Genomic DNA, 72,089 nt, shown 5'->3' with positions numbered 1-72,089 from the left:
GGGATATGATCAAAGAAAAATCTGAAGTCTTCAAGTTGTTGCTTAATATAAAGAGTTTGAGCACAACAATTTCCGGCTACAATATATTCGGATTCGGCCGTTGATAGAGCCACGAAATTTTGTTTCTTGCAAGACCAAGACACTAGGGATTGTCCAAGAAAGTGACATGTCCCACTAGTGCTTTTTCTATCAATTTTACATCTGCCAAAATCAGTATCCGAGTAACCAATAAGATCAAATGAGGTGTGTCGAGGATACCAAAGACCTAAATTTATGGTATTACTCAAGTAACGAAAAATTCGTTTAACAGCACTTAGGTGAGATTCTTTAGGACAAGATTGGAAGCGGGCACATAAGCAAACACTAAACATGATGTCCGGTCTACTTGCGGTTAAATACAAGAGACTACCAATCATGCCTCGATACTTTTTAATATCTACATTAACCCCTTTTTCATCTTTATCAAGTTTCAAGGATGAGCTCATGGGAGTGTGAGCATGTTTGACTTCCTCCAAGCCAAATTTCTTTAGCAAATCTTTAACATACTTTGATTGGCAAATAAAAATGCCATCAAGTGTTTGCTTAATTTGCAATCCTAGAAAGAAAGTTAGTTCACCCATCATGCTCATTTCAAACTCACTTTACATGCAAGAAGCATATTTTTCACATAATACATCAATTGATGATCCAAAGATAATATCATCGACATAAATTTGAACAATTAATAGGCTGCAGTCAATAGTTTTGGTGAAAAGGGTATTTTCAATTTTTCCCCTAGAAAAATCATTTTCAAGTAAGAAACCACTTAGTCTTTCATACCAAGCTCTTGGAGCCTGTTTCAAACTGTACAAGGCTTTTGATAATTTAAAAATGTGGTTTTGACAATCATGACTTTCAAAACCCGGTGGTTGTTCAATAAACACTTCTTTATCAATGAAGCCATTTAAGAAGGCACTTTTTACATCCATTTGATACAATTTAAAATTTTTATAGGATGCAAAAGCAAGGAGCATTCATATAGCTTCAAGTCGAATAACGGGAGCAAATGTTTCCTCATAATCAATTCCCTCTTCTTGATTATAACCATGAGCGACAAGTCTTGCCTTGTTTCTTATAATCGATCCCGACTCATCCCTTTTGTTTCTAAATACCCACTTTGTGCCAATGATGGTCTTGTTTCTAGGTCTTGGAACTAATTGCCAAACCTTATTTCTTTCAAATTGGATGAGTTCTTCTTGCATTGCCAATAACCAAGACTCATCATTTTCAGCTTCATGAATATTTTTAGGTTCAAGTTATGAGACAAAGGCAACAAAATTGCATATATTGCTCATTTGAGATCTAGTCCTTACTCCTTTGGATGGGTCGCTAATAATTTGATTAATCGGATGATGGGGCACATGCTTCCAAGTCTTAGGAAGAGTGTCCTCATGAGATTAACTTTCTTTTGGATCATCTTTGGTGAGATCTTTTAGAGATGAATCATTTAACTCAAGATTCTCAAGATCTTTTTCGATCTCAATTACATCCTCATTTTCATCCGAAGAACATCTAAGCAAGAGGTAGAGGAGCTTTATCAAAAACAACATGTATAGATTCAACAACAACGAGTGTTCTTTTGTTAAAAAATCTAAATGCTTTGCTACGAGATGAATAACTTAAAAATATCCCTTCATCCGATTTAGGTTTAAATTTTCCTAAGTTATCTTTATCGTTTAACACAAAGCATTTGCACCCAAACACCTTAAAATAACCAATGTTTGGCTTTCATTTGTTCTAAAGTTCATAAGGAGTTTTGTTGAGAAGTTTTATAATAATGACTCTATTTATGACATAACATGCGGTACTAACGGCTTCGGCCCATAGAGTTCTAGGAGATTTATATTCATTTAACATAGTCCTAGCCATTTCTTGGAGAGACCTATTTTTCCTTTCAACAACTCTGTTTTGTTGAGGAGATCTAGGAGCCGAAAGATTATGATAATACCCATTATTATCACAAAAAATTTCAACATCTTGGTTTTCAAACTCTCTTCCCCTATCACTCCTAATGGTCTTAATCTTACACACGTGTTCGTTCTCAACTCTTTTGCAAAATTTAGCAAAAATTGAATGAGTTTAATTTTTGTGTGTAAGGAAAAACACCCAAGTGAATCTAGAGAAATCATTGACAATGACAAATGCATAGAGTTTCCACCAAGACTTGCAATTCTTTCTCGACCAAATAGATCCATATGAATCAACTCAAGTGGTCTTAAAGTAGTTAAGTCCTTTTTCCTTTTAAATGATGATTTAATTTGATTCCCTATTTGGAATGCACTATAAATTTTATCCTTCAAAAAATTAGTCTTTGGGAGGCCTTTGACTAATTCATTTTTAGGTAATTTTGAGATCAAATCCATGCTAGCATGACCCAACCTTCTATGCCATAACCAACTATTTTCATTTGAAGAAACAAAGCACTTAACATATTGATCATGTAATTCACACAAAAGCAAAGTATATATATTACCATTTCTAAGAGCATGAAATACTTCATCATTATTCCTTTTAACAATGCATTTATCCGATTGAAACAACACATCATATCCTTTGTCACATAGTTGGCTAATACTAAACAAATTATGTTTTAAGCCTTTAACGAGTAAGACATCATCAATAGATAAGGAAGAGGATATACCAATAGATCCGATCCCGATAACCTTGCCTTTTGAATTATCTCCAAATGTAACGCTTCCTCCTTTGTCAGACTTGATAGAGAGAAATTTTGATCGATCTCCCGTCATGTGTCTTGAGCAACCATTATCAAGGAACCATTTGTCCTTGGATGAGTATGGAGACTTCAATCAAACCTACAAAAGGAATTTAAGTAATCTTCTTTTTGTACCCATAATTTTTTGGGTCTATGAAAGTTAGGAAGAAGCTTATATGTACATTTAATAACCCAAGTTTCTTTTGTCATACATGGCCTAATAGGACAATGGTTGATCTATATCATAACTTCTTACAATAGTTGCATTTTGGACTAAAAGAGGAATTTTTAAAAAATAATTGTTCAAAGGTTTTCTCTTTTTCAATAAACAAGAATCTTTGTTGTGAGGATCAAAGCCAAGCCCATCTTTAGCATAATCATTTCTTTGTTTTCCAAGTAAGAGGTTCAAATTTTCTCTACCTTTTGTGAATTTAGCTAAGGTTTCAACTTAATCCTCAATAATGACTTTCAATGATTCATTTTTAACAATTAACTCAATTGAGGCCTTTTCTTTAGCAAGTTCTTTTTCCTTTTTCAAAGTTTCATTTTCAAGTTGAGATTTTTCAAAGTTTTAAGAAATGATGAGTTTTTCTCTTCTAAGGTTAGCACATTTTTGAACCATTCTACCTAATTTATCATGTAATTCTTTGAAAGCATCTAGCAAATAGTTATGTGCATCACCCAATTCATCATAAGTAGTTTCTAAGTCAAATGAGTCATGATTAGAGTTTACCTCATCTTCATCGTCCATGAGACAAAGATTGACCAATTCATTGAATTCATCGTCACTTTCGGATCCATTTGAATCATCATCCTCCCATGTAGCTCTCATGGCTTTGCCTTTCTTTTTCCTTTCCTTCTCATTTTTGTAGGCATAGCAATTGGATTTGAAATGCCCTGGTTTTCTACAATGAAAGCATGTAGGTGCTTCTCTTTTTCCTTGTTCACTAGATGAGCCACTTCCTTTAAATTGTTGCTCTTTTAAAACTTCTTTATTTGAAGGAATCTTCTCACGGTTTTGGTAATGAAGGTAATTTCTTCTTCTTCATCATCATTGGGAGCCTTATCAATTGTGACTTCTTTGGTAGAAGCTTGAAGAGCAATGTCCTTCTTTTGAGTCTCCTTTTCTTCATCTCTATCATTCATTTCAAGTTCATATGCCATCAATGAACCAATGAGTTCGTCTATGGGAAGTGTGTTGAGATTCTTGGCTTCTTGGATGGTGGTCTTCTTTGCTTCCCAATTCTTAGGCAATGACCTAAGAATTTTTCTTACATTCTCGGATGATGTGTATGACTTTCCAAGAGCCTTCAAAGGATTCACAATGTTAGTAAAACAAGAGTACATTTCACTAATAGTCTCTTTGCCATTCATGGTAAAAAGTTCATATTTATGTACAAGCATATTCATTTTGGATTCCTTAACATGACTAGTACCTACATAGGTAACTTCAAGTTTATCCCAAATTTCTTTAGTCGTTTCGCAATCCGAAATTCTATTGAATTCGTCTTTGGTTAAGGACAATAAAGATTTGTAATGGCTTTGACATTGCATTGTACAAGTCTACGATCATTAAAGGTCCATTCAATATCGGGTTTTGGAACATTTTCACCATTTACTACTTTAGTTGGAACATGGTCTCCTTGTTCTATGGCTTTCTAAACATCTATGTCTATGCCTCTTAGGAATGCTCTCATTTTGATTTTCCAATAATTGTAGTCACTTCCGTCAAACCATGGAGGTCTATTGTTAGATTGACCTTCTTGGTGAAACATTGTATTTGCCATGATCTTTCTCTAAGATGGTTAAATATTTTCCTAGAGATTAGGCTCTGATACCAATTGTTAGTCACTAATTGACTCTAGAAGGGGAGGGGGGTGAATAGAGTCAATAGCCAATGTTTAAATAAATAAAAAAATTTATCTTCAGCAACTTAGAATGCAACACACAATAAAAATATTCAAACAAAATAGATGCAATTAAAGAGGATAGAGATAGAGAAATGCAAACAGTGACTCGGCGATTTAGCGAGGTTCGGAAGCTCCTACTCCTCAGCTCAAGGTCCTCCATTGAGACTTTCCAAAATCACTAAAGCTCCTCTTTCATGGTGGAGAGCAAGCCATCAATTGAAGCTCAACTATGCTTCACTTCCTTGCTTAGAGAACATCTTTCTCCTAAGCTTTGGTTTTGGGTCACACCAACCCTTACAAGATAGTAGAGATATGAAAATGAAGATTACAATAATGTTTTTTTCTCTCTCTCTCTCTCTTTCTGGAAGATATTACAAGGATAATTCTCACACTAAGGTAAATAGATGAAATAAATGAAGCTCTAGTCTCTGAACTGATATGAGAGAGAAAATGAGAAGAAATAGCTCAGATTTGAATTTCAAGCTCTTTGAATGCTCTTGAATGATCACCTTGAGTATTCTCACTTGTGTGTACTTTTTCTTTGAGCTCTAACCTTTTCTAATTATAGATATCTCAAATTCAATAGAGCTGTTGTAGGTAGATGAGAGCATTAAATGAAGATATAGCCGTTACAAATTTGAATCTGCAGACCTGAGACCAAGCCGGTCGACATGTAGAATAAACCGGTCGACATGTGCTGCAAACCGGTAGACATGTGCTGCAAACCAGTCGACGTGTTCTTCATGATTCGGTTGATGTGTATGTTGAACCGGTTGATATATACTGAGCTCAATTTGGACATTTGCTACTGCCTAGATACCAGTCGACATGTGTGTCAAACCGGTCGACATGAGTGAGCTTCAACTTGGAATTTTGTCACTGCCTAGATACCGGTCGACATGTGCTGCTTAACTTTTGAGTTTTAGGCTATTTTCTTTTGAAGATGATCAAGAGCAAATATTGACTCTTTGAATTTCATTTGACATACTTTGACTGTACATTTATAGTGAGATGATCATATAGAAGAGCATATGCAACCTCTTGATGCTTTGGGAGACCACATGATGACTTGAAGTCCCTTCCACTCTTTCTAAAATAGGATCTCCATTTCCTTGCATTAAAACTCATTTAAACCATTAGAAAAACACATTATTATTGATTTGTTATCATCAAAATCAAAGGATTCAGGATTTTGATCAACACTTATTAGAACCCGTTTTTGGCCAAATTTTGAGTTCGGGTTTGAAGTCAAGTTGTGATTTTGATGGGGCTTCTTGTGGGTTGATGTAGATCATGTTGTCCCCGACAAAACCCTTCGGTATCGTCGGATTCGGAGCACTTTTTTTTCGGTGGGCTTTTGAGATTTTCATCTCAAATTGAGGTAGGGGATGTTTTAGGGTTATATTAATGTTGTATTAATTGTTATATGAGCATATACAACTTATGAGCATCCCTTGTTCAAGTTATAGAATTTAATTTAATTATTTTCTTTGTTTAAGATTTAATTCTCATGATGATAGGCAACTTAGAATTAAATTGTGGCATGATAGAAATTTAGGCCTTGGTATGGTGGTTGATATATATTAAATTGGGGTTATTTGAATAAGAATTGCAAATTTTATTTAATATTTATCTTTTGTGAAAATTTAATTCACCTAGTTGTATCAAGCATGGAATCAACTTGTAATGTGATATTAAAGTAGGCCTTGGTGAGTTCTTTAACATACATTAAATTGAGGACATTTAGATATGTTTAAAAATCTAGAGAAAATTAATTAATTAGCTTAATTAATTTTATTTTTAAGTGTTGTATTCACTTAAATTGATTTTGGGTATAATATATGTGAAGACTATGCTATGTTCCTTAACATATATTAATTTGAGTTTATTTGGGATTAATATGAAATCTAGAGACTTTTCATGTTAGGTTGAAAATCCCTTTTAATGTAGTGAAATTAATTACCTTGTGAGCATATTACTAATTGGATGTAGAATTAGTACTTGGGGCCTCTTAAAATGGTAATTGGACTTAGCATGATATAGAATATCATTGACTTGTAAAGCTTGTTTAAATATATCTTGTATAGGTATATAGCTTGTTAGAATATTGCAATTGTTTACCTTGAAAGCTTGTTACTAAATTGAAGCTTATTTAGTACTTGTGGCTTAGGATAGTAATGTGACTCAATTGTTGTAAAATATTCTTGCTTTGTGTATAATTGCATATTGAAGACTTGACATGTCATATGCTATTTAGACCTGAATCATTAGACATGGTTTGTGTGGATTCAACCTTATTTATGCATGGAATATGGTTTTATACATTATTGATTTTGATATAAGTTTGGTCTAACTTATTGATTTTAGTATAAGTTTTGAACTTATTGATTTTGGGAAGCTTGTAAGGACATATTTCACGTAATGGCTAGGGTTTGGCTCTAGTACGGAGACAAGAGTCTTCTAAGTCATAAGTGCGCACTAGGTAGTACCTTGTGGGTCGTAATTGCCCGGAATAACTTATGCATGTGCGCACTAGGTAGTGCCTTGTGGGTCGTAATTGCCCGAAAACACTTACTTGGTGTAGCGACCGCATGCCCTAGTCTTTCCACTATTTGATTTCGCATTCAATTTCAAGTTGTTAATCATGGAATACTTGTAGCTTGAGAATTGATGCTTGCTTTGGATATTTGAATCTTATTTAGTATACTTGAACTTGTATACTTGTTCCGTGAGTTTAAATTTCATTTAGTATGCTTGTGCTGTGTATACATGTTTTAGAAATATCTCCTTTAGCTTAGTATACTTGTGTTCATATACTTGATTTACGAGATTTCCATATAAAATGTATACTTGTGTACATATGGTTAGACATTGCATTACTTGTCTTAATATGGTTTAGTATACTTGTAAATGTATGCTTGTATGTTGTGTAGCATGTTTTAACAATGCTTAGTATACTTGATCATGTATCCTTGTGTGCCATTGTTCACTTTAAATTGCATGAGTAGCTTAGGATGATCCCTGAGTCTCATTTTGAAATAGACGTTAGGTGGCATGAGCCCTTTGACATGTTTCACCTTAAGGTGATATAATTATAAAACGCTAGGTTGATGCATGCTCATCTCCTAGGAGTAGCTTTATGTTACTCACCCACGTAGTGTGGACATTTTTCAGGTACCAGGATCAAAATTCGGGATTCACATCATGCTTCGATGATTTGTAGACTTGAAGTTCTCATTTCTTGTAAATGTTGGCTTGAAATGACATTTATAGCTTTACTTGTCAAAATATGTAAATTTGATTCTATTTATGTAATGTGTACATAAATACACTCTTTACAATATATTTGACATGTATGAGATGAGATCATAAGCCAATGACACCTAATTTGTACCTTATGTAACTTTTAACGTCATGAAATATTATAAAAATATTGAAAATGCTAAGTCATTGGCTCACCATGTTTGCATCGGGTGTGGGAATTCCATTTTTATTCTTCTATAGGGTCTTATTAATCATGTTTGAAGTGTCGCCAAGGGCCAAATGGTAATTTGACTCCATTATATATTTTTGGATTTCAAATTTCCCATTTTAAGTCCATTTTTCTCATTTTTGGCCGTCGTGGGGTCAGATTTTGAGTCGGGGCTTCTCGGGAGCCGCGGATCATTCCCGCGCACTTAGAATCATTTATTACACGTGCGTGCACATTTGTTTCAACCTAGAAATGCATTTAGGGCCAAATGCATACTTGGTACAAAGTTGCATTTTATGAGTTTTTGACCCTTTACTGAACTAGGGGCATTTTGGGCATTCTATATTGAGTTTTTTTTTTTGAATTCTCCACGGGTCACATAGAAAATTTGATTTTGGGAGGGGATTCTTTTTTGTGTTTTTCTAGAAAATGTCATCTTCATGCCCGTTTCTGCTCTCAGTGCTGGACAGCAGAACTTTCTTTTAGCTTCAACAGCTCTTTGGACCCTCTTAACCTACGCTATTCAAGGGGCATTTAGGGACTTTACAACATTTTTTTTCGGTTTCCCTCCATATAGCTGGGTAGAAAACGTGATTTTAAGGGGGTTTCTTCTTCGTGTTTTTCCAAAAAAAACTCGTTTAAGGGTCCGTTTTTAGCCTCAGTTTCGAGAAAAAAATGAAATGTTGCTTGCTGTAAAAACACTATTCCTTCCCAGATTTCTTATCCTGAAAATAAATTGATTTTTTTGAAACTTTGAGGCTTCATATCTTTATCATCCGGACTCCAAATCAAGTAATTTTTGAGTCTAAGTTTATTAGTTTTTGCTGGTCTAGATAATGGTATACACAGTTGAATTAAATTATATATGAAAAGACCATTTTACCCTTTGTAAAATACCCTTGCCGCACTGATTTTAAACCCAAAAGTTGGTTTTTATGAAACTTTGACGTTTCATATCTTCTTCGTCTGGACTCCGAATCAAGTGATTCTTAAGTCTAAATTCATTAATTTTTCTTGTTCTATCTAATGGCATGGTCAGTTACATCCAGTTTTGTCTAAAAAGACCATTTTACCCCTTGCGAAGTACCCTTGCTGCATTGATTTCAAACCCAAAAATGTGATTTTTATGAAACTTTGGAGTTTCATATCTTCTTCATCCGGACTCCGAATCAAGTGATTCTTGGGTCTAATTTGATTAAATTTTTGCTATCTTTCTAATGGTGTGTTCGGTAGCACCCAATTTTATATTTTCAGAAATAACCATTTTGCCCTTGGGGGTCTGTTCGGTTTTTTTTTTTTTTTTATCATTCATTTCCGCATCAGTTCTCATTGAGTTCCACGACCTCATGGAAGGTCACTTTAACTTCTTAGAGTCTTATTTTCTGTTTTTGCTTCCGCATTCGGATCCATTATCGGGTTAATTTTCGATTCATCACAGGACGCACTGGCTTGAAAAACCAGGGCCGTCACAGTCTAGGTTACATTAACTCCCTAGACAAGGGATTTAGCCTCTCATAAATATAGCTACATCCACTAGGATTGAAGAAGAGAACAGAAGTCCCTCTCCCACTATCTTTGCAAGCCTCCTCCAAGAACCCTAAAAATCCTTCTCTCTCTCTGTATCTTTTCGAAAACCAAAAACGAGATGTCTTCCTTTTGCCTTTTCCCCCTTTTTATCCTCCCGTAAGTTCAAAATACAAAATCTCTCATTTAAAATTCAAAATTACATCTCAAGATAGGTAAAATCGGACTTAAAGAAAATGGGGGCCCGTGGTCTCGCGTCCGAATTCGAGGACTGACGTCCAAACGCAAGGCCCTGAAGGTTTTGGGGTCCGGACGCCAAAATGGGCGTCCGAACGCGAGCTTGGGAAATGGCTTCCGGATGCTAGTTCTTGCATTTGGACGCCAGGCATCCTACTCTGACACCAACTTCTCTCTTTAGCTCCAGTTACATCCACCGCATCTTCATGTCATTTCTCTTTGATGATTACTTGAAATGTATGCCTGATATGACTTGTACTTTGAAACCCTTTAAAACTTTATTCTTATTTCTTTGTGGCAATAAGACTTGTAAAAACACAAAAACATAAAAATGTAGTTAATCTATATAAACAGATCAAATAATGGGCTTAGCTAATGGAATTAAGGGCGCTTAAATATGAAATATTTGACGCATATCAAGTAGGGATCGTCCACAAGGATGAAACACGTAGTTGGAAATCTAACTTCGACTTTAGTGATCACAAGATTGCAAAAAAAAAAGGGGTTTGGTTGGTTCATTACACTAAAATTCAATTAAATGAAAATGAAATTAAAATTAAACTAAAGTGAGCTAAGGGTTTAAGAAATCGAAGAGAGTCTTAGGGTTTTAAGGAACCACCACTAAGCTCATACAATTAACCATTTGCTTTCAATTAATGGGAAATACATTGTTGCAATCTAAATGTAGCTACAATCATTAGCACAACTTGCAATTATAAGCATTAGACTATCCAACTGAAGTATGAATTGTCTACTTAACAACAACTAAACTAGGGTGTAGTACAACCCATCAAGATAGAGGTATAACCCATTAAACTAATTAACCAAGTGTATCTAATAAGAGCACACATTAATTAAGATGATAATGCAATTTGTGATAATAAGCCATGGACCATCAAATTCAAGCATGAATTGTCTACCTAACTACAAGCATGAATTAAGGTGTAGTGCAAATCATCAAGTTTAAGCATGATCCATCAAATTAATTAACAAAAGCATCTGATAAAACCATGCATTGCCATCAATAAATCCTCAAATAATCACACATGACATGCAACCAACATATAAAATTACTAGGAAGAATTAAATCAATAGAAATCAAAGGAGAACCCAAGATTCATTACACAAGGCTATAACACTAATTACAACATTTATTCCATAAATATAGAAAGACAAGGGTTTATATTACACAAACTTAGGGCTTATCCAAGCCCTAAGTGAAGAGCTAGCCAATCATGTAGGAGGTGGATGTGGTCATGGAACCCTCAATGGCAATCCCCAAGCATGGCTTCATCATCATCATCTTCTTCATATTCTAGAGAAAGAGAGTGTGTAGATCTAGAAGTGTTCTTCCTTGTGCTTCCACTCTTCTCTTTTTTTCTAACTTTAATCTCTATCTCTAACTTTCTAACTCTAAAAATAAAATTATCTATGTAAAATAATGCATAACATTTACAAATGGTTCAATACCCCTTTTATATAAGACCCTTAGAGCCCAAAATAGGTCACAAATATACCCAAAAATGATGCAATCCCGTAGTCCCCTTGGTAGGTAAAGATCTGGCAAACCGCGCACAAAATTAGCCTACCAACATAAGTTACGATCGATTGCAACTTGGCTGCAATCGATCGCAGCTAACTGGCAATATTCTATCTTATCCGAGCTTGGAGTTAACGTGGCTGCGATCGATAGCAGATTTCCTGCGATTGATCGCAGGCCTCTTTTTGGCAATTTTTTTTAACTTTTTCTAGATTTTCTCGATGTACTTGCTTGGTTCTCCACACATCAAGTAAGATAATCGCGCAAATCAAATCAACTTTAGTATCCTTTGAGTGAACAGGCATCAAATATGTTGCTATCTTAGCAAATTAATGAAATGGGCACAACCGGCCTCAAACTAGCTCACAAGTCAAGTACCAATCATTAAGACGAAGAATGAACCTTCTTATTCAATTTATTTCAACTTGGTGCTCTTTTTCTTTTCTTTTCTTTCTATTTTTTTTTAAACCCCTAGGTTACCCCTAGTGTACGAGCGAAGTCTCATAAGGGTTTCCAGAAATGGTACCCACAAACATCAAAAGCTCTTTCTTACTGGTGAAGCAACGACACATATTAAACAAGTGTTGAAAGTAGACTACCTCAAGTATGCAAATTCTGCCATTTCTAAGCTATTCTAAACATTTCAACATCATGTAAGCAAAATTGGTCCTCCACACATTAAGCAATTAATCATGCAAATTGAATCAATTCTATCATTCTTTTTGAGTGAACCAGCATCAAAATGTGTTACTATCCTAGCAAATCAAAGTAATGGCATAGCCTTACCCTCAAACTAGCATACAGATATAGTACCAATCCTCAAGACATTGAATGAACCTTGTTATTCAATCAAACAATCTTTTTTTTTATTGATTTCATTTATTTTATTTTATTTTTTTATGTATGACCATGTGCAATGTCCAAGTTCCTTAAGCTCTCTGATCACCCCATGTAACAAGCGTTGAGCCAACGACTCCCAAACCAGATGGTCTTAGGGCTTTAAGTGTAAAGACACTCCTAAGAGCGTAATGACTCGGAATGGTTAGGCTACGAACTCAAACTAATCATACATCTTACATTCTTCCCTTGTCTTCCTTTTTAATCAGTTGACATGTTGAAAGAATGCAGTTTTTATTTATTTATTTTTATTTTTTTATTTTTTTTATTCCTCACTTTTGGTGAGTGCTTTTATTTCTTTTCTTTGCAAAGTCATTTTATCAAGAATGAAAGCTTTTAAAACATACTAGCTCAATTAGGATAAACCAAGACAATAATCAACTAAGCATGTACCCCATAAATTGAATGCTAGTGTGCGCAAATGCAAGTATAAAATTCTAGAATCAACTCTTAAAGCATTTTCAACAAACAAGATGATGTGTACCACAAAGCAAACATGATATCAAAAAATAAAATTTACCCCTAAATGGCATCCTAGAGCATACAAGAAGTATTAGACTCTTAACAACTTGTTTTTCAAGGGCACTATGCTTCAAAAGTTCGAATTCATTGCTAAACACATCTCAAATCTCATCATGCATTTAAAGCTTAACTTAAAATAGAATTAATCATGATGACCTTACCCCCAAACTTAAACTGTACATTGTCCCTAATGTGCAATGAGAACAATGAAAAATAATAGAAAGAGTACACCGTGATGGCAAAGACTATGAAGTCCGACAATGATTCTGTACGAAAGATGTCTCCCCCAAACTTGGATGCAAAAACCTATCTGTATAACCATACTAGCAAACTCACATCAAATATCACATGGGATAAGCAATGCATACAGTCCAAAACAATATATAACACAGTGCAAAGAGATATGAGATGAAACCCTTGATGAAAGATTAAAAAAAATTCATAACTAGTCAGAAGGGCATACCGGTAACACATATTTTTGAATTTTTTTTTTTTTTTTTTCATTGTGTTTTATACTTTGTTCGTTTGTTTGTTTGTTTTTTTTTTATTATTATTATTTTTTTTTATTTTAAAAAGAAACAAAGAAAAAGAACATGTATACACAACCTACAAAAAAAAAATGGGCTAAGTTTAATGTGTCTAGCAAGACAGAATACTACTGGGAATTTTTTTTTTATATATATATATTTATTATTATTATTATTATTATTATTTATTTATTTAATTTTGTTTTTTTTATTATTTATTTAATTTTTTCTTTTCTTTTTCTTTTTTTTTTCTTTTTTTTTTTTTTAAACATCACAAGCTCGCCAAAGAAGACAACCGGCAGCGCTGGGTAAACCTAGTCCAAGAATCGCCGGTGAGACCCAGCGAAGAGCCCAGCAACCAAGTCGAAGAACTAGCCTTGATCACCGGCGAAACTAGCCGCTGGAATCACTGGGGAAAACGACGAGTCACAAGCTCGCCGGAAGGAAACGGCGATTCAGAAACTCGCCGGAAGGAACCCAGCCGGAATGAAAATCGCCGGGAAAGAACCCAGCTGCGTTGGAAAATAAAAGGCGAAGCAAACGGCGCCGGAATTTTTTTCAGACCTACAACCTACCAAATCGGTTACCCAACTTCCCCAATCGCACCCAACCGAGACCCAAAGAGGCGAAGCAAAGGGCGAACCTTAAACCACAATCGCCGGAGAAGAATCGGAAGCCATGGTGCCAGAATTTGATGCCTTCGGCACCGCGTTAGAGAGAAGCGAATAGAGAGGGATGGTCTAAGAACTTAAGAGTTTGGATTTGGGTGAAGAAGTTTCAGGGTTGGGCAGTGAATGGAGGCGAGAGAGAGTTGGTAAGGGCAAGGTTATGGGGTTTAATCACCCTAAGCAAGGGATCGATAATTTTATACAAAAAAGTTCCCCTTCACTGTGTAATGTGAGAAAGTGGTTGGGGATTGATCCCATGGTTGGGGGATTGATCCCCATGAGTCTTTTTTTTGTTAGTCTCTGCCAGAAAAATGGGATCGATTTCCCACCCATTTTGGGGATTTTTTTTTTTAAAAGTAAAACTAAAAATACTATATACACTAATATAGATAAAATTAAATTAAATTAAAATAATAATAATAAATAAAATTAAAATAAAATCACAAAGCAACTTATATGAACTAGTACTATTTTTTTTACTTTTTTTTTAATTTTTTTTTTATATTTTTGAATAAAGCAAAACTAACATGAAATATATATAAAAATAATAAAAATAAAAATAAGAATAATAATAACAATAATAATGAAAATAATAATAAAACACCAACCTATACTACCCATCACAATAATTTTTTATTTTTTATTTTGTTATTTATTTTTTTCTTTTTGAATTTAAAAACGCATAAATGTACAAAAGGAAAAAGAAAAATAAAATAAAATAATAAAAAAATGGAAATTAAAATGCAACGAAGGAGAAACTCGATACAACTAGTGTTTAACGTCGCTAAAAAGACGTGAGATGCTCTCAATCTTCAAAGTAAATGGGATTTACCAAGAGGGTAAATTCCACATTTCTTTGAAAAGTTTGTCCATCAATGTATGGTTTAAGCCTTTGACCATTTAATTTGAAGGTCCCTTCATCTTTTAGATTTTTAAGTTCAATCGCCCCATGAGGTGAGACGAAGATGATTTGATAAGGGGCTTCCCATTTGGTTCGAAGCTTTCCAGGGAAGAATTTGAGCCTAGAGTTGAATAACCAAGCCTTTTGACCGACCTCAAAAGACTTTTTCACAATATGTTTATCATGAAATGCTTTTGTCCTTTCCTTGTAGATTTTTGAACTATCATAGGCATCATTTCTCAATTCCTTTAACTCATTGAGTTGGAGCAAACGGTCCTGTCCAGCCTTATCAAGATCAAAGCTGAGCCTTTTTATTGCCTAAAGTGCTTTGTGTTCTAGCTCAATCGGAAGATGACAAGGCTTCCCATAAACAAGTCTATATGGAGACATGCCTATTGGAGTCTTCTAAGCTGTCCGGTAAGCCCACAAAGCATCATTCAATTTCCTTGACCAATCTTTTCGGGTCGGATTGATAGTTTTCTCAAGAATATGCTTGATTTCCCTATTTGACACCTCGACTTGTCCACTTGTTTGGGGATGGTAGGGAGTGGCCACTTTATGTGTGATAGAGTATTTCAAGAAAAGTTGCTTCAAGAATTGATTACAAAAATGTTTTCCTCCATCACTTATCATAGCCCTTGGCATACCAAAACGAGAAAATATATTTGATTTGACAAATGCAATTACCACGGAGTGGTCATTCATTTTGGTAGCGCAAGCCTCAACCCACTTTGACACATAATCAACGGCAACGAGAATATATTGAAAGCCATAAGACATTAGGAATGGTCGCATATAATCTATGCCCCATACATCGAAGATTTCAACAACGAAGACTGAAGTTAAGGGCATCATGTCTCTCTTTGACATTGATCCCAACTTTTGGCACCGAACACACACCTTGCAAAAGTTATAGGCATCTCGGTGGATATTGGGCCAAAAGAGCCCACTTTGAAGAACTTTCAAAGCGGTCTTTTTTCCACTAAAATGCCCACCACAAGCAAGTGTGTGACAAAACACAAGGACACTCGGAACTTCACTTTCCAGCACACATCTCCTTATGATTTGATCCGGGCAATAACGAAACAGAATGGGATCTTCCCAATAGTATTTCCGAATGTTAACAAAGAATCGATCCTTTTCTTGTTTTGACCAATTAATAGGAAGTTTGCCGGTTACAAGATAGTTAACAATGTCAGCGAACCAAGGCAACGTCCCATTTGAGATTTGAAAGAGTTGTTCATCCAGAAATGATTCATGAATTTCAAGATTTGGAGAAGATTCAACCATTAATTGAGACAGATGATCGGCAATGACATTGTCGGAGCCCTTTTTGTCCTTGATTTCAAAGTCAAACTCTTGAAGAAGTAGGATCCATCTTATCAAGCGAGGTTTGGTTTCCTTTTTCATTAAAAGATGCCTAAGAGCGGCATGATCAGAAAACACAATTACCTTGGATCCTAAGAGATATGACCAAAATTTATTAAGGGCATGTACTACGGCAAGTAACTCTTTCTCGGTGGTAGAATAGTTCAATTGGGCACCTGAGAAACTCTTACTTGCATAGTATATAGCATATGGTAGTTTACCTACCCTTTGCCCCAAAACAGCACCCATTGCGAAGTCGGAAGTATCACACATAATCTCAAATGGTAAGGACCAATTTGGAGGTTGCATGATGGAAGCGGATGATAAAAGAGTGCGAAGTTGATGAAAAGCATTTAGGCATGCTTCATCAAAGACAAATGGAGTCTCCTTGGCAAGAAGGTTGCACAAGGGTCTAGCAATTTTGCTAAAGTCTTTGATGAACTGGCGATAAAAACCAGCATGTCCTAGAAAGGAGCGGATTTCTCTCACCGTAGTAGGTGGAGACAATTCAGAAATCAGCTCAACTTTCGCTCTATCTACTTCTATTCCTCTTTTAGAGATGACATGTCCAAGCACGATTCCTTCTGGAACCATGAAATGGCTCTTTTCCCAACTTAACACAAGATTAGTCTCACGACATCTTTGAAACACTTTTTTGAGATTTTGGAGACATGAATCAAATGAGGACCCAAAAACTGAGAAGTCATCCATGAAGACGTCTAAATACTTCTCTACCATGTCCAAAAAAATTGACATCATACACCTTTGGAAAGTGGCAAGAGCATTGCACAATCCAAAAGGCATCCGTCGATAAGCAAATGTACCTAAAGGACATGTGAAAGTGGTCTTTTCTTGATCCAATGGATCTAGGGCCACTTGATTGTACCCCGAGTAACCATCTAGGAAGCAATAGTATTGTTGCCCAGCCAATCTTTCTAAGATATGGTCAATGAAAGGCAATGGAAAATGGTCCTTCCTAGTGGCAGAATTCAGCTTTCGGTAATCTATGCAAACACGCCACGAAGTGGCGGTGCATTTCGAAATGAGATCACCCCTAGCATTTTCAACAACTGTGATTCCCAACTTTTTAGGAACCACTTGAGTTGGACTAACCCACTTGGAATTAGAGATAGGATATATAATTCCCGCATCTAAAAGTTTCACAACCTCCTTCATGACAACTTCTTTCATATTTGGGTTCAATCTCCTTTGAGCATCCCTAAATGGCCTTTCATCCTCTTCTATGTGTATGCGATGCATACAAATAGAAGGGTCAATGCCTTTTAGGTTAGCCACACTCCATCCAATCGCTTCCTTGTTAGCTTTAAGCACTTCCAAAAGATCATTCTCTTGGTCATTTTTAAGATTTGAAGCAATGATGACTGGAAGAGTCTCTTTTAAGCCTAAGAAGGCGTATTTCAGATTTGATGGAAGGGGTTTAAGCTCAAGAATAGGAGGAGAGATGAGAAAAGGAACTGGTGGAGTACTAGAAAGTGAATGAAGAGGTTCTTTCTTGCTTTTCCAAGGTGGGTAATCCAAAGTGGCCACAGAGTCTATCAAAGCATTCACCTCACTTATGGATCCTTCTGTGTCAAAACCACAACTTTCAAACATTTCACAAAGGCACGCCTCAAGAGGGTCCTTAGATAGAATAGAGGGAAGAGTCTCCTCTATGGTTTCATCCAAAATATCCACTAGGAGACACTCGTCTTCATCTGTGGGATGTTGACTCGCATTGAAAACATTAAGTTTAACCATCATGTTGCCAAAATAGATGTCCATAATGCCGGATCTACAATTAATGGTGGCATTGGCAGTGGCAAGAAATGGTCTTCCTAGGATAACTGGAATGTGATTGGTGAGATTAGGGACTAACTTAGTATCAAGTACCACAAAATCAACCGGGAAATAAAATTTATCAACCTTAATCAAGATGTCTTCAACAATTTCCCTCGGTTTCTTAATTGATCTGTCAGCTAGTTGGATTACTATCGATGTTGGCTTCAAGTCCCCTAATCCTAATTGTAAGTAAATAGAGTATTGAATAAGATTAACACTTGCACCTAAATCAAGGAGAGCTCTACGAACCTCTTGGTTTCCAATAACACAAGAAAGGGTCGGAGCACCCGGATCCTTGAACTTAGGAGGGATGTTAGACAGAATGATGGAATTCACTTATTCCGTTAAAAGCACTTTCTTAAGGTCCCTTCCCTTGCTCTTCCTTTTTTGTGTGCACAAGTCCTTCAAGAACTTTGCATATGGTGGAATTTGCCTAATTGCATCTAGGAGAGGAAGATTAATTTTTACTTGTTTGAAAACTTTCATCATATCATGAATTTTTCTTTCTTGTCTCCCAAATTACGAAGTCTCTCTCAAAGCTTGAGGAAATGGAGCTTTTGGCTCATAAGGCTTCTCTAATTGGAGAGATGATGATGAAGATGAAGGAATTTCCTTTTCGGAACCACTAGCATCCAAAGAAATATGAATAGGATTTGGAATGGGACGGATGCTACCACTTGGTTGCTTCAGTTCACTATCCTCCTTTGGTACCTCTACCTTATTATCCACTTTCCTACCACTCCTCAAGGTAGTAATAGCTTGAACTTGCTCATTTCCAGAAAATTCCGATGAAGGACTTGCTTGTGCTATAAATTGCCCCTTAGGATTGGTCTCAGTTTAACTAGGCAACTTACCTTTCTCTTTCATATTTAAAGAATTAGCTAATTGCCCGATTTGAGCTTTAAGCTTTGCAATTGATTGAGAGTGAGAATGAAATAATTGATTACCTTTTCGAAGATCACCTAAGGCTTGCAAGACCTTGTCCTCAAAAGCAGGACTCTTAGGAGGTGCTTGATTTAGATTAGAGTAGGATTGAGAATTTGATGCTTGAGGATGAGAGTAAGATTGGATATTTGATGCTTGAGGATGAGAGTATTGATTCACATTCTGAGGATAGAATGAAGGACTGTAACCTTAAGAATTCTGATTTTGATTTTGAAGATATGGGGAAACATACTTTGCTTGGTAACCTTGAGTTTGAGGAGGGTTTGCACCGTCTCCTTGATTTCTCCATGCAAAGTTAGGATGATTTTTCCACTCCGGATTGTAAGTATTAGAATAATGGTTGTTCCCTTGATGAATGAAAGCGGCATTTGCTTGTTCTTGAGGCTCACTTGGGATTATTTGTCCAAGAGGACAATTTGAAGTATGGTGTGTGTAACTAGAACAAGTTATGCACATTTCATTAGAATGATGAGGATAAGATTGAATTGCCGGTCCTTCATTCAAAAGGAATGTATCAAACCTTTGAGTCAGATTTTTAACCTCAGCGGCAATTTCCATGGAAGAGTCTATTTGATTTAGAGCTTTCTTTCCTCCCACATTTGCTAGGTGACCACCCCTAGAAGATGAAGATCTATGCATTGAGTTTTCACTCATTTTTTCGAAAAAAAGCCAAATTTCATCTTCATTTCTTTCTATGTAGCTTCCGCCACAAGAAGCATCAACAAATGCCCTTATTGGCATCAGATAAACTTGAAAAAAACCATTGAACTAATTGTCACTTAGGAATGTCATGATGTGGACACTTCCATAGCAAGTCATTCAAACATTCCCATGCTTCATGAAGGGGTTCTCCTTCTTGTTGTTTAAATTCACGAATGGAAGTTCTCATGGCATCGGTTCGACTTGCGGGGTAATACTTCTTTAGGAACTCTTGTTACAATTGTGCCCAAGAGGTGATTGCATTTGGCCGCAAGTTGTTAAACCAATATTTAGCTTTATCCTGAAGAGTGAAAGGGAAAAGCTTTATTTTTAGGACTTCTTCCGGAACATCCATGATTTTTATGGTTGAACAAACTTCTAAGAACTCATCTAAATGTTTATAAGGCTTTTCATTGCTCAACCTATAGAAAAGGGGGCACATGTTAATGGTAAAAGCCTTAATCTAATAATGATGAGCACGAAAATTTGGCAATTGAATGCAAGTGGGTGCATTATATTGATTTGGAGTGTAACGATCCCTAAGGACCATTGGAGGATTGAGATGATTGAGAGGAGGATATGGCATTTGACCTTGCTGATTGTATGCCATTTGACCTTGTTGAGGGTATGCCATTTGAACATATTGTTGTTGTTGCTCACCAATTGGGGGAACAACATTTGGCTTTGGCATCCCTAGATTAGGTTGTTGTACCGCATGATTAACTGGTTGTGGCATTCCCAAGGGTGGATGCACACCTTGAGGATCCACAATATGAACTTGTGGTGGGTGGTGCACACCGTTATGATCCACATGACCAAGATCTACAATGGGATCTTCAATTGGATCTATTGGGTCTTCCATTAAAGGTGATGGAAAATCAAAATTTAGAAGATTAGGATGACTATTCCTAGTACTACCTCTTAAACGCCGAAGGAAAACTTCAAGATTTTGATTTACAGGATAAGAGGACAATTAAGTGATCTACGACCATGCATGCACTACAATAAGTCAACACACCAACACTTCAAAATTTTAATCTCCACATACGATGTTCCCGAACTCCTCAATAATATCAATGAACTTAAAACAAATAAATGCCTCCACACGGGCCGATGCCTTCTACAAGAAGGTATACTTGGACTTAAAAATAAAACAACTCAATTTAAGCCTCCACTTGGGCTGTCCAAAGCATGTAAATTGGTATACAATTAAAGTACTAAAATTAAAGAGAACTTACAGATGGTCCTTAAGCAACTTGAAATTTTGTTTAATTGCTTTTAAGTCCAGCATTGGCTCCACTTTGCTTCAAGTACCTAATTAACAAATCAAATAAAAAAAATTAAAATTAAAATGACTTAAAAATAGACAATTAACAAAGAACTAATGTCTAATTCAATTCTTTAAAACCGTTAGATCCCCGGCAAAGGCGCCAAAACTATGGTGCGACCGAGCGTGTGCACAAAATAATGCACAACACTTTAGGTTTAGAAATAATGTCAAGTGGGCACCATATTTTAAAATTTATAAAGCCACTAAACACTTCTACTATGGAGTATGAAGTGAGCAGGGATTGTCCCAAGAGATCTAAACAATTATAGGTTTTTCAGAATTTAATTCTACTTTAGTGCTTATGTGATTGCTAAAAAGGTTTGGTTTTGTGATTAGACTAATTTTAAGCTAAATGATTTCAATAAAATAAATAGAGTTTAAGAGATTGGGAAGAGACTTAGGGTGTAGGATTCACCACTAAATACATTCCCTAACTCACTAACTTTCAACTAATTGGGGAAATAAAATGTATAATCTAAATGTGACTAACAATTGCAATGAAAAGTATGAAACATCAATTTGAAGCTTGAATCATTTACCTAATGACAATTAACTAAATGTAAATCAATTCACTAATTCAAAGCATGGTCCATCAATTCAGTTAGCAATTTCAACTCACATTAATCTAGAGGATAGTGTAAATTGTAGCAACAAGCATGGAAGTCAAACACAAGCATGGATTGTCTACTTACCTAAGAACGAAAGTGCAATTAAGCTAATTAAGCCTGAAATGAACTAAATTCAACAAGAATTTAACCTAATGAAATTAACTATGTAGTACAACCCATCTAGTAGAAGAAAATTCCATCAAATTAAAACACAATTACATCTAATTAACACAATGCATATCCATCATAAGATTCAATTCACAAAGAAATCAAGTGTAAAGATTAATTATCAATCAAAAACATATAAGACAATATGAAATTGACATAGATAATCAAATGAAAGAATTAATTTATATTTCAAGGCTATACAAAAATTACACAAATAAATCCCCAAAAAGTGAAAAGAAAGAGAAATTAGGTTACATGCTTAGGGATTATCCAACCCTAAGTAGAAGATTTAGCCGCTCATAGTTGATGGATTCAAGGTGTCAACAAGTTCCAACATCTGCTTCATCATCTCTAAGCTTCTTCTCAAAACCCTAGCCTGTTCTTGCTTTTTCTACTATTTCGTGTGTTTTTCCAGAGAGAACGTGATATCAGTATAGAATATAAAATTTAATAATTAATAAATTAAAAACTCCCTTAAATAAAATAATACTAACCTTAAACTAATGGCTCACTGGGCCTTAAGTAACTAACCCTATTAAAGCCCGTAAATTGTTCACAAAATAAGCCCAAACAATAAGAAAATCCTATAATATTGCCAAGTCCTAGAGGGTTGATCCCCCACCCTAGGGGATCAATCCCCAAGAGTTGGAAATTTCCTTTAAGCCCTATTTAGCTCTATTTTGGCCCCGAGCTCATTAGTTTGCTTCTTCATCTTTGGGAACATCATCAAAGGCCTAAGATTGACTGCTTTTGAAGAATAAACACACTATACGAGCAATGGGCTGCGACCTCCTTTTTGCCATTTTCTGAGCTTTTTCTGAATATCTTTGCTTAACTCCAAAAAGGCTTTAGTGAACCAAAATTAGCTCATTTTAACTTTATTACCCTGAAATACACATAAACATAAATTAAGACTAAAACATGAAATTAAGATAGATGCAAAGACTGAAATACTCTAACTTAGGTGCTGAAATGTGCAACATTTAAGCACTTATCAAACATCCTACTGGTTTCTTTCCTGGTGAAGGATCAATAAGTTCCCAAGTGTTATTTTTCTGTAAGGATTTCATCTCCTCTTCCATAGCTGCTTTCCACCTAGGGTTAGCTAAGTCTTCCTGCACACTGTTAGGAATAGATATAATAGATAATTGATTTACAAATGACAAATTTGATTCTAACAAATGATGGTTCGACACATAATGACTCATAGGATACTTAACTTTACTAGACAGTTCGGGTTCACATGTGAGTTTAGGAATACCTCTAGTGTGACGCTGTGGCAATTGTTTCCTGAGTGGCTCAGGCAGAAAACCAGGAACATCCTCAGCAGGCGATTGGTTTGATATATCAGTTGCGAGGGACTCAAACTCGGACTACAGTGGAGTTGGTGCCATTTATGGGCGTTCATCACCACTTTGATCCAAACTTATACCACTCGAATCCAATTCGCCCAATTCCTGATTGGTTGGTTCAACTTGTGAGTCATCACCATTAGAATTGCCGTCCTCAAAAGTGTGATAATCATAATCGAGAGTCTGAACTTCTTTCTGGTACTCCCCCTGAAGTTCCGACGAAGAGGAAAAATATATTGAGTCTTCATGGAAGACAAAATCCATGGTGAGAAACATTCATCGAGTTGGAGGGTGATAATAGCGATACCCCTTTTTATGAAGAGCATATCCGAGAAAAACACATCGCAATGCTCGAGGAGTTAGCTTGTTGCTCTGATGCTTATGGAGGTGTACAAAGGCTACACAACCAAAGACATGAGGAGGTAGATTTGGGACGATTGGGGCAACGACTGTGTTAGTGAGAGCCTGCAATGATGTCTGGAAGTCAATAGAGCTGGAAGGTACTCGATTGATTAGATATGCGGCAGATATAAGTGCTTCTCCCCAATACGATAACGGCATATGAGCTTCTATCAATGAAACACGAACAACCTCCAATAAGTGACGATTTTTTCACTCTGCAACCCCATTCTGCTGGGGTGTGTTGGTACAAGTGGTTTGATGAATAGTTTCATGGGCTCCCAAATAGTGTTGAAGATCCAAACTCTGATATTCTCTACCATTATCACTACTGAGAACCTGAATATGTTCAGTGTAGTGAGTTGCAACCAGTTTATGAAACTTTTGAAACAATAAGTTTACTTCACTTTTAGATTTCATCAAGCACAGCCAGGTCATCCTGGTACAGTCATCAATAAAAGTAACAAACCAACGTGATCCACCTAAAGTAGTGACTTTGGGCGAACCCCAAACATCAGAATGTATAACCATAAAAGGAAGTGGACTTTTATTTAAACATAATGGAAACGAAGCACGATGGCTCTCTGCTAGTTCACAAATATCACAGCAGAAACTAGAACCATCAAATTTTTTAAATAAACTAGGAAATAATTTTTACAGATAACCAAATGAAGCATGCCCCAGACGTCCATGCCACAACCAGATTTCAGATTTCGTTTTCTCCCCCTCAGAAACATCCACTGTCAATGCTTGTCGTAGCTTGGCAGAACTTTTTGACATCAAGTCCAAGTAATATAACTTCCCTCATCTAATACCACAACCAATCGTCTGCTTTGTTTGGATGTCCTTAAACACACAAAAATCAGGCAAAAAAATTACAACACAAGATAAAGCTGTGGTTATTTGAGAAACTGACAAAATATTATAATCTAAGGATGGAACAACTAAAACCAAATCGAAATGCAGATTATCAGTGAGTGTCAAAGATCCTTCCCCAATAACTGGGGTCGAAGTACCATTGGTAGTACAAACAAATTGTTGGGAGGAGGAAGTAAGAGGTGAGACCTATCTAGAATCAAACCTCATATGATCTGTAACACCAGAATCAATTATCTATACACTATTAACAACAGGTGTAGAAATATTTAAAAACTTACCACCATTATCTCCAGTTACTACCAACCCCAAGGCCTTTTCAGCACCATCATCCTCGGTCTTAACAACTGCTGCAGTGGAGGTCTTCGACGAATTCTTCTTCCAATGACTATCATCCCACCATTCCGGATATCCCATAAGTTCAAAACAGTGACTTTTGGTATTACCAGTCTTATTGCAATGAGTGCATTTATAGGTAGACTTGTCTGCACCGTTGGTGACTTTAGATTGATTTGGTTTAGTACGGTCTTGACAGTTTTGCTTTGATCTATTGCGAGCCATCATGACTGAAGCATCAGAGTTTTCGGACTCCCCTGTCAGAGTTGCACGACGTACTGCTTCTCGTCGAACCAAAGAGTAGTAGCCTTCCAAGTCTGGAACTGAATCATTGCGTAGAATTTCTCCACGAACTTGTTCAAAACCACCATCCAATCCGGCAAGAAAGATGTGAACCTTAGTCACTCAATAGACTTTCGATATGCTTCAATGTTATCCGGATCTTTCATGACCATTTTATCTCGATGGTCCATTTCGCGGAAAACTTCAGTTAGCGCTCCATAATATTTAGATAGAGATTTTCCATTTTTTTTAGCGGTGAAGGCCTTTTGGTTCAAGGCGAAAACTTGCAACTCATCATTCCCATCATAAAAAGCCTTTGATAAAGCACTCCAGATTTCATAGGCAGTGGGTAAGCATAAATAACGCTTCATAATTTCTGGAGTCATGGACATTAATAGCCACCGCTTCACTTTCTGATTTTCAGCATACCATTTATCATAACCGTCTTCTGATTTAGCAGGTGGCTTAGTCTTGCCACGAATATAGGAGAGTTTCTCCCTTTCAGCAATATGCATCTCCATCAGTTGGGACCAAATGTCATAATTGGATTTAGTAGGACTAATCCCTGCATTAAAAACACTTTCAGATTGAACAAAAATAGGAACTGATTTCATCCCAGAGGATTCAATATTTTTTTCACTCATTTTTTCCTCTTTTTTGTTTTCCTTTATATATATATATATATATATATATATATATATATATATATATATATTACAATAAAAAAAAAGTAAAACAAATGGAGATGCAAACAGAAGATGGAGATCCAGCAAAACTGGATGAGTAGCCGGTGATTTGATGATGGAGACAGAAGATGGAGATCCGGCAAAGAGAAGATGGAGATTCGGCAAAACTGGATAAACAGCTAACAATCTGATGATGGAGATAGCAGCTGTAGGTTCTCCTCCTTGTGCGACGACGACGATGGATCCAGCGGCAATGATTGAGATCGCGACTGGTTCTGTTCGGCTGAGATGGATCCGACGACACTGTGGACAGCAGTTCGATCGTCAAAGGCTGCAGATCCGGCGACAGCTATTCAGGTCCAGCAACGGCGATACAGATCTGTCGAGGTGCAGCGGTTTGGTTACAGCTGTGAATTGTGATGGCTGAGACTTGTGATGGCAGTGGCTGTGGCTTTGTCGTCGTCATTTCAGATACCGATCCGACGAGGTCTTCAGAGGTTTGGTAGCGACTTGTGGTGGGTTAATCAAGGGTGACTGTGAATTGATGTGTATGGGTATGGTTATGTTGTATGGGTATGAGATGCCTGTTGATGTATTTGCTGTGTATAGGTATGGTATTTCAAGGCTAAATTCAAAGAGATCAAAAAAATTCAAAGAGATCAAAAAATACGATTCAATGATGGCTCTGATACCATCTTGAAATTCAAAGAAAGAATATGAGGATTAAAAACTCAATTCAATAATATTCACGATGGTATTGCATCCAATTTATAGAGTAATACCTAGCTAAAATAGGTAACTAAATATAAAATACTTGGGAAACAAATTACCTACTAATTAGCCCTAAATCACAGAGTAAATAATTCAATCCTATAGCTGTAGGATCTGTATAATCTCGGATTATAATAGGTAAAATCTCAACAATAATGAATTTAACTGTTATGACATAATTTAAGAAGAGATCTTAGAGCTTAGTATAATCGAGACGAGTGGAGCTGAAGTAAAAATAAAGATTCAAATATTGATTCATGGTAAGTGTTCAACTAATTTTGCAAAATCTGATAAACTTCAAATGAGAGCATGAAAAATCTGTCTTCGTTGTGCAGAAGTTCTCTGTTCGAAAGAGGATTAATATATATTACTCGAGTGCAAAAAGAATAAAGAAGGGATGAAAAACTATACTAAGATTTTTTGATTAATTGTGAAAAATTGTTTCAAACTCCTAGACGAGTTCTTTCTCACCCAGGAGGATGATGCATTGTCAATATGGTAGCCATATCAACGCCATGTGGGTGCTTAGATGGGTAATTAGAATATCAAAAACTGTCATGAGAATGTTAGCCTTTTTGGCTAGTGATGAACCAACACGTAACAATAGGAACAAGAAGGAAAATATACGTGAAAGGAAACAATCACGTAAATTATATATATATATATATATATATATATATATATATATATATATATATATATATTATACCAATATGATTACAATCACTTTCTTTAAATAAGCAGTAAGTCCGCGTAACGTGATCTGAATGATAACAATCATCATTCAAACTCTAACAACCTAAACCTATCAATCATTTTATTTTAATTTCAAAACTCTAACTATCAAGATAACGTTGACGATATCAATGAAGTTAAATTTGAATTAACTTCCAACACTCCCCCTTAATTCAAATTTTCAAACATCTTTAAAAAATTTAAGGTAAGTCTTCAAATTTCTACCATGATCACTGCTACGGTTTCTTTTGAATCTTCTACCAACATTGTTGCTTCTTCTATTCTTTGTTTTGTTTGAAATTTCAGTCTTTTCAGGCTTGTCTTCCACTGGTTTCTTCTTTGTCTTTTGAATTTTCAATGTTTTTTCTAGAGTTGTTTTTGCTGTGCATGCAACCACTTCTCTCTTCTTCTCATCATCCTTGAGCTTTGAAAAATCAAGAGGATAAATATTGTTATCAGACATTTTTGAAAACAATATTAATTTTTTATCTCCTTTGTTGTACAACATGCATCTGTTATCTTCAAACACAACTGAACAACCTTTCTTGAGTAGCTGTCCTCAACTGATCAAATTTTGAGCCACACCTAGAACATACAAAACCTCATCAATCAATTTTTTACCAAAATTTGTATTTACTGCAATGGTTCCTTTGCCTTGAACTTGCACGCTTTTGTCGTTCCCCATACGCACCTGAGACTTTACAGATTCATCAAGTTTAATAAAAATAGATTTATCTCCGATCATATGGTTATTACAAGCACTGTCAAGATACCACATATTTTTTGTAGTGGCATTAAGGCAAGATATGAATAGATGTTTATCATTCACATATTCATCTTCAACTTTTTCTTCATAAACTATTTCCTCATGAAAGTTAGCTTGATTTTTAGGATTATACCAACAGTCTTTTTCATTATGTCCATATTTTTTACAAAAAGAACACTGAGGGATATCAGGATTCTTATTTTTGTACCAACAATCCTGTTCAATATGACCTTTCTTCCTACAATGAAAACAAATAGGAATTTCACCATTACCTTTATTGAATTGTCTCCCTTTTCCATTGAATTAATTCCCTCTTTTACCTTGAAATCCATAGTTTTTCCCTTTTCCATTTGAGCCTCTTTTAAACTCCAATTTTGTATATAAAGCCTGCTCCACTTGACTTTCTGTAGACCAGTTTAATCTTTTTCATGCATTTTTAGTGATCCCATCAATTGAGTAAAAGACAACTTAGATAAATCTTTTGACACCTCAATTGCAGCTACGACACTATTGAATTTAGGAGTTAGAGTTCTCAAAACTTTTTCAATGATTTTTTTATCATTCAAATTTTCACCAAGAGATTTTGCTTGATTAACAATAAAAGTAACTCTAATTAGGTAAGCATGAATTGACTCAGAACTTTTCATCATCAATGTTTCAAACTCACGACGGAGAGTCTGTAATCTTAAAGTAATTACCTGACTCGATCCTTCGTACTCATTCTGAAGCAACTCCCATGCTTCCTTGGATGTTTTGGCCCCCATTATTCTTGGAAAAATAATGTCGTCTAACCCTTGTTGGACATAGGACAATGCCTTGGCATCTTTCTTCTTGTTTTCTTTCAATGTTGTTCTTTGTGCAGCAGTAACTCTTTCTTCTTGATTATCATTTTTTGTATAACCACTCTTAACCAGTTCCCGCAAATCAAGAGAAATAAAAATTGTTTTCATTTTAATACTCCAAAACTGGTAATTTTCACCTTTGAAAGTAGGAACAAATGGATGAGAGTTGTTATTACCTGTTGCGGCCATCATTTTTTTTTTTTTTACCTCAACCTTTTTTCACGCTTTTGTGTAATCCTGGCTGATCGTCAACTGCTCTGATACCACTGTTAGTCTTTTTGGCTAGTGATGAACCAACACGTAACAACAGGAACAAGAAGCAAAATATTCGTGAAAGGAAACAATCACGTAAATTATATTAATTTTTTTTTTTTTTTTTTATACCAATATGATTATAATCACTTTCTTTAAATAGGCAGTAAGTACGCGTAACGTGATCTAAATGATAACAATCATCATTCAAACTCTAACAACCTAAACATATCAATCATTTTATTTTAATATCAAAACTTTAACTGTCAAGATAACATTGACGATATCAGTGAAGTTAAATTTGAATTAACTTCCAACAGAGAATTGGTTTCCAATTCTAGATTTGTGTTCCCAACTATTTATATTTATTTTGCATTTTGTGCCCAGTAATTTGCAGTTCATTTAAAATTGTAGTATTTTGTGTTAAAAGTTGGGAGTTGTAACATCTTTAATGTGGATTTATAATTTTTGAACTTGAATTATATTTCGATAATGATCAGAGACAGATCTATTCAATTGCCCCCACTATTTTTTTTTTTTTTTTTTCCTTCTTACTATATACCATTGATTTTCCATTTTTTTACAATATATACCCCTAAAATTTTAGAATTGCCCCCACTGAAATTACAGAAAAATCATACTATTGCCCCCACAACATTTTTTATATGGTTGTTAAAGACCACCCCTACTAACATAGTTTTCTGGGTCCGTCCTTGATAATGATGTTACAAAGCTTACATCTTTATATATCCAACTCCTTCTCTTGGTTGTGACTTCTTGTTCTATATTTTCCTTCTTCCCTCTCTTCCACCAGCGTCAATCTTCCTATTTTTAGAGTAGTTTTTAAGCTTTATGAGGAGGAAGAAGCCACTTCGAACCCTCTATAGAGGCAAGGCTGATATAGGGTTTAACGTCTGCATCACTTAGTTGTTTCGAGAATTTAACTCTGCCACCCGGATTAGACCCTGGACCTGTGTTTTTGTATTCTAGGAAAGTAACCGTCCTGCAATTAAATCCATCATTACCTTTTCATTAGTACCAGTACAAATACGCATGTAAATTATATACAGGAACTTAGTTTTCCATTGTACAATGCTTCATGTGATACAATTATAGACATCCCATATCAATCCTCTCCACTAACAATATAGCTAGAAATAATTGGTCCCAAAATTATAAAACTGATAATTGATAAAGAAATTACATATGTATATTAATAATTAATGTATATATAGACTCACCTTTCATCTTTGTTATTCCATCCTCCAGGCTTGATCACATCGCTCATTTCAGTGTAGACAAAAGCCACCTTGGCAAAAGGCTTCCATGCTCTGCCTAAGTCAGCGATTCTTCCTGCGCCAGTAACTCTGCAATGAACGAATAAAAAGCCAGTATCTTCCGTAGCGGTCTGTCTTCCTTGTGCCGTGATAAATGCCTGAGGGAAGGGTATCACATGTATTTGTGTGTTCTGCATCAAAACATCCATTATGTATATTGTTAATCTATTAAGAGAAAATCAATGCATGTGCATATCTTTAATTATAGGAAAAATAATTTAAATTTAGTTATCAAACTTTAAAACAAGTGTTGGTCATGGCGTTGCATTGATTTAAATAAAAATTCGTGGTCACTTTTATTAATTTATTTTATTTTTGAAAATTCAACTGAATTATCATTATTATTATTTATTATTAATTCTTCACTCTTAGAGATTAATCCTTGATACCAACCACATATAGAGATTTTCCATTGCCAAAGATGAAATCACCCATGCCTTCAATGTAGCAGTTCTTAAAGAAATGCCTGCCTTTGTCATCACAAAGGGTGTCTTGAAATCCAAGGAATCGGCAGTTATAGAATGAAGCCTTGTCGCCGGAGATTCTCAATGCCAAGGCTTGTGCTTGCTGTCCGGGAGCGGGCCTTGGTCCCGAATTCTAAAACATCAACACACATGCATGTACATTAATGAAGAAAAAAAGAAGAAGAAGACAACAGTCCGTGTATGTGTGTGAATATATATATATATATACGGACCTTAAAATTTATATCGATAGCACGGAAGTAATCAGACTCAATTATCACACTAGCACTCATCATAGTTCCTTTCGCTTTTCCTGTATCGCCAAAAACCAAAGTTGGCAAATTCTTTGGATCACTAGCTAACAAAGTGACAAACGGCTTCTTTTTATCAATGATGACTTTCTCATTATAGATTCCGGGCGCAATTGAGATGATCACTCGTTGAGTATTTCCATCTGGGATTCTCTTAATTGCATCCATCACGGACTTGAATTCGCCATCTTTACCCACCTTCATCAATTTGGGATTGTTCTCGGCATTCGCAAGGGCAGGGTCCAAACTGGCCCTCCGCTCCTTGTACGGTTTGACATTGGTCTGAAACCAACTCTCCACTTGAGCCCTCTCTGCCGGTATGGGTGGACTGTTGTCCGGGACGGGGGCGGGGCCACGGACACGGACGGGGCCGGGTTTGGCAGTGGTCGAGAAAATGCTAAGAAAAACTGTAAGGACGACGATGAGTGTCTTTTTTGCAGCCATGTTATATGTGTTGGTGTTATTTTTTTTTGTGTTCTTAATACTTTATTCTGTGTGTATATATATATATGTAAGGCTACACAGCTCTGGAGAGAGAAAGAATTGAAGTATGTGATGAAGAGGATTTGTCGCATATGACAGTCCTTCAAAGTTCCATTCGTGAATTAATGCATGATCACAAGGATTATTTTGGGCCACCTCCAGTGATATTTCGTTGTAGTATTTGCACATTTCGTCAAAAGTCGTCTTTTTGCATTTACTATTGATGGAATTTACCAATTGACCATGGAAAGGGATTGACACCAAACACCCCAGTTAAATATATATTCACTTCCCGTTAAATATTTGGAATTGCATATAGAAAATAGAAATATATATTCACTTGCCGGAAAAAAAAATCAAAAAGAAGAAAAATCTTGTTGTAATAGATGTGGCTCTGTGGGGTCCTCCTAATAAAGGCTTTGTTTGAATTATACGAGTCTGTGTATGTCAAAAAGAGAATAAGCATGACTTGTGTGTGTATTGGTGTGGGTTGTGAACAGAAAAAATAAAAGTGAAAGGGTTGTGTAGGTGAAAAGACGCTTACAAATATGCATGTGTTGTGATGAGAAGGGCATTGAGAAAAGAAGTGAATTCCAGTAAAAGCAGAGCAATTTTCTGGATTTCATATCTCTCTTGTATTCTTTATGTATTTTTCTCTATATTCATAACATATCTCCTTTGGTACCTCTTCTTTAAAATTATCATAATTTTTTACTTTTACAAAAAGGTAAAAGAATCCTATAAATTTGAATAGAGCCAAATAACTTTTTCTCTTTTTTTTTTTTTTTTTTTTTTTTTTTTTTTTTTTTTTTCATGATTAATAATGGCAGGCCCATTTTATTATTTTTAATTTTTGCATTGCAATGGTTAAAGAGTTAGGAGTAAGTGGGGCTTAGAGGAAAAGTGATTCGAATCTAAGAACATGGGGTGGGACACTTAGACTTGACCCATTTACCTGACAACATTTATATATATATATAATTATACATATACAAAGTTTTATATATACACTTGTATTTATGCTGCTGCTGCTCTGCAAGTCGGCAAAGATGGTTGTGAAGACTAGTACTCCAGGATTGGTTTACAATTCTTTTGCAACCATTGGTGGATGAAACTTATTATTTATTTTTTATTTTTTTATTTTAAGTTGAAGGGTAAGCTATATGTATGAAACTCTTCCATGCAAAAGACTGAATTATTTTTTCTCTCATTTCCTTCTTTGTTTCTCTCACTAATCCCAGTTAACCCAATATTACTGAGTCCAAATGTCTAAAACCCACTCACCAGCCAGTAGATATTGAGTGCGCAGCTATATCAATTTATTGGTATACCCGACTAGTGACAATGCATTATTTTATAAAAAGTTCGTATAAAATTACTAATAACGAGATAATATGTTATATTTGATTGGGTGAGCAAATTTATGATGTGCCGTTACCCAATATCTACTCCTCACTAGGACATAAAAACAATGCCTTTTATGGACGTTTTTAAATATTCAATCGTTTTTAGACTGTATAAGCCTTATATAGGCATTATTGGGCCTAACGGTGTTTTTTTTTTTTTTTTTTTTTCAGCTAGTAAGAAATTATATAGAATTTGCTGTGTTATCATTGATGAAAAATTGGTAGATGTTTACAAGGAATTGAATATTATAGATGCAAAGTGCCAAAATGTCACAAAGAGCTTTGATTTCAAACTCCAAATATTTCCTAAGCATCCATATTGTAAATGAAAGCAATTTGAGATGAAAATATTTACACTCATTTTTGGAAGTAGTAAATCAGGATTTTTTTATTAAGTCAGGAAAACAAACAAAATGAAACTAAATGAATCACAGGTCCAAGAAAGAAAGTAGAGTAAAAAGAGCAACCATCAAAACATTAAAGGAACAAAAGCTCAAGGGGACAGCAGCCATCAATTCCCTGCAACAAAGGAAACACCATGCATCATCAAGTTATGAAGCTCCCAATGATTACAAATCTGGTATGTACTTTGATTGCTATCATTTTTGGTAGCTTGGATATTTTTATTTTTCATGATTATATAAGATGGGATTTATATGTCCTCGTATAGTAAATTCCTAATTGGATTAAAATGACATATGTTATTAAGATATCTGAAATATTTATATTTTATACAATTAGTGAATTCAATGTATTATGTTTTAATTCATTATAAAATTGATAGTGTCTACTTGATTACAAGAGATATTTATATGTGTATGAGATGTTGATCAATACATGTACATAAATAGTAATCATAAATAGTTTATAGTCGGTAATTATGAATGGACTCATTATTAACTAAGACTTGAACTGGATCCGCGTTTGGTTGAGATATATTGTGAGAATTGTCGTATGCAATTGCTCCCTATCATTGTCATGACATTTGATTCTTAAGCATGAGAGAAGGATAAACTCTTTTATTAATTAGTAATTATTTTGATTTATTCAACGGAATCTTCGGAATCCATAGATCGGCACTTTGGGTAATTATGTAATTAAAAGTTAGAGAGTTTTATTTTCAATATTTGCATCATTATTACTTGTATTTATTTTGTTTTGATTATGGTTGATCACAAAGTAAATTCGAAGGCCTTCATATATTTTAGATAAAATGTTTTCTATTTATTTAGTTAGTAAATTATTATTTTTGTCAAACAAATATTTTATGGTGATCAAGCCGGAAAAAATCAAAGGTAACAAAATAATTATATTAATTATGTTGTCGAATTGATGTCTTTATAATCTGATAAATAAGTATGCATAGTGGGGTCAAAGTGCAACATTGACTTAGAGAGGTTATTTACTATTTAATTGGAGTGCAATTAATTTCTTTTAGTGGAGTAGAAATTAATTTATGAATTAATTGAATTGGGTCAATGGTTTAATGGATCAGACTAATTATTAATTTATAGTAGCCAATAAAATAGTAAGCACAAAAGATTCTCACCCATAGCCCAAGTTGATATTGGAGTCCTAGTAGAATTGAGATATGTGAATTAGAAATGGAGAAGGATTTATTGTTTCTTTTCCTTATCTTTATGTTACCTATATATACATAGGTCCATGTACATTTAGGAGAGACTTTTGAAAGACAAAAGAATATATTTTCTCTCTCTATTTTTACGGTTTGCTTTCTCTTTTAAAGAAGGCTACCATAAGCCTTGCCTCCAAGGTCATTCATCAAGGTATATGGGTGATTCCTAAAAGGAAGATCACTATCAAGAAGAAGGAAAAATGATTTTTCTAAGGGATCTATAATAAGTGAGAATGTTCACTTTAGAGGAAAGATTTAAAGGTTTACTCAAACCTTTGATTGAAGTATTCGATCTATTAATTGAATGATACATCATATTTTATTTTATTGTTGCACAAAACTTGTCTCTATGTGATGAATCAAGATCTATGTATGGAAATCCCTTAAAAAGTTTTTAAAACTTGCACGTTCCCTAATAGTGGTATCAGAACATTGTTTGATTCATTACTAGAGATCATGTTTTTATAAAAATCATCATTCATGGATCCAAATTATATATGCATATATATATATATTTATTGATGTATGTTGATGTATGATTTAATATGTTGATATATATTGATATATGATGATGATGTATGAATAATTGTGAATGGATTATGATGTATTTTAGGGCCATGGATGAAACTTATAGGCTTAATGTAATTTTATCTTTAGATGAATGTAATTAAGGCTTTGATTTAGCCATTTAAAAGTTCAATGATATAATTTAATTTTTTTCATTGTATTTTAAATTGTAAAATTTATTTAAAGCCATGTAATCTTCATCAAAAGATGCTATGAAGCTTCAAGAAGGTCCAAGAGAATTTAATTTGGCTTCAGGAATTTTCTGGAATTTTTTAGAATTTTTCTGGAATTTTTCTGTAATTTTTGGGCCAAATAATGAATTCTATAATTTTTTAGTTGCCGGTAAGGGCGCTGCCAGAATGAGGGCTGTTAATCTGGTGCAGCGTGGTCCATATGCGCCCGCACCGGTAGCCCTTGGATCTTCATCAACTGCTGGAAGGTATCAGGTGTAGCGCAGCCCATGGAGCGCTCAAGGCGCACCCAGTCCATAGGCACGTGAGATGTACGCGCCAATGTAGCAGGTGCCAACAGGCGTGTGCCAGCGCGTGGCACGCGCTGGCAACTCCCAAATGCGCATGGGAGCGTGTGGTATGCACTACAAGCTTCCTCCAGCGCGTGTGAGCGCGTGACACGTGTTGGGAACAATCCTAGGAGCGTCAAATGCGCTTAGGGGCGTCCGATGGTGTCCTATGGTGCGTGGGGTTGGGTTACAGCCTCCTGCAGGTGTACACAAGCTTTAGATAGACCCTCGTGCAATAATTAGAGCATTTAAATGTTAAAAGCTAAATCTATTGGCCATTTTATTTGCTTTATCTATCATTTATTTATTTATGTGATGTATGGAATGCATAGAATAAATAATTGTTTATTAATTACTGTTCATGCATTAGATCCATGATATTTACTTAAATGATTTGATTTATATTAATTAAATTATGAAAATTAATTGGATTTAATTACTAATTAATCAGAGGGCACTTAAGGGGAAATGAAAAATCATTTTTGAAAAATTATTATTATTATTATTTTTTAAATTTGGCCTCAAATTAAATATAGTGAATAATTTAAAGTCCAAATATTTTCTAAATTTAATTGGATTAAAATCAAGATATTTTGCATGCATCATATCATTGAAAACCCTAATTATGAATGATTAAAAATTGAGTGGGAGCAAGGATTTTTATACAATACCCCATGGCCTTCGTTATTATAACCATTATAATTAGATCTTTTAAAATAAGGCCCCACGCATGATTTGAAGAGTCTGAAAATTATAAGAATGGTTATCTCATAAAAATAAAAAATATCAAATATTCATTGTAATTAGATCTTTAAAAATAAGGCTCTACGCATGATTTAAAGAGTCTAGATTATAATGACAAGATATTTAATATTTTTTTTTTCGTTGGAGCATTAATAGCGTTATACACTCAATCTAAAACCAATAGTGTTAGCTCCCCAACGAAGTGGTCTATACTAGGTGATTTTAGAAAGGCTAAACAACATCGGGAATCATTTCATATAGATAAAGAAGACATTGTCTTCAAAGATATGGAAATGATGAGATTTGCCTGTCAATAGTAATAATGAAATTCGTCAACCGAATAAATTATTGGCGTATTAGTTATCCGATTATTCATACAGTGGTTAAGGGACCCATATATTATTATTTTAATGTAAGTGCTCGCCTAATAACAAACGAATTTCAACAATAGTAATAATGAATTCCTCCGTCAGGATAAGTTATTGACGTATTGATTGTGTTATTTATTATGCTACGAAGTTAAGGGACCCACATTAATTAAAAGGGATTGTTTACCAATAGTGATAATGAATTCCTATATTATTCAGATTTATTATACTATGTGGTTGACAAACTCATTTTAATTTTAAATACGCATGATAGTATTAATAATTTACCTTGCATATTGTATGAATGCATTTATATTCAGATTAATTATATCTAATCCATTTAATCTGTTTGCTAACATATTCAATGTAATTGGACCTAATTTATACAAACTGGAAAAAGGAACTTAAATATTTTACTTACAACGTAAGGGAACAAAATGTGTTTACTACTCCTATACCTAATTCCCTTTTACTTTAAAATACCGAAGAGAACATTAATACTTTTAATAAGTGAAATAAGACAAATGATATGGTTTGGTGCTATATTCTAGAATTTATATCGAATATGCTTCAAAGCTAATATTTGCATTATTTTATTTTCTTCAAGCATCATGTTAAATGTTAATGAGATGCTTTGGTGAGATTAGATAGAGTGTATACCTTAGTACTGTGTCAGACTTGAACACCATTGAGATAGCCTAAGGAACTCCAGTAAAAGATCGCGTTTTGAAAATAATTGTTTATTATTTAAAAATTAACTAGAGGTCAATAAGGCTGACTTGGGTGGTAAGTTTCAAGTTGACATAATTATTGCCTTGTTACCAAACTCGTTTAGCTCTTTTAGAGTGAACTAAATAATGAACCAGTTTGAGTTCACACTCGCTGATATTCTTATAGAGTTGGTAACATATGAAGGGATAATCAATAAGTATGGGCGTTTCTATCAATCTAACCTAGTCTATACCATCTTCTTCTAGGCTCAAGTGGATGGGCAAAGGAAAAGAAAAAGGATGATAATAGAACTAGGCTAGCACAAAACATGGGTATCCAAAAGGTTAAGGAAATAAGACAATGTATGTTGAGGGCGAAAGAAATTATTTTTTTTTATGGCCAACTAAGACACTTATTTAAGGACGAACTATCTAAGCAACAACACGGCATAGGAAAATGTATATTTAATCATTGAGCCATGTTTTGTGGTTGTATCTATTAATTACCGATGGATAGATTCTAGAGGCACTAAACATGTTTGCAATTCATTGCAAGGATTTCAGGAATCCATAATCCTCAATGATATGGATATATATTTGTCTTTTGACCTGATGCCAAGGTTGTAGCTAAGTCAGTGGGAGTATTACATCTGAAATTAGAGAGTGTGAAGATATTAGTATTAGAGAATTATCTTTATGTACAGATGTTAGACGTAATCTCATTCTTGTTTCATTTTTGGTTTATAAAAATTGTGCTGTTACTTTTGGTAAAACTGCTTTTATAAAATTGAATAGATATGCGATTGCTTCTGGTGCGTTGAAAGATGGTTAATATACTATAAGCACCAGCTCTTAATATTTGTATGATGAAGAAACTAATGTTGCATCTTCTAGATTGAATGTTAAGAGACTATTTCTTACTCCTGACTCATTGTACTTTTAGTGTCTATTATTAGGTTATAATCTGGTAAAATGTGATTTGAAAGATTGGTCAAAGAAGGTTTATTACCTAGTGAAACAGGAGAGCCTAAACCAAACTTGTGAATCCTGTTTTGAAGGATAGATAACCCTAAAGGTTATAATCAGCCATATAAAATAGACATAAAGAACAATTGGAGTCGGTACACACTGACATATGTGGTCTTATGAACATCTAAGCAAGATTACTCACGTTTTAGATACATTTACCTGATGTAACATAAGTCTTAAAATTTTGGAATATTCTGATAGTGTCAAGACTGATATGGAGCACAAATTAGGTAAATTTATGAAAACACTTCGATCTGATCGTGGATATGAGTATTTCTTGGGATAGTGCAAAGATTATATGGTCAATGAGAGTGTTGTGTACCAGTTTTTCGCAATTGATGCTCAATGAAATGAGGTGTCAAATAGGAATAACAAAATTTTGCTTAACATGATTAGATCTATGATCAGTTATGCTAGATTATCTCTTTCATTTTAGAGTTTAGCCTTGACAAAATCGATGCACATTATAAACTGCATTCCATCTTAGTCTGTCTCGAGGATACTTTTTGAGCTGTGTTTTTGACTAAATCTTAGTTTAAATCATATTCACATATGGGGTAGTCTTGCACATGTGCGCTTAATATGGATAAGTAAGTTAGAAGTAGGTCATAGGCATGCTCGATTTGATGGCCACTCTAAAGGCACTAGGATGGATTATTTTATGATATCAATGATAAAAGTTAATTATTTACACTCACTGTTTATCTATAGGAGGATCATATTATGAATCACATACCTAGTAGCAAAATGTTAGAGAATATGGTATGAGTACCAGTTGTACCACATATGAACACACTTATTATAGATATTTAGAATTATAGATGAATTCCCTATTGATGCGTAAGCATCATCCAATACATAAAATTTCTACATCGGTACATTGATGTAGTGGGAGGATTATCATCGAATCTAATAGAATCATGTTTTTAGGTGAGAACTTTATGGATATCCTTGTTAAACATGAGTTGGACTCATTAAGCTACACGGATGCGTAAACTGATATGGATACAGATTGTTTTGGCAAGTTGCTATAAAATCAGAGTTGGAATCTATGTATTCTAATAAATCTGGGATCTTATAAAAATTTCTAGTAGGGTGATACATAGGAAAGGCAAGTTAATCTACAAAAGGATACCAGAAAATTTCTTAGTGTATGAACCATGTGTGTACAGGGTAATATCATTATTTTTATAATTCTATATATTGATGACATCCTACTTATTTATAATAATGTGGAAGTTTCGTCATCTGTAAAGAGGCAGTTGTTCAATTACTTTGAAATGAAGGATCTTTAAGATGCAAGCTATATTTCTAGGATCAAGTTTTTGCAAGATTAGGTTATATGGAAAATAGGCTTATCTTAATAGTCCTACATTGATAAAGTTTTGACCAGGTTTGGTATGCAAAACTCAAAGAATGAGTTTTTGCTTTATTGATATGGACTACTCTCTTGAGTAAGTAGTTTTCTAAGACTAGCAAAGGAGATTGAGAAAATAAGAGTGGAATAATATGCTTCGGCATATAGGAGTATCATTTATACCATGGTTTATACCAAATAGAACATCCGTTACAATGTAGGGATAGTCAAAAGATATCAATCCAATCCTGGACTTGATAACTGATCCGTTGTGAAAAATATCATAAAGTACCTTAGGAGAACCAATGATCTCATACTCATTTATGGATGTGATGATGTGGTCCAGACGAGCATGCTAGTTCTGATTTTTAATCAAATGTAGATACTATGAGATTTATGACTCAGTGTATGTTCACTTAATGGAAAGGAAATCAGTTGGTAGATTGTTAAGCAATTTTAACTGCTGACTCAATCCTGAAGGTGGAGTACATTGCAGCCTTAAAGGCTGCAAATGAAGCCTTTTGGTTTGACCTCACTGATTTAGAGGTTGTGGAGCATACTATCCTGTCTATTGAGCTATATTACAACAATAGTGCAGAAGTAGTCCAAACCAATGACCCAAGGTTCCATAGAAGAACAAGGTACATTGAGAGGAAGTATCCTGTCTTACATAATATTGTCTGGCAAGAAAATGTAATCGTGGCTAGAACATTGCATTGGAACACAACTTTATTGATCTATTAACAAAGGTGTCATCGATCAATAGTTTTAATCGTCACCTGGATAACATTGGAGTTAGATGCAATTCGAATTGGCTATGAGGGCAAGTGGGAACTGTTGGGATTTATATGCCCTTGCATAAATAATTCCTAATTGGATTAAAATGACATATGTTCCTAAGATATCTGAAATATTTATGTTTTATACAATTGGTGAATTCAAAGTATTATGTTTCGATACATTGTGGAATTGATAGTGTCCACTTGATTACAAGAGATATTTATATATGTATGTGATGTCGATCAATACATGTACATAAATAGTTCATAGTCAGTAATTATGGATGGACTCATTATTAACTAAGACTTGAACTGGACCCGCGTTAGGTTGAGATATATTGCGAGAGACATCGTATGCAATTGCTCCCTATCATTGTCATGGCATTTGACTCTTAAGCATGAAAGAAATATAGACTCTTTTATTAATTAGTAATTATTTTGATTTGTTCGGCGGAATCTTCAGAATCCATAGACCAGTACTTTGGGTAATTATGTAATTAATAGTTAGAGGGTTATATTTTCAATATATGCATCATTCCGACTTGTATTTATTTTGTATTGATTATGGTTGATCACAAAGTAAATTCGAAGGCCTTCGTATGTTTTAGACAAAATATTTTCTATATATTTATGTAGTAAATTATTATTTTTGTCAAACAAATATTTTATTGTGATCAAGCCAGAAATAATCAAACGTAATAAAATAATTATATTAATTATGTAGTTGGATTGATGGCTTTATAATCTGATAAATAATTATGCATAAAGGGGTCAAAGTGCAACATTGACTTAGAGGTTATTTACTATTTAATTGGAGTGCAATTAATTTCTTTTAGTGGTGTAAAAATTAATTTATAAATTAATTGAATTGGGTCCATGGTTCAATGGACTAGACCAATTATTAATTTATAGTAGCCAAGAAAATAGTAAGCCCAAAGGATTCTCACCCATAGCCCAAGTTGATATTGGAGTCCTATTAGAATTGAGATATGTAAATTAGAGATTGAGAATGATTTATTGTTTCCTTTCCTTATCTTTATTTTGCCTATATATAGATGGGTCCATGTATATTTTAGAGAGACTTTTGAAAGACAAAGGAATATATTTTCTCTTTCTAGTTTTTAGGGTTTGCTTTCTCTTCTAAAGGAAGCTACCACAAACCTTGCCTCCAAGGTCATTCATCAAGGTATATGTGTGATTCCTAAAAGGAAGATCACTATCAAGAAGAAGGAGAAATGATCTTGCTAAAGGATCTACAATAAGTGAGAACATTTACTTTAGAGGAAAGATTTAAGGTTTACTTAAACCTTTGATGTAAGTATTCAATTTATTAATTGAATAATACATCATCTTTTATTTTATTGCTGCAAAAAACTTGTCTCTATATGATGAATCAAGATCTATGTATGAAAATCCTTCAAAACGTTTTTAAAACATGCACGTTTCCTAACAATATATATATATATGTGTGTGTGTGTGTGTGTGTGTGTGTGTGTGATCTCATTTAGGTACATCATTGTTTCACCAATTTGAGAGGATATTTCTCTCTCTTATTCAAGGATTTTTTTCTATTTTTGTCGCTTCTGATATGCCACTTGCCTGCACTTTGCACAGTTTTCATACCCTTATACCATTTATGACCTTGATGAGGCTTGTACCAGTGTGATCTTTTCAGGACCATAGTTGAATCCTAGTTTTTGGAGGGGGGGGGGGGGTACTTCTATGTGACCGCCCTAGTTTTACATACCTGGTGCTTCCTATGATGACCAGAAAGTTGATCCGAGATCGGATCTGAAGTGCGGAAATGAAAGAAAGAATAAGGTCTCTAGAGACGTATATCGTCCCTAAGACGACAAAGTGGCCTCCCGAGGTATCCCATGACTCAACGAAACCGAGATGGAAGTTAGGGTTTCAAAACCCTCCATGAAATGGACCAAGGGTAAAATGGTTATCTCAAACAAAAATGGGTACCACTGTGCAGACCATTAGATGGACAACGAAAAATAAAAAAGCTTGGACTCAAGAATCTCCTGATTCGGAGTTAGGATGAAAAAGATAAGGCCAAATTAAAACCAAGTGCCCAAGCTACCAAAATGCAGAACTCGAAGGCAGTAGGCAGACGCCAAGAGCTGCAGGCGCCTGCCAAGGCTAACACTACGGGCAGAAGCCAAATCCTGCGGGCGCTCGCCAAATAACAGAGTTGCTGCCAAACAAATGGAATTGAGGCTCGAGATGGTTTTTAAAGTGTCTAAATTGAATATGCAACCTTAAAATATGTGCACAAGGCCTACAGAAGTTTCGGAATGGTCGCCATTTTTCAAACAAAGGTCGATGTATAGTAACCATGACCAAGGTTTCAAAATGAGGTTTTTGGTTCAATTCGGACCAATGATGATTTTAAGGCCCAAGATGAACTTTCCCGAAAAAAGTTCGTTAAGAAACCCCCCCAAAAATCATATTTTCTAAGCGACCATGTCAAAAGAAGTTCTTGTTTTTCAAGAGAAGTGCCCAAAATGCCTTTATGTGCATATTTTGCAAAAAAATTAAAATGCAAGAGCTAAAGGTGTGTAATTCATACAGAAAGGTGTTGTGGGCAAAAGTGAACATGTACGCAAATGTAATATGCATTTTTACACGCGCTACAATAGCCCGAGGCCTCAATATACGCCAAATACAAAATATCACATGTCAAACCTCCAAAATTCGTAAAGTTTCCTTTAATAAAAAAAAAAACAAGAAACCAAAGTGCATATATGTAAATCAAAAGGTGTTTGGCCCTAGGCCACACATTATACATATAAAATGAGTCTTAAAAAGTGTGCTTAAGTACACATTACACATTCCAAGGTAAAAACAACATATTGAAACCTAGCTCTGCGTTACAACTTCAAAAGTAAAACAAGATATGCTAACACTTTCATGCAAACAAAAATGCACCAAAAGTACTCCAAGGTATCCAAGTCAACCGAGGGATGTTGTGCATCCTGAAAGAAGGTCTCTTTACCTAAAAAATGTCCCAAACAACTAGGGTATGTAAACACGGTACTCGTAGGAAGAAGTGCATGCGTATATCCTAAAGTTTCAAATATCTTGTAAATTCAATATAAACTATTACAAGGAACATATCATTCCATTTAACGTCTAAGTTGCAAGGTGAGCTAAGGGATCATCTTAAGCTACACAAACAATTGAAATGAAACATACGATGCACAAGCATGCTAGACACAAGTATACTAAATGTAATGAAATGAAATACACAATATACAAGTATACACGCACAAGTATACTAAACAATTGAAGTGAAATACATGGCATACAAGTATACAAGCTCAAGTATACTAAACCATAATGAAGCCTCATGCATCATATCATAAGCTACAAGTAAGCAATGATTAACAACTTAGAATTGAATGAGAAATCAAACCATGTGGAAAACTTAGAGGCGGCGTCCGGTGTGAGCTCAACAACACAAGCTCAAGGTTGTGACTCACAATACAAGATGATACAAGTTATTTTAGGGCATTAACCCTCAAGGAACCGCCTAAGTGCGCACTATATTGTAGGGAGAACTAGTATCTCCCGTATTAGGGCCAAACCCTAGCCATTTCATTAAATCTTTGCCCCAACTATTTCCAAAATCAATAAGTGTCACAACAATAACAAGTGCAACAATATAATTTAAACACCTTACATGCACAACCAACATTTGTAATCACACATAGCCATGCTCTAAGTCATCAAGCTACAAAAGCATAAAAAATGTCGAATCTTCAATGTGCGATTCGTTATACAAAACAATAATACCACATATTATACTAAATTAATTTACCATCAAAGCAAGTCACAATTACTAAGTCCATAACAATTTAGTAATACACTTGTAAGGTAAATAATAGTAATCCTCAACAAGAGTTCATTATCATAACAAGATAAATCTCTAAAACTTTATGATCTACTGAATAAAACAATACACTTGTACAAGATATATATACATATGCTACACATGGTTGGATTACTAAAAATCAATTTAAATCAAGTTACTGTCAAGCAAGCTACAAATACTAAATATACTACAATTTAGTAATAAGCCTCCAAAGTAAACATTAGTGAAATTATAGAAGATTCCATCATCACAACAATAGAATCTCTAGAATTCTACAAGTTACTATATGCATTAATATCCCTACACAATATATACAAGCTATATATGCTTTGAATCATAGAACCCTAAGTCAAGCATATAGAATCTCTATCAATATGCAATACAACAATTCAATAAGCATGTAATAAATATATATAGAACCTCAGAAACACCAAAACACTAAGAATATAAACATACAACAACCCCCTACCTCAATTTGAGATAAAAATATCAAATGATACCAAAACGGAACCTTTCCGAATGCGACGAAACTTCGGGGTTATGACGGGGACAACGAGGAGAATGATAAGTCCTCTTGCGACAACACCCAAATCCAAACCTGAGTTCATACCCGAAACTCAAAATGGACAAAACGGAATTCTAACCAGATGGAATTCAAGGCCTTATCGAAGCTGACAATAAAGCCATCAATGACTAACAAAGAAACAAAGAAGAAGGAGGCCAAATTGAGGAGAAAAATGAGCAAAAAAAGGAAGGGCGGTAGCCATGGGTGAGAGAAAGAAAATTTGTTATTTTCTCTCTCTTCACCCCCTTTTATAAAATTCCAAAATATCTCCCAAACGGGCCCTGCACAGCCCCAAAAAGTGAGAATTGTCGAAACACGCTCAAACAGAATAAGACCATGAACACAAAAGTACCGAAATGAAGAATAATGAACAACAAAAGAAATGGTATCGAGAAATGAGTCCCAAGCAAAAAGATATGCCCCGAACAAGCTTAGCGACTACCTGTGTCAAAAATCCTAAAATGGGGGAAAAGGTCCGGAAGGCATTTCTATGAGTACGCGATTCAACGAAATGCGAAAATAAATCCCGTACAAGGATCCTAGCCCAAAATAAGACACTATACATTAACTTTCGTTAATTGCACAAAGGTCCCTGCAAAAAAAAATCTCAAAAGATAATCGCACAAATGACCCAAAATAAAAATATCTTCCTAAAGATACTTTCTTAAACACCTCTAAAACAAAATATCTTCAAAAGATATTTACGAATAACACCCCAAGAAAAGAAAATGTTTCTAAAGAAACTACGCATCCATGCCCATGCGGGAAAAATAAACAACTAGTATACTTTTCTACAAAAGTAAAACTACACATTTCAAGGAAATCAAATGGCATTCACGCACGTGAAGTTGGAAATCAAATTTATGCACAAAACCAAACTCAAAACCTTACTCCAAAACCCTAAGGTTACTCGAAAAAAAAAAAAAAAATGCCTGAAAAAAGGAAAGAAGGAAAATGACCGAGTCATTACAACTTTCCCACCTTAAAAGGATTTCATCCCCAAAATCCGGCCTTAACAAAATAGAAGGCCAACCCAAGATAACTACGGAGTACATCTCGGAGCATACCACATGACACGCCACATTGGCGGCCCTAAAACTGAAAGAAAACGCAAAAATCAATGCCACTTGCACCCACGTGCTCATGACACAACACACACAACAACATCAGCCAAAAATGGCCCTGTCCCAATGTCATTTGCACCCACGTGCTTATGACAAAATACTCTGAAAAGAAAAATGGCCACATGGTCATGCTACATGTCAAAACTCAAACACCGAACACACGATCCCATCAAGAAACAGATCATTGAGTATGAGGTAACAGGTCCTAAGGCCTCGAGATCAAAGCAACATGACAGCATGTATAGTGACTAGAACCCACCCATAATGTACTTAATGTATGGTAGCACGCGATAAGCGCTGAAAAGTGCGCATTTAAACCCCTTAATTTTGAATGTTCTAGGACCTTATTCTATCTTATTTTCCCGTTTTAGTACTAATTTATGTTTTTGTCTATTTTTAGGTTAGTAAGGTTCAAACGGGCTAATTTTGGTCCATTAAGGCCTTTTTGGAGTCAAACTAAGTCTTGGTGAGAAGTTGGAGCAAAAGGAGGCTGATGCTGAAAACTGCCTAGTTGGAACAATCTTGTGAACTATCACACCATAACTCTGAATGATCGAGCTTTGAACGATCACTCTATACCTCTGAATGATCGAACCAACTCTGAACGATCGCACTGTTGGTTAGATCGATCGAACTCTTCGCAGAAGTTATAAAAAAGCAGATATAAAGCTCATTTGGAAAAAACTCAGGCTGTGCTTGAAAGGGGAGATCCTAGGGTCGAGTTCTCACATTTTTAGGCTCTAAAAGCCTTGTATATGAGACAGATTGAACCATTTTTGTAGGGAGATTCATATTTTTACATTGTAATTTCTATATTGTTGTAATTTTCTCTCTCTAGAAAGTTAGAGATTAGGGTTAGAAGAAAAGAGGGAAGTGGAGGCACATATCAAGAACACATCTCTAGATCCATATACTCTCTCTCTCTAGTGCTTTAAAGAAGAAGAAGAAGAAGAGGAAGAAGAAGATGGAGCCATGTTTGGAACTTGCCCTTGAGGGCATTATGACCACATCCACCTCCTCCATGATTGGCTAGGCTTCTCTTTGGGGCTTGGATGAGCCCCAAGCTTGTAAACTAAACCCTTTCTCTTGACTTTTTGGGGAATTTATCTTGTGATTAGTGTTATAGCCTTGTGAATAAAATGAATCTTGGTTTATTTCTATGGTTTAATTCTTTCTATTAATTCTCTAGTTTATTTATATGTCTATATGTGATTAAATTAGGAATTATGTCTCACATGATTCATATGGTTTGATTCTTCCTATTGATTCTCTTTATGATTACAAGTTGTCTTATATGTGATTATTTAGGAATTGATCTCTATACTAGTTTCACTATATTGGTTGCATGTCTATGTGTGATTGATTAAAGATCTAGTGATGGTTATGCATGGTATTCATTGAATGGGTTTGTCAATTAATTTGATGGATTATACTTAGGCTTGATGGGTTATTCTACAATTTAATTCATGCTTGTAGGTAGATAGACAATCTATGCTTGATTTTATATTCCATGGCTTATTGTTGCAAATTCAATAATTCTCTAGATTTATGTGTTCTACAATTGTTGATTACTTTGATGGGTCATGCTTAGAATTGATGGGTTGTGCTATACTTAGTTTATTTATCGGTTAGGTAGGCAATTCATACTTGACTTTGATGGTCCATGCTTATTATCGCAATTGGTAGTCGCATTTTGTTCATAAGAATGTTTTTCCCCAATTAGTTGAAGGAAGTGGATTAGTGAATGAGCTTGGTGGTGATTCCGACACCCTAAGCTTCTCTGCTCATCTCTTAAATCCCTATCTCACTTTAACTTAATTTTATTGCATTTTAATTAATTGCATCTTAGTGTAATCAAATAACCAACCCTCATTTGCAATCATTTTGTACATTAAAGTCGAAATTAAATTCCAACACGTATAATCTCTTGGGACGATCCCTACTCGCTATGCTTCATTAGTTGTAGTAGTGGCTTTATAAATGTAAATTTGACTTTTAAAGGCTTCCTAAACCACAATCATATTTTAACCTTGTGAAGTAACCTCCCGCATTAAAAAGTTCATTTTTTAAACACATAGAAAGGGGTTCGTTACCACGACAGTGTCTAGAGCCTACCCACATTTACTCGTTAGTAAGGTAACATCGACGGCAATTAATACTCGTCCATGGCACACAATTTCATACAGTAGCATGACAGTACAAAGCATTAATTCATAGCATGCCCCCACAAAATTAACCCATAAAACCACTCGATACAGATGACATCAATGGCATAAAATGACATTGCCATAAGCACTATAGTACCCCGGCATTTTGTAAGAGTTAGGGTATGGTCCAAAGACGTCTGGCCAGACCATTCAGGTCAATCACAAAACTCTGACAACAATACCATCAATACCATCACGCTTATGGCTGGCAACCCAAGCCTAAACTCCCTCCCCCCCCCCCCCCAAAGGAAGACACGAAATGAAATCACATCTGAAATGAAAGACGCCAACGTCAAAGACTTCACCCCCCCAATACGGAAGTAAGTTAACCAAAATCAAGAAAATCCTTACCAAGGACTCAAAACAACAATGGTGATCCCCATAGATCAACCAACTCACGACTATGCACTATGCAATGAAGAAAAGATACTCACTCCACGTGAAATCCTTAACACAAACCATGAAAAGAGGAAAAACCTTGCTTTTGCTGCAAGTGGCAAAAGACAATTACGAAAAAATTAAGAAACATTCTTCCCACCTTAAGGAAGTAGACAAACCAAAATGAAACAAGATGTGGTAACTCCCTAACAAGGAATTCCACTACGCAACCACTAGAAAAAGCTCGTAAAGACACTACGTGCAAATAAAAGGAACACGACACTAGCTCATGTTCTCTCAAATGAACAAAAGGAAAATTCCGCCTAGACATCATATGTCATGCGAAAAAGAAACAACAGTAACAATTAACATAGATATCAATGCATATAACATGGGAATGCACTGCTAAAAAGATAAACATGCTTACGTAAGTAAAATCAATGATATATGCAATACGCCTCAAAGTAAGCACAATAATTATACCACTAAAGTACAATCACATGGCAACTTTAAGCATATAAGTATGCATCAATGTAGGAACAATAATATAACATGAATACCATGTAAGGATAAAACTCGTGAATGGAACACCGAAACAAAATACAAACATAAAAATGCTAAATTAGGACCATGTCCATCATCGTAAAACAAACATATATACAATGACCATGTCACAATCTCAAAATAGATGTACACCATGTATACAATTCTAATGCAATACTGTGTACCCATTTATGTACTCAACGCCCATATAGCACATACTCACAATATCAAATCCTGTAAACTGATAACACCTTGCCAATACATCACATTGTGTACATAAGGTAATCAAATAATCTACCTATTACATGAGAATCAAGCACTAATGATACTAGCATGTTAAACAGATATAGCATATGAAAACTACATTGTCACTATCATCGCACAAGCCAACATATATCCATATATCCTAAACATGTCACTAAGGAATGCTCAAAATGACAAGGCACATAAACATGTGAGAGTGACTATACAAATAGCGATGCCACAAAATCATAAGTAAAGATGGAATGCCTCTCAAAAGGACAATCTTAAAGAAAACGTGCCCAAAAACATAGATGAGTCCAATTTCTCAATGCGAGGAAAGGAATCATTCCCAAAAATGACTATAGAATAACAAAACGACAACCAGAAGAGTCCGATAGGAACTTTATAGGATTCTACCGGAATCCTAACACATAACCCCAAGTCTCCAATGACAAGGGAGAGTAATTAATTGCACCAATGCAATAAATCACACGAAACCACTCACATCCCAGCCGTAGCTCGTAAAAGCAGTTTAGGGCAAATACAAGAAGGATTCTAGGTTTACACACTTATCAATCCTTAAACCATCGCTCTAAAAAGATAAAACATGAGAATCCCACCATCGAGGCTCACAAAAATAGACCGCTCACTCCTAGAGAAGAACTCAAGTCAATCCTGACTCATTGTCCCCATGACACTAAGAACGAAACCCTAAATGATGTCACCACATCAAGATCACCACAAAAACCCCAAGAGATGATACCAACACCTCTAACACAACCATGACTATGTTATGAAGAAACAAAAGAAAATGAGACGAAACGGTGCCTCCATGGGTCACATCGCATCCCACCAAATGAAGATTACAACTCTAAGCTCACACGAGTCTCACTCGAATAAACCATCAACTTAAAGTCTCAAACTCCCAAATCATCAAAACAGACAAAAAGGTTCCCGCCATGGAGACCTTACAAAATGAATCCTTCCTATACAAGGAAGAAGCCCAAGAGGATAAGGATGCGTCTAAGAACACTACGGATCCCATGAGACAATGCCCTAGCATTAACCTCGCCCAATCGAGCATGAACAATGCATTAAAAAAAAAAAAAAAATACAAGATACAGGGTATTTATAAAACTACCAAGGTCTTACGCATCACATGGAAAATCTCATGTTGTCACTACCATTAGGTTAAACACGTAAAATACATTCATTTATGCATATAGGCACACTAAGTATTTAAATTATGACATAGTAGCAGAACATCATACTTATGCAAGTAGCAAACAACCCACATACGACATGTCCAGTCGTTTAACAAGTGGATAAAAATCAAACTGTAGCACAAGTAGAACTACTATGCTCATAACCTAACACAAGGTTGACATAAACACTTAACCATGCATGACAACTAGTATACATCATACATCATGCTAACATAAACAAGCATATACAACATGTTATTACTTATGAGCATATACAATATACTAAGGTGGTTATGAAAGCTTCTAAACATTTAAGCATGAAAACATGTGATCATACCGAACCATGTTATCAAGAAGCATGTGAATATATCTAAGCAAGTCAACAAAAGCATGATATGCCCCCAAAATCTGTTCTCCTAAGGTTTTCGAACCCAGACACTCTAATACTACCTGCGGCGGCCCTAGTTTTACAAACCCAGTGCGACCTGTGATGACCCAAAAGTTGATCTGATATCGGATCAGAAGTGTGAAAGCGAAAGAGAAAATAAGGTCTTTAGAGACGTACATTGTCCCTAAGATGACAAAGTGGCCTCCCGAAGTGTCCCGTGACTTAACGGAAGTTAGGGTTTCAAAACCCTCTAAGAAATGGACCAAGGGTAAAATGGTCATCTGTGATACCCTTCGACTCCAAGACATGGATTGATCAGGCCCAAGCCTAGACCCGAGGGAATATCAAACAATTAATAGTTAAACAAGCATTTGAATACAAAAGAAATAGTTAAGAATAAATAAATAAGCTGAAGGAAAAGCTAAACTAATAAATCCTTAAATTAATAATTAAATAATCCTCGAGAGTAAATATCTAAATCCTCTAATGATAAAACAACTCGGGAATCCATCATGTGGACCCCTAATAATAATCCAAAAGAAATAACTTGCAATAAAGATAACATAGATAGAACCCTACGTCAAGTCGGTAGAGTGAATAACTGTTTCTGCTCGGCACAATCTAGCTCTAAGACTGGAACTATCGAACTCCTAAAAAATAATAGTGGGTCAGGCCCACAAACAAGTTTTACTCTACTACAATCCAAATAGAGACCCGATACACGTATATATCCTAGTCAACTTAACAATAACTAGTAGTCCGTGCATATATATATATATATATATATATATATATATATACATACATACACACTAAAGGAACCTCACTAGACTATGGGATTGCCTTAACCTGAATAGTAGGCAACATACAAAACGCACATATAGTGGGCATGAGTACCTAGACCTAACAGGGCACACAACTACACTATATCTAGTACATATCCCTATCAATATATGTCTCCCAACCACTGATCCTAAGACTCAAGCTCATATTATAACATATAATAATATATATAAAATCCATATACGCATAAAATAAAATTGTCATCTATTTGATACAGTTGTCTAACATGAATAAGTAGGACTTAGCTCTAGCTAATCAGTTCCCTTATTAAATCCAAATCAGTAGGACTTAACCTTTTAGTTAATTCGTCCCTAGAATGCCACCATCTCATACTGGTGCATTACATTCATACAATGATACAAATAAATATAAATACATCAAGTAGTCCAACATAATCATGATAAAAATCATATATATAATTCTTGCATATAATTAAGCAATAAAATAGTTCTAAGTAGCATGCATATAATTTACAATATCATAAATTAATATGCATCTCAAATAGACTGAATAAATCTCCACAATATGATTAAACTATTTAACTCCATTTATTTGATTAAATTAGTTTGACACCATATACAGTCCATTAATTAGCCCTTAACTTAATTACATTCAAAACTTAGCGTACTGTTGAGTATTATGCATCCCAATTAACCGTTGGATTTAAAATCTTTAAAATCATAAATACAAACCCAATTACCCTAAGCACGAATCCCCCATGCCTAAAATCCATACTGAAACAAACATGTTGACTGGTTCAGGAATCGGTCGACGTTTTTCCTCTAGGCATTGACCGGTTCATGCAAACCGATTGACGTGAAACACTAGGCATCGACTGGTTCATGCAAACCGGTCGATGGGTTCCTAAACCGGTTGACGTGACCTTGTGGCCCTTCGTCTTCTTCGGCTCCAGCGACTTTGTCTTCCTCCGTTAAGGGTCCTAAGGCTACTATTCTATGTCCCAAGCGTCCCCAATATTTATTTAACAATAACATGCATAATTTAAACAAGAAACATGCATCAAAATTTAAAAACCCATCAAGTCATATATTCAACATACGCCTTCTGTAACTTCTCAAGTTTAGTATGTAAACATTATTGATTTATTTATTTAATCATCCTAGAGTTAACCTAGGCATGCATAGAACACAGATTAGAGAGAGAGAGAGATAGAAGTAAAACTTGTCATTGAGATTTCGGATTGAAATCCCAACCTCTTTTTCCTAGATTTTCCAGCAACCTTGATTACCGTCAAACCCCCTCTCTGCTGCACAGTCATAGCCCACGCACAGCCTCTCCTCTTCCTCCTAAGGTTCGGCCTTGAACCTTGGCCGAGACTCTTTTCTTCTTCCTCACGGTTTGTCTCTAAACTCTTTGTAAAACTCTCTCTTTCTCTAAGTCTACTAACATAATGACATATAGCCTCCCTTCTACAGACTTAAGGTATATATATAGGTTATACAATTTAACCCTAATCCCAACCAAATACTAAGTCGGCAACCTTAAGAGAAAAGAAAAGAATTAAAACTATAAAATATATACATAAGATATATTCATATTCTGCTATTTCTAACGTGATATATATATATATATATATACATATATAAACATTATAAATATATATATATACCAAAATATTGACTTTAGTTAAAATAATATTAACTATTAGAAATAATTAATAAATAGAATAACTATATATACATATATACTAATATATATATGTATAACAATCCATGGGTTATATCAGTACCCATTTAGCCTCTTATCCAAGTAGTCTAGGTGACTCAATTGGATAGTCCATTCCTAATATCCAAAACCATTGAAAATAAAATAGAACAAAATAAAAACAACCATTAAAATCATTTAATTCCTAACAAATAATTACAAGTAAGCACCTAACATTCAAATAATGTATTGATCATTTAGAACACAAAAATTAATTAAACAATTCATTTCAAATAAACACTTAAGCAATTAAATCAATTAAAAAATTAAACAATTAGCCATATAAACAATTAATTAAATAAATTGTAATTAAAATAATTAAATAAATACCGAGACTATCCTTTTAAAATTAGGGGTATTACATCATCTCAAACATAAATGGGTGCCACCGTGCACACCATTAGATAGACAATGAAAAATAAACAAGCTTAAACTTAAGAATATCTTGATTCGGAGTACGGACGAAAGAGATAAGGCCAAATAAAAACCAAATGCCCAAGCTGCCAAAAATGCAAAACTCGAAGGCAGCGGGCAGACGCCAAGAGCTACTGGCACCCACCAAGGCCAACAGTATGGGTGAACGGCAAATCCTACGGGTGCCCGCCAAATAGCAGAGTTGCTGCGAAATAGATGGAAATAAGGCTCGGGAAGGTTTTTAAAGTGTCTAAATTGAATATGTAACCTAAAATATATCCACAAGGCCTACGGAAGTTTTGGAATGGTCAACACATTTTTCAAAAAAAGGTCGATAAATAGTAACCATGGCCAAGGTTTCAAAATGAGGTTTTTGGTTCAATTCAGAACAATGATGGTTTTAAGGCCTAAGATGAACTTTCCCAGAAAAAATTCGTGAAGAAACCTCCCCTAAAATCATATTTTCTAAGAGACCATGTCAAAAGAAGTTTTTATTTTTCAAGAGAAGTGCCCAAAATGGCCCTATGCGCATATTTTGCAAAAAAATTAAAATGCAAGAGTTAAGAATGTGCATTTTATACAAAAAGGTGTTGTGGTCAAAAATGAACATGCACACAAATGTAATATGTACTTTTACACGTGCAACAATGGCCCGAGGCCTCAATATATGCCAAATAAAAAATATCACATGTCAAACCTCCAAAATCCGTAAAGTTTCCTTCAATAAAAAACAAGAAACCAAAGTACATATATAAAAACAAAAAGGTGTTTGGCCCTTGGCCACATATCATACATATAAAATGCATCTCAAAAAGTGTGGTTAGGTACACATTACATATTCCAAGGTAAAAATGACATATCGAAACTTAACTATGCGTTACAACTTCAAAAGTAAAACAAGACATGCTAACACTTGCATGTAAACAAAAATGCACCAAAAGTACTCCAAGGTATCCAAGTCAACCTAGGGATGTTGTGCATCCTGAAACAAGGTCTCTTTACCTGAAAAATGTTCTAAACAACTAGGGTGAGTAAACAAGTTACTCGTATGAAGAAGTGCATGCGTATATCCTAAAGTTTCAAATATCTTGCAAATTCAATGTAGACTATTATAAGGGATCATTCCACTTAACGTTTAAGTTGCAAAGTAAGCTAATGATCGGTTTGGGATTTGATCACTAATAAATCAATCATTTGCAATAGCACAAATCATTGTATAATAGGGCTATTGGAGGGGTAAGTCGAACCACTGGGATTGCTAGTTTATGGCAACCAAGGCCTTCTAAAATCACTTTTAGTTTGATGAAAGAGGTGTGGAGTTTTGATTGGTTTGTCACTTGAAATTAAAATATGCTTAAAATGCTAAAAGCAAGGAATGTAAAGAAGAGAGATTTATGTAAAGAAAGCTAGGGAAGTGAATCCACTACCTCCCACATAAACATGCTAGATTGCAATTAACTTAGGAGGAAACAATGTTAATATATGGCAATGATATGTAGCAATACTAGATTGCTACATTATCTTTAAGAAGTTCATAGGATTAAGACTTTAGTATAACCCCTCAAAGTTCCACATGCTTGAACTACCTAAACTAGGGTGTAGCCATGGCATGCTCACTAAGCTAGGGATTATCCAATCCTTAATCAAATGATAACAGCACATGAAGTCAAAAATCAAGAATAGTCCATCAAAGGAAGGCCCTAAGCCAAGTTTCTCATACAACATGCCATTAAACCCATTTCACAATTTCATTTCCATTCTCACTATAAAGATTCAAGTTATACAATCATGAGAGGATAAAATCTAAGATAAGATAATGAACTAAACATGATCATTTATAGGCATTAAAATCCATTACAACAAGTGTAAGTGCTCTAAATCATGAAACTACCATATACATGAATCATTCCCAAATTAAATGAAACTAAGACATGCTTACAAAGAAAGGCTTCATCAATTCCCCAGATAGGGAGTTAGTTACCCATGGATGCAAATGAGAAAGGAGAAGGAGTGGTCTTCAACTCCATTTTCGCACCTAAGGGCTCCAAGACTCACAAAACTCAAGCTCACAATATTTTTCTCTCTAAAAACCTTACAAAATGTGTGATTTCAAAAATACAACCCTTCTAGCCTTTCTATGTTCCACCATAGACTCCTAACCATTCTAATTTTGTGGTCCATAATCCTTAGGAGAGTGCAACACCACACAAAATGGGTCAAGGGGACAACCTTGAAGGAAACAATGCAGACCATGCTCACATGTCTGCGAAGTGGCGGGCGCCCGCATGCATAGGGAGCGCGCTCGCGGAAGCTCGAAGATTCTGCCCAAAACGGTGGGTGCCCGCGGGTTCCTTGCGGGGGCCTGTGGTTGTTCCTCAACTCTATGCACCTTTGGTAAAAAAGCCATAACTCTCTGCTCCAAACTCCAAATGACAAACTATTTAATGATTTGGAAATCTAACTCAAAGATCTAAGTATTTCATATTTTAATAGAAGTCCAATTCTCAAGTTTGGTGGGTCAAAAATGAAGAACAAAGTCAAACTTCACTGCTGCCAGGCTATAAATTTTAGCATTGCACACCTGGGGTAAAAATGACATAACTTTTTGCTCTAAACTTAAAATGATGAACCGTTTGATGATTTGGAAAGCTAACTCAAAGATCTAAGTACTTCATATTTTAATGGGGTCCAATTCTTAAGTGTGGCGGGTTAAAAATGAAGAATAATGTTGAACTTCACTGCTGTCAGGTTGCTTTTGGGCTCGGTCTGCTTTGGCAGGCATCCTCCTTAACGCTTTTTGCAGGGAAAACATGAGATTAATGGGTCACTAGCTTGGCCAAAGTGAAGGTCCTCGGCAACAGCATGCTTTGATTCTTCAAAAACTTCACAAAGCAGTGCTTTTAATGGACAAAAACACGCAAATGAAGGAAATATGTATAATATGATCAACGAATGGTCTTAACTAATGCAAATAAGGGCACTTAAATATGCACTATTTGGCGCTTATCACACCCTTAAACTTACATTTTGCTAGTCCCGTTGGAAGACTAGAATGAAAATACTTAATGAAATGACAACAACTCTCATCTTTCATGGGAGTGATGGTTGCATTTAGTATATGCAACAAGCCTTTTAAACCCCTTGGCATCCCTAGAGGACGAGCGAAGTCTCGTGAGGGTTTAACAGGAATGTTACCCACAAACATTAATAAGGTGAATGGAGGTGCACAAAGCTCATTTTCAAACTTGGAACATAGAGAACATTGGGGATGGAATCATTATGAAGACTACCTTGTGTATATGAAGCATTGATAGAACAAAATGGCTAATCATCTTTCAACTCTCATGTATTAACATCATAGTCTATATAAATACTTCAATTGTCATATCTATAATAGAAATCATCTCTAGCATCAGTAAAAGTGAACCGGATTCCCAATAAGTGGCTTTTACCTTCTTTTTTTCAATTTCAAAACACAAGCTTCAAATCATTGAATTTCCCTTTTTGAATGAGGTCTCTAAGGCATGAATTTATTCACAATACAACTATTGTTGCTCTTCTCCTTTTTATTTTTTTATTTTTTTTATATGATACATATTATGGTCGTGTAATGCCGAAGTCCGTTAAGCTTTCTAACCAATCCATGTAGCAAGTGTTAGGCCAACAACTCCCAAACCGAATGGCTTTAGGGTGCTAAATGTAAAGACACTCCTAGGGCTTAATAACTTGAATTGGCAAGGCTACGAACTCCAACGAACCATATTTATTTATTTTTATGTTTGTGAACGATCGTGCAATGCCTATGTCCTTCAAGCTTTCTAACTAACCTATGTAGCAAGTGTTAGGCCAACAACTCCCAAATCGGATGGCTTTAAGGTGCTAAGTGTAAGGACACTCATAAGGATTAATAACTCGAGTTAGCAAGGCTACGAACTTAAACTAGTCATTATCCTTATTCATCATCATTTTATTTTATTTTATTTTTATGTGTGCCAAAGATATCCATTCATTAGGGTCATCAATTAAAATTAACTGAGTCAAGGTCAAGGTTAATCAGGTTGCATGCCTCACAGTTGAGTTTCCGGTGTGCATCTGTGCAGTGTGAAGCATAGAAGAGTATGAAATCCGACGAAAATCTAATTAAAGCATTTATACAAACCGGTTTGGATCACATGTTCATTTCAGATTTTCCTTAATTCAAAACTACCATTTACCTCTATACACAAAGTATTCAACACATGCTTCAATCCCCAACAAATTCCAAGACTACCAAATCATTGCTTCCAAATTTTTATTTTTATTTTTTTTTTAATTTTCAGTTTTATACCAATCTATTTGAACAAAATAGTAAATGCAAATACTACACAGTACACAATACAATACATAATGCCCCCAAACTTGAATGACACTTTGTCCTCAATGTGTGAAGACAAAGATGTATAAATAAAGAGAATAGGGAGTAAAAGGAACAATAATACCAAGTGAGTGAGGCAACTCTAGCATTGGAGCCGCATGCAATCCCATGAAGAGATCCCAAACTTGGACATGAAGACCTGTCAAAACACAACTAATATACACATGTAAAAGCATAGGTCTTTTAAGAAAAACTAAAACAAAATTAATAAAACCAACATGAATTTTATTCAAAGATAAAAAATCCACACAAAACACAAAGCTGCACACATAAGAAAAAATGCAGCCACAAGTTAAAACGGATAACAAAATAATGCCAAAAGTGGTTCCATTTAGAGAGATAAAGTTGGGTCAAGAATTTTGTCGAGCAGGTGGTGTGCACGCTGCAAAAATTAGAGACAAAGACAATGAATGGTGCTTGAAAACCCAAAAATTTGTCCTACAATCAAGATACACTAGCCTCAAATGAACCATAAATCTCCACTACATGTAATCCCATCCTCCATTGTTCAAAAATTGAGAGAAAGGGATAGAGAAACTTACCCCAAAGTGAAAAACTAAAAGCCCCTCTTTGCTTGGTGATGGGAGCTTGTGAGGATGAGAGTGAGATGAGATAATGGAATGGGGGAGGAAGATGAGACAGGAGAGGAAGAGGAGAAGATGGAAAATGAAGGGTTGAGAGGGTGAGGGTGAGGGAGAGAGGGCGCCGCTAGAATAAGAGAGGAGGGAAGTTGGGTTTCTGAAATGGGCCTTGGTTTTGGGGGTTTTAGTGAAAACCAGCGGCCTGGGCGGGTGCCCGTGTCATATGGCAGGCGCCCGTGGTTCCTACACCACACTGCCTACTTTGGCGGGCACCCGCAGGTTGTCAATGGTGTACCCTTGGTTCGGACGAAGACAATGGCAGGGGCCCGCAGGTCTGGGTGGGGCCTTGCGAAATTTAAAGGGCACTGCCTATTTGGGCGGGCGCCCGCATGGCTCTTGGGCAAAAACCTTCCTAGAAAGTGATTTTGATGTTGACAATTTTATTTAGAAGGCCGAGCTGGGGTCAAAAAATTCCCAAATTTGAATTTTAAGCTCTTATTGATCCTAGACACCTGCGGACCCTTCGGAATGGGATTTGGAGCTCATTTGCAAAAGCGATATTTTAGAAGCCCTGGATTTCCCATGATTTTTGAATTAGTTGAGAAAATTGCTGGAATGACCTTGAAAAACTCCAAAAATGGTATCGAGACCTTAAAATGACTAAGTAAGCCTAAAGTGACCTCTGGAACGTAATTTGAGACAGTTTTGAAAAAGTTCACATTTTGGCTACACTTAGCTCATTTTTGAAAATTTTTGGCTAAGACAACTTTGGAAGAGGGAAGCTTTGGAATTGAAAGAATTGCTTCCTAAGAGTGCTAAATTTAATGTCGATAGCTGGATAAATCTCAAAGTAGGGTTTACCCTACACCAAGTCTTTCTAGAGAGTTATACTTCCCTAAATAAGAAAGTTCTTTTAAAAGCGGAGGAAAAAGAGCTTGAAGATAAAATTTGAAAAGAGGTAACGGAAAGACCTCAACCCACTCTTCTTCCTCAATGAAGAACTTTGGATTAATTAGGGGCTGTTTTGGATTATGGGAAGGTGGATCAAGTGAGGGCACATCAAGCAAAGGTTTATGAAAGATCATATTTAGCACGGGAATGGCCGAAAAGTTATCCTTCAAACTTTCAATATTTTCCTCACACTTATCCGGTGGTTCGAGCTCAATAGTTTGAGATAACTCAAGTGAGGGAATGGGAGGAGATGCAAGCTCCCAAGAGAGAGATACATTTGATGTTGCCCAAGGAAGAAAGTGAATGGGTGGAGGAATATCAAGTAAAGAATTTACCTCCCAAATAGAATTGTCAACATCAAAATTCTCATAATTGAAATGAGCCAAACAAGCTTTTAGAGGATCCTCCATTGAAGGAGGTGTATCAAGCAAAAGATTCTTTAGGGGCTGTTTTGGATTAGGGGAGACAATCTCTTCATCATTATTTTCCTCATTTTGAACCACAAATTCTTTAATGTTTTGTGTGGCAACAATTTGATCTTCAACCACAATTTATTCATTTTCACATGTGGTAACCACTTGATCATTCTTATGATGAAAGTTACTTGGAGTAATCTTATCATTCATTGAATTTTCTTTTGGATTGGTCAAACGTTCAATTGGAAATTCTTCTTCCTTTTCATGATTTAAAGCATTAACAATTTGTTGAATTTGGGCTATTTGGTCATCTAACTCAACTCTAGATTGGGAATGAGAATATGTGGTGGATTGCATGCTAACAGTGTCATCCAACATTTGCTTGTTGGAATCCATCATTTGCGTGCTGATAGACTCCATCATTTGTTTGTTGGTAGCAACAAACTCAACCAATTGAGATGGTGGAAAAAGAGAAGAGGGCTGGAAATAATGATCATTGAGTTGAAAATTGGCTTGAAAATGTTGTCCATGAGATTGTGTGGCAGAATTTCCTATGTCATGCCGCAAAAAGTTTTGATGATGTCCCCTACCCGAGTCATAACCATTGAAATATGGATCATTACCCGGTTCAAAGAAGTTTTCAGTTGGTTGCTCTAGATGAAAATTTGAGAATTGTCCCGGTGGAGGATAATTACTTAAATGATGTGTATAACTAGAGCAAAATGCACAAAACTTATGTGGTGTGTAGAATTGAGTTGGAAGATAATTACCGTTCATCTAGGACTAATTCAGCCACTTATTTAGATACATTAAGGTAAATTCACACAAAATATATACAACACAAAAATGAATGTAAAACTAGAACATCAAACACTTACCCGGAGTCCTTAAGATTTCAAGTTTTCAGCTTCTCCTTAGCGAGTTTTGAGTTCTTAGGATCACACAAAAACACACAAAACACAAAAACATAAAAACAAAAAATATACACAAAACAAAATATTCACAATCAAACAAAATGTAATCTTTAAAACCTCGGTCACAAAACCGTTTGCAATCCCCGACAACGGCACCAAAAATTGATCGGTTTGGGATTCGATCACTAATAAATCAACCATTTGCAATAGCATAAATCATTGTAAAATAGGGCTATTGGAGGGGTAAGTCAAACCACTGGGATTGCTAGTTTATGGCAACCAAGGCCTTCTAAAATCACTTTTAGTTTGATGAAAGAGGTGTAGAGTTTTGATTGGTTTGTCACTTGAAATTAAAATATGCTTAAAATGCTAAAAGTAAGGAATGTAAAGAAGAGAGATTTATGTAAAGAAAGCTAGGGAAGTGAATCCACTACCTCCCACATAAACATGTTAGATTGCAATTAACTTAGGAGGAAACAATGTTAATATATGGCAATGATATGTAGCAATACTAGATTGTTACATTATCTTTAAGAAGTTCATAGGATTAAGACTTAAGTATAACCCCTCAAAGTTTCACATGCTTGAACTACCTAAACTAGGGTGTAGCCATGGCATGCTCACTAAGCTAGGGATTATCCAATCCCCAATCAAATGATAACAGCACATGAAGTCAAAAATCAAGAATAGTCCATCAAAGGAAGGCCCTAAGCCAAGTTTCTCATACAACATGCCATTAAACCCATTTCACAATTTCATTTCCATTCTCACTATGAAGATTCAAGTTATACAATCATGAGAGGATAAAATCTAAGACAAGATAATGAACTAAACATGATCATTTATAGGCATTAAAATCCATTACAACAAGTGTAAGTGCTCTAAATCATGAAACTACCATATACATGAATCATTCCCAAATTAAATGAAACTAAGACATGCTTACAAAGAAAGGCTTCATCAATTCCCTAGATAGGGAGTTAGTTACCTATGGATGCAAATGAGGAAGGAGAAGGAGTGGTCTTCAACTCCATTTTCGCACCTAAGGGCTCCAAGACTCACAAAACTCAAGCTCACAATATTTCTCTCTCTAAAAACCTTACAAAATGTGTGATTTCAAAAATACAACCCTTCTAGCCTTTCTATGTGCCACCATAGACTCCTAACCACTCTAATTTTGTGGTCTATAATCCTTAGGACAGTGTAACACCACACAAAATGGGTCAAGGGGACAACCTTGAAGGAAACAATGCAGACCATGCTCACATGTCTGGGAAGTGGCGGGCACCCGCATGCGCAGGGAGGGCGCCCGCGGAAGCTCGAAGATTCTGCCCAAAACGGCGGGCGCCCGCGGTTGTTCCTCAACTCTATGCACCTTTGGTAAAAAGGCCATAACTCTCTGCTCTAAAGTCCAAATGACAAACCATTTGATTATTTGGAAAGCTAAATCAAAGAAATAAGTACGTCATGTTTTAATAGAAATCCAACTCTCAAGTTTGGTGGGTCGAAAATGAAGAACAAAGTTGAACTTCACTGTTGCCAGGCTATAAATTTCAGCATTGCACACCTAGGGTAAAAATGACATAACTCTTTCCTCCAAACTCCAAATGATGAACCGTTTTATGATTTGGAAATCTAACTCAAAGATCTAAGTATGTCATGTTTTAATGGGTGTCCAATTCTGTGACGGCCCAAGTTTTATAAACCCAGTGCGTCGGTAATGACCGAAAGGTGACCCGATGATGGATCCAAAATGCGGAAGAAGAATGTGTAAACTGACCTCTAGAGATGTATGTCATCCCTAAGGCACCAAAATGACTCCCCATGAAGCCATGGAACTTATATGAGCCAAGTAATGAAGCATAAATACCAAACCCGATAAGAAATGAACCAAGGGTAATATGATCATTTCAAACTGAAATGGATACCAGCATACCATTAGAAAGACAACGAAAAAACAACAAAGATGGACTCAAGAATCACTTGATTCGGAGTCCGGACGGCAAATATATCAAGTCTTGAAGTCGAAGGAAGAAAAACCCTATCCCGGTTCGAGCCAAAAACTAACACCCCTGCACTAAAATTTGAATATCTTGAACTACAAAATGAATATGAAACTCTAATTGGTACCATTGGAAATCTTATTTTGACGCAGTCAATTTAGACTCAAGAACGGACCAATTCGGAGTTAAAATGAGAAAAATATAATTATTTGAAGTTAAAGGTGTAGTGTTGAACAAAGACACACACACACACACCCATGAACAGTACCACGAGCGCTAATGCAAGGGCTTTGAGTGCTCATAAAGCACACGCCCAAAGGCCAAAACTCTCTGCCCCATCTTCAAGTGCTCGTGCGACATCTTCGAGCGCTCATTCTGCTGAAGGCTTTGCAGAAAACTGAGTTTAAAATGTGATTTTGAGGACTTTCTGGGCCTTTTTTGGAAAAAAGTTGTGAAGTAACCCCCCTTAAAATCATGTTTTCTAGTCAACCATATTAAGACCAACATTTATTTTTCAAGTGAAATACAAAAAATGCCCTTGAGGTCTGGTTTAGCAAAAATGTGAAAATGAATGCTACTCTAAGTGTTCATTTAATAAAAAATGGTGTTGTGTGCCAAAGTGAACATGCACGCATATGTAAAATGAATAAATACATGTGTTCCAATAGCCCATGGCCACATAGCATGTCATATACAAAATACGACCTATCAAACCTCGAATTCTCATAATTTCTTAAGACAAACTATGGGATTAAACTAGCATACATGTGATATAAATGTACATGGCACTTGGCCTCATGTTATGCATACAAATAGACATCTGCAAGTGTTCTTAGATATACATTACATATCAAGGAAGCAATCTTAGCTTCTACAATACCATACACCCATGGCATACAAAATTTAACATCCAAAAGGAAGGTATGCTAAATAAGTGCATGTCAATATACAAAAATGCTTCAAATAGCTCAAAAGCTTCTAAGGATGATGAGCATCCAAGAACATGGTCTCTTTACCTAAAAAATAACCCAAACCACTAGGGTGAGTAATCAAGTTACTTGTAGGAAGAAGCATATACGTATACCCTAAAGTTTAAATATCATTGCAAGATCAATATAGACGAATACAAGGGAGCATTCCACTTAATGTCTATGTTCAAGGTATTCTAAGGGATAATCTTAAGCTAACTTGAATGATTCTTTACCAATACATATCAATATCAATGTACTTAACAACATCAATTCACCAGTAACAAGAATTTGAAGCTACAATTATGCATTGGTTGTGAACTTGAAATTGAATGCGAAATCAATTAGTGGAATACTTGGATATCACATCTCAGACTAAACCAAGAACAAAATTGTTATTCCGGGCATTAACCCGCTGGGAAGACCACCCTAGTGCGCACTATCTCAATTGGGGAGAACCCATACCTCCCGCACTAAAGCTAAACTATAGCCATGTCACTTAAACAATGTCCCAAGATAATCCAAAATATATCAAGTTCAAAACTCATATATATAGATAATAAAGCATATCAACCACCTTACAAGCACAAGTACTTTGAAACCACACAAACCATGTCTTAGGGTTCCAAGTTTAGAATGGCATGCTAAATGATAAGTACTCTTCATGATATTAAGCACAATATAATACCACTAAGTTATCAATTCAAGGCATGCCTCAACAATAAGCTCTATATACTAATTATCAATATTTTAGTGATAAGCTTCTAAATTAATCACAATTTGTAATTCACAAGAACATAGAATTATTATCACAACAAATATAGCAATTCAAGTCAATAGAATTTGCATATACATTTATAATTCTACAAGAGTTCTATATCACAACACATGTGAAATTACTAGAATTTAGCATATCACTAAATTATATAATCCTTCTACAATTGGTTTACACATATCATACATGTTTAAATCAAGAAACCCTAAGTCAAGATGTGAGGGTTTCCTATAATATGCAAGACTATCATATTAAAAGCATGTATACAATATATATTAAACCCCAGGGATTATAAAACACTTAGAATATAAACATATTACCACCCCTACCTCAATAGAGAATCGAATCTGTATAATCCAAGCAACCAAGCTCAAAATGTAAAATAAGTTTAGGGTCATTGAAGAGGAGAGTGAGAGGAATCTTTTCTCTCCCAAGGTTTTTACTCTAAGGTGAATGGAAGTGAGCCAAATTGAAGGGATAAGCTATGAACTAAGCTTTCCTCTAATGGTGGATTGGCTAGGGTTCATGAGAGACATTGAAAATGAAAAAGGTAAAGTTTAAAATGGTGAGTGGAAGGGCTAGAAATCCTCCACTCACTATGTTCTCTTGCACTACCTCTCTCACACACACAATGCATGACTAAATCTTGATGCCACACTTGTCACTAATCTAATGCTCCACCCTAGGCTTAATTTTAAGCCTACACTTGTCACAAATCAATGGCTACATGTGCACTATTCTAAGGCCACCAAGTGGGTGAATCTCCACCCTCCAAATGTCAAGAAGTCATGGTGCCAAGTCTCTTCACCCAAATGCCAACAAATGGCTTCATGAGAGTGTGACACTTGTCACACTTTTTTAAAAATTACAAAATGGTCCTTTTTCTAAATATCTTCCAAAATAAGTTACAAAAAGGTCCCTAAAACAAAAAATAATCATTTTACATTATTATACTAAAACTCCAAAAATTATGAATAATTGCACTAAAGTATGCATTCATGCCCTTTATGAATAAAGTAAGCAACTAGCATGCTTTTCAATAAAAGTAAAAATACCAATGCCATGGAAATCAAATAGCATGAATGCATGCAAAACCGGAATCAAATCTAAACACTAGAAGTGAGGTTACGCAAGGAAAAATGATAAACGGGAAAAAGACAAAAAAAAGAAAATCACCGAAAATGGAAAAGGAGGAAAAAGACCGAGTCATTACAACCTACCCTCCTTAAAAGGATTTCGTCCCCGAAATCGAGTCGTACCTAAAAGAGAGAACAAATGGGGATACCGAGAGTGAACCTCCTGTTCGAGCTCCCAGGTAGCCTCTTCAACGCCGTGATGTCTCCACAAGACCTTAACCAAAAGAATGGTCTTGGTCTGCAAAACCTCTGAACTGGACCCTCCTTGTAGGTCGTGTCCTCATCAATAACAACATTTGTCCACCGTAAAACATGCGATGGATCTGGCTCGTACTTCCTGAACATAGATACATGGAAAACGTCGTGAACCCTATCCAGGTTTGGCGGCAATGCCAAACGATAAGCAACTTCATCGATGCGCTCCAAAATCTGAAATGGTCCAATGAACCTAGGAGACAACTTGCCTGTCTGCCGAAATCTAAGAAGTCCCTTCCGCGGAGAAATCTTGAGAAAGACGTGGTCCCCTACTTCAAAAGACAAGGATCTCCTCCTTTTATCAGTATAACTCTTCTGCCTACTCTGAGCTGTAGCCAACCGCTACCGAATCAACTTAATCTTCTTTATAGTCTCAAAGACAATGTCAGGACCTAAGGCGACTGTATCACCTACCTCGGTCCAACAAACTGGAGATCTGCAAGGTCTGCCATACAACGCCTCAAAAGGTGCCATGCTAATACTGGTCTAGTAACGGTTGTTTTAGGCAAACTCAACCAAGGGTAAGTAGTCCTCCCAACTACCCCTAAAATCCAAAATGCAAGCCCGTAGAATATCCTCCAATTTCTGAATGGTACGCTTCGACTGACCATCAGTCTGAGGATGGAATGCTGTGCTGAAATGAAGCCCCGTGTTAAGAGCCTCCTGAAAACTCTGCCAAAAGTGAGATGTGAACCTGGGATCCTTATCCAAAACAATGGACACTGGAACCCCATGAAGCCTGACAATCTACCCCACATATAGTCCACTAAGTCTCTCTGTGTCATCTGTCACTGCCATAGGCAAAAAGTAAGCCGTCTTAGTCAATCTATCAACAATGACCCAAATAGCATCATTCCCTGCCTTGGATCTCGGAAGCCCCGTCACGAAATCCATAGTGATGTGCTCCCACTTCTACTCTGCCACTGGTAGTGGTTGCAACAAACCTACTGGTGTCTGATGCTCTGCCTTCACTTATTGACAAGTAAGGCATTTAGCCATGAACTGGGAATATCCCGATTCATGCCTTTTCACCAAAACTGTCTCCGCAAATTTTGATACATCTTCGTACCACCAGGATGAACTACAAGTCGAGAATGGTGAAAATCTCAAAGAACAACGTCACAACAAGACAAAGGAACAACCATCTTCTCTCTGTATCTGAGACCACTGTCTGAATGTAAGGTCCAACCCTCTACATTCTCGCCACCTGAAATTCAATCGTGGATGGACTTTATCTCCCCATCCTCCTGTTATGCCTCAATAACTCTACTAATAAGAGCCGATTGAGCCACAAGGCTAAACAAAATAGCTGGTGAAACATCCTCATACAACTATAAACCAAGGTCTACAAGCCTTTTTAGCATCTTCCATCTGTGAATGGAAATGCTAGCAAGAGTACCCCATGACTTCCTACTCAATGCATCAGCCACCACATTAGCCTTCCCTGGAAGCTACTGCAACACAAAGTCATAGTCCTCCATGAACTCAACCCATCTGCGCTGTCTCAAGTTCAAATCCTTCTGAGAGAAGAGATACTTGAGACTCTTGTGATCAGAGAAAATTTTGAACTTCTCCCCGTACAAATAATGTCTCCACCGTTTCAGGGCAAAGGTAACTACTGCCAACTCCAAGTCATGTGTCGGATAGTTTAACTCGTGATTCTTCAACTGTCAAGACCCATAAGTAACTACCCGTTCTGTCTACATCAAGATATAACCTAAACCTTCTTGTGAAGCATCACAATAGACCACGTAACCTAAACCACGTTCAGGTATGATCAAAACTGGAGTCCATGTCAATCTGACCTTCAACTCCTAAAAAGCAAAATCACAAACCTTATTCCAAATGAACTTGACTCTCTTGCGAGTAAGTCGAGTCATAGGTGCCGCTAAATGAGAGAAATCCCGAACAAACCTCCTGTAATAGCCGGCTAGGCCAAGAAAGCTCCGAATCTCAAACACTGTATTTGGACGCTCCCAATCCATCATAGACTTAATCTTTGACGGATCCACTGCAACACCACCCTCTGACACAACGTGTCCAAGGAATTTCACCTTTGGTAGCCAAAATTCGCATTTCTCGAACTTGGCATACAATTGGTTATCCCTAAGGATCTGCAAAACTACTCTCAAGTGATACTCATGCTCCTCCCTCGAAGCTGAGTACACGAGAATGTCATCAACGAACACCACCACAAACTTATCAAGATAGTTTGTGGTCAAACCATGAAGGCTGCTGGAGCATTGGTCAAACCAAATGGCATCACTAGAAACTCATAATGGCCATACCTGTACGAAAAGCGGTCTTGGATATATCCTCATCCTTAACCCTCAACTGATAGTAACCTGATCTCAAATCAATCTTCGAAAAGCATGTCACTCCTTTCAACTGATCAAACAAGTCATTAATCCTAGGCAAAGGATATTTGTTCTTGATCGTAGCATGATTAAACTTACGATAATCGACGCAAAGTCTCAAAGACCCACCCTTCTTGGTGCTCCCCATGGTGAAGCATTAGGACGAATAAAGCCCTTAGCTTTCAAATCATCCAACAGACTTTATAGCTCATCAAGCTCTGCCGGTGCCATACGGTACGGTGCCATAGAAATAGGCGCTGTACCAGGAATGACATCAATGGCAAAAATAACTTCCTTTAAAAGAGGTAACTCTGTCAGTTCCTCTGGAAAGACATCAACAAAATCCTCAACAACTGTAGGAAAAACACGGCCCAAATGGCTATCCTCGTCAACTAGTAAACTAGCCAAATAGGATCTGTGGCGACTCTAGTCACCAATACTGAAAACCATCGCTGGGTGGGAACCACTTTGATCTCCCACAAAATGGAAACAATCTCCCTTGGGAGTGCAAATGGACACCCTCCCACGGAAGCAATCAATCGTAGCATAAAAGAATGACAACCAATCCATCCCGAGAATGACGTCGAAACCCGTCATGTCGAGAACAACGAAATTGAATTCTAAGGTCCGCCCAGCTATCTCAATAGCACAACCTTAACAAACATGATCCAAAGACACTGGACCCCCAACTGGTGTGTCAACACAAAGAAAACTGTCTCGAAGTGTGACCTCCAAACCCAATGAACGTGCAAATGATACAGAAATGAAAGAATGTGATGCACCCGTGTCAACAAGAACTCGTGCCCAAGAACTAAAAACCGAAAAGATAACTCGAACTGAAGAGGTGCCTGAGGAAGCATCCACCTGTGGAAGAGCATAGGCTCGTCCCTGAGTCCCTGAGCCCTGCTGTGAACTACCCTGATAACTTAACTGATGTATAGAAGTAGTAGGTGTAGAACCCCTGGCTAGATTAGTGCCAACTAGCGCCACTGGCTGTGGTGTCTGAGGAACTCTGAAACCAGACTAAACCACTACAGACTATGCCAGTACCATCTGTGAATCTGTGCCACCACGTGACTTATTCAACAACCTTAGACAATCCTTCTTGAGATGACCTGGCCGCTTGCAATAGAAGTAAGCTCCCTGCCCTATTTTTGTAGAAACTAAAGTCTAACTAGCTTGTGCCCGAAGCTGTGGGCAGCGGGGCTTGATGTGCCCCGGCTGCTGACAATGGTAACAAACCACTCCTTGGGCTGATCCCAAAGATACAGGAACTGTAGCTGCAGAACGATTTTGCTGTGATACCCTCTGTGAGTGAGTATTGTTCCCTACCCTGGCCTTCTTCCACTGACTCCCGAAAGATGATGGGTTATCTCCACGAGGCTGCTTGTGTGAACCCCTGATCCGTAACTGATCCCGTTCTTCTGCTTCAGCTAGCATAGCCCTCTGGACCATTTCTCTATAAGTCCTCAAATCAAGAATTGAGACCCGTAGCCTAATGTCAAGATATAGCCCATCCTAAAACTTCATTGCCCTGGCCTCGTCTGTCGCTATCATATCCTCATCATAATGAGAGAGAGAAGTTGTGATACCCCTCGATTCTAGAGCCACGGGTGATCAAGTCCGATCATAGATCCGCGGGATATCAGACAATCAATATGTAAAAAAGTAGGAATAAAAAAAAAAAAACTGAATTAAGAAATACATTAATAATACGCTGAAAGAAATCTAAAATAAGAATCCTCAAACTTTAAATAATAAATTAATATCATTTAAATCCTTCAAATCTGTACAACTCGGTAACCCATCTAGTGGACCCCTAATAATTCCAATTGGTAAAACATTTACAGAATTAAAATCCAAAACCAAAATAGAAAGGAAATCCTATGTAATCGGAAGAGTGAGTGTCTGTATCTGCACTTACACGATCAAGCTCTAAGCTTGGTACTGACGAACACCTGAAAAATAAGAGTGGGTCAGACCCACATGCAAGTTCCAATCTACTACAATCCGTACATAAACCTGATACGCAGATACATCCTAGATAGCTCAGCAATATCAAAACACAGTCCATATATATATATATATATATATATGAAAAATAAGAGTGGGTCAGACCCACATGCAAGTTCCAATCTACTACAATCCGTACATAAACCTGATACGCAGATACATCCTAGATAGCTCAGCAATATCAAAACACAGTCCATATATATATATATATATATATATACACACACACACACACACTATAGAATACTCACTAACCTATAGTCATCACACCTGAGTAGAAGGTAACACGCAAAACGCCGTCGCGTTGTCATGCATACACAGACCTACCAAGGAATGTCTTTAGGTCCAGTTATCCCTCCATGCGATATACACACCCTAACCGTGATCAGGAGACTCAAGCTCGTACCACGGTACCATAAGTATATATATAAATTACTTCCTAATACTGCAAAGAAAAGCAAACATCCGTTATGTCATTCAACTGTCTTAGTTGACAGGACATGCATCCATATAGGATTTAACTATTTTAGTTAATCCATTCCTTATGTATGAATGGGTAGGGATTAGCGTTGTGACCTAATCCGTCCCTCCGTATGCCACCGTCCTATACCGGTGCATACATGCAAATGATCCATAAATTATGCAACATTTTATATAGTACATCAAATAAAGTCCACATTATCTATATAGTTGATAAACACAACATTTAAACAAGTCATCAACTAAAAATCCAGAATCTAACCATATAATTAAATAAGACAAAGCTTACTAATTCGTCAAGTTAAATTCCAGCATCCATCCAGGTAATTGACAGAAAATTTACATTTAATTCTTTAATTAATTCCAGGCCAACATCCAATTAGATTGACATAA

At 35.9% G+C, this 72,089-nt stretch overlaps 1 protein-coding gene, 1 non-coding gene and 1 pseudogene across 2 annotated transcripts; 1 reads left to right on the top strand and 2 right to left on the bottom strand.

The window, feature by feature from the left end:
* Positions 1-15,304: 15,304 nt before the first annotated feature.
* On the bottom strand, positions 15,305-25,095 carry LOC132273437 (uncharacterized; annotated as a pseudogene).
* Positions 19,888-19,994, top strand: LOC132283406 (small nucleolar RNA R71). Its single transcript, XR_009472021.1, has one exon. It is a non-coding gene; the product is annotated as a small nucleolar RNA R71 (small nucleolar RNA).
* A 2,808-nt stretch (positions 25,096-27,903) lies between the features above and the next one.
* Positions 27,904-31,760, bottom strand: LOC132273426 (pectinesterase 1-like). Its single transcript, XM_059774385.1, has 4 exons — positions 31,239-31,760; positions 30,935-31,138; positions 30,446-30,672; positions 27,904-28,348 (listed from the first exon to the last, which is right to left on the bottom strand). The coding sequence occupies exons 1-4, from the start codon at positions 31,758-31,760 to the stop codon at positions 27,904-27,906; spliced, it is 1,398 nt and encodes a 465-aa protein (XP_059630368.1).
* Positions 31,761-72,089: the final 40,329 nt, after the last annotated feature.

Source organism: Cornus florida, unplaced genomic scaffold, assembly GCF_030987335.1.
Source record: "Cornus florida cultivar Cherokee Brave unplaced genomic scaffold, ASM3098733v1 CherokeeBrave_3.0.0_Hap2_Chr01, whole genome shotgun sequence".
In the NCBI taxonomy this organism is placed as follows: domain Eukaryota; kingdom Viridiplantae; phylum Streptophyta; class Magnoliopsida; order Cornales; family Cornaceae; genus Cornus; species Cornus florida.
This window is presented reverse-complemented; position numbering and strand designations above follow the sequence as displayed.

What these genes read in the sequence shown, in the direction of transcription:
- LOC132273426 (XM_059774385.1), bottom strand. Translation starts at nt 31,760, where the DNA reads ATGGCTGCAAAAAAGACACTCATCGTCGTCCTTACAGTTTTTCTTAGC. An exon ending in CTATCGATATAAATTTTAAG is followed by an intron (nt 31,139 to 31,238) that starts GTCCGTATATAT and finishes TTGATGTTTTAG; the next exon opens with AATTCGGGACCAAGGCCCGC. An exon ending in TGGAATAACAAAGATGAAAG is followed by an intron (nt 28,349 to 30,445) that starts GTGAGTCTATAT and finishes TTTTCATTGTAG; the next exon opens with GAAGAAAGGTCATATTGAAC.